Below are 71096 nucleotides of genomic sequence, written 5' to 3' on the forward strand. Positions count from 1 at the left end.
GGGAGCAGCAGGTCCTCGCGGCGGGGCGGCGATCCGTCAGCGGGCGGCGTCCTCCGTCTGGGTGCCTGCAGACAAACCGGTGGCCGGGTTTTCCGGCGCCGGCCCTCCGACGCTCAAGTCAGGGAGGGGGGAAAAGGTGTAAAGAGGAGATAAACAGTGTTTGTAGGGCACGGAATTCCCAACCCCCCCACCTGAGAAGCCAAGGTTCCCTTTTATAGGCGGGGGTCGGTTTACCTGTGATGTAACGGGGCGAAGCCGTAGTACGGCTCGGCATGTCGTTCAGGTCGGCGCACGGTCAGGCGAATCATTGCACTGATGTCGGCGGTGAGGGCGTCGTACGACCCGAACTAGCACGCCACCAGGCGAATTATTGCATTAGTGTCGGAGGTATGGCCGAGATCAGAGACTATCATGGTTGACCAGACTCTGCTGGGCTAACTTGCCGTGGAGAGTTGAGAGTCCGTAGATGACAGGAGCCATACGCATTAAATGTGGAGTAAGCCGGAGATCCGCATTAATTGTGGAGTAGGCCGGAGATCCGCATTAATTGTGGAGTAAGCCGGAGATCCGCATTGATTGTTGAGTGAACCGGAGGTTTACAGTGGCCATGCGCAATAAATGCTGGAGCAGTGGCAGGATATGGTCCTCGGTCGGACCTCGGAGGAGTACGGCCGTAGTAGGTGGCTGACAAGGGTAGACCTTGAGCATCAGGATTTTCCTAGGTCGGAGGTCTCGAGGTCGGATGTCTTGAGGTCGGGCGTTCCGAGATCGGACGCCGACTTCGGCTGTTCAGGGTCGGCGATTGTGCGGCTTCTTGGGGGCATTCGTGTCACTTGGGGGGAAAAATCTTATTCCCCCAACATTTTCCATGAATAGGGGTTTGTAGTGATATGTTTTGGAAGATTGTTTGGCGGTGAAGAATGACCATCCTTCCAACTTGTGATGAATATCACCTTTGCATTTTAGTACTGCAATCTATTAAATAATAAGATACATGCGATCGACATTTCTTAATCAAACCGACGGCGGCAGTGCGGCATATTTCTCATATGATAGGTCATGGTCAAAATTTAGTGGTGGCTACCCAATATCTATTTCAAAAAAGAAAACTTCTAGTGATATCGATTCTTGTAATACCTAATTCAATTGAGGTACTCTTTACTTAGATACGGTGTTTGATCCCCAGTCGAAGATTAAAAAAAAACATAAATATGTTTTTTTAAAATTTATTTTAAAAAATATGGCAACAATGCCAAAAAAAATTATTTTTAATAGGTTTGAGGGGTGCGGTGCGGGAGGGACAACCTATACTAGTGTTATAGTTACAAATCACAGCTCAACTATAGGCTAATAAAAATTTTTCAATTCTCTTTCTCCTATTCCAACTTAGCTAGAAAAAAATATTTAGCTAAAACAAATGGTTGAAGGCAGTCTACTCTCAAATTTGGCATACCAAAAAAAAGAGGAGAAGGGTGCATCTGTACACATGTTGTATGAATCACTCGGTTTAGCAAAAAAAAAGAAAAAAAAGAAGAGAAGAATGGTTTATGTGATTGTATTAATAGCCAACTCACGAGAGATATTTTTTTTTCCTATTAGCATATATGTACGCATGCACTCATATAGCTGAAAGCCACCTACACATCATGTCCTAAGGTGGATTTAAGTTGGAGAAGATGTGATTTGTGCTGCATGTAAGTGAAAAATTGTTTTTACTCTTGTATTTACATAATAATTTTTATATTTCCCCTCTTTGAGTCTTAACAACCATGGGTCACTAAAGTAGTTATTCAAAATTTTCCGGTTTTATTTTGACTTATTCCTCGGTAATTGGTGGACGATGGACTGAATGACTCAATAGAGGCAGCTTAGCCGTATTGCCAAAAATACCCAATAACATATTTACCCAAATAGCTGAAAACACATCCCACAAGCACCTGATCTGCCATCCACACATAACAAATACTCGTACGCGTCATAGCTGGACTTGGAGACTGACCTCTGCGACCGGCCTTGACATTCCTCCGGCGAGCATGGCGTCGCTGCCGCCCACCACCGCCGCCGGTGCCATCGAAGGAGGCCGCGCCTTCCTCGACGCCGCCACCCTCCGCTCTTTGCTCAACCCCTCCGCCCTCATCCCCCACCTCCGCTCCTCCCTCCCCTCCCTCTCCTCCGCCGTCCGCGCCCCGCCGCGCCAGAGCTTCTCCCTCGACCCATCCTCCTCCTCCTCCCTCCTCCTCATGCCCTCCTGGTCCTCCCACCCATCCCTCCCTTTCATCGGCGTCAAGGTCGTTACCTCCTTCCCCCACAACTCCGCCCTCCGCCTCCCCGGCGTCCATGCCGCCTACCTACTCTTCCGCTCCTCCACCGGCGCCCCCCTCGCCTCCCTTGACGGCACGGCCCTCACCCTCCTTCGCACGTCCGCTGTCTCCGCCGTCGCTGCTTCCCTCCTCGCCCGCGACGACTCCCGTGTCCTCGTCATGGTCGGCGCCGGCGCCCTCGCCCCCTACCTCATCGCCGCCCACCGCTTCGTCCGCCCCAGCCTGAATAGAATCATCATCTGGAACCGAACCCCTGATAAAGCTCGAATCTTGGCAAGAGATCTCCAAGAAGAGGAGGAGCGAAGGGAGAACAGCGGGCTAATTTTCGAGCACGCCGAGTGTTTGGACGAGGTGGTCGGGCTGGGGGACGTGGTGAGCTGCGCCACGAGCTCGGAGACCCCAGTTGTCAAGGGGAAGAAGCTGAAACCCGGGGCGCATTTGGACCTGGTGGGCTCGTTCACCCCAGCGATGAGGGAGTGCGACGACGAGGCGCTGGCGAGGGGGAGGGTGTTTGTGGACTTCGAGGTGGCGCTGGAGGAGGCAGGGGAGTTGGTGGGCGCGTTCCAAAGAGGGGTCATGGCGCCGGGGGATGTGGCAGGGACGTTGGTGGAGTTGGCCGGGGGGACGAAGGTTGGGAGGAGGAGCCCGGAGGAGCTGACGGTGTTTAAGTCGGTCGGAACGGCGGTGGTCGACCTCCTGGCTGCACAATTGGCTTATTACAATTACTTGCAAGGTAGAATCCATCCAAGTTTTGATTTTGGTGTGTTCTCATGTTTGGTATTTTGACGTTTATCTTAGATGCTTTAATTCCCATTACTTCTTACTTGCTCTTTGTGTTGGATCACCAATGATGGCTTTTCTGCCAAAACTTTCTGTATAACCTTCTTCTCGTTTCTCTTCTTTTCCTATGATCTTTAAACAGTTGATGGAAAAGATGAGAATTGCTGTGCTTTCACCAGTTCACTGGTAGCGTAACATGTTTTGCAATCTATAGGATCACTACTATTAAATGGCAAATCATCATGAGAAATTAGGTCATCTCTATGTGTTCCATTTGCTCAATTTATACTTTCTCTGCTCCTTTTCCTTTGCTGAAAAATGTTGCTTTTAGGACTATGTTTGTACTTTTAGGGCTCCCAACATGCAAAGCTGTTTCTTTGTGAAACCATTGAGGATCTGAAATTTGGAGAGGATCTTTCTCACAGCAATATTTGCATGATGTTAAACAATGGAAGATGTCACTAGGAGGATGATACATCGTAGTTGGGATTCATTGTCTTTCAATGTAAAATCTATAGAAGAAAATTTCATTGTGTGGAAATGTGCGGTTGTTATGATGGAGGAGGTGGATATTGCAATCATCGCCGATTTCAAAACGTAACCTGGATTTTCTGTTTTCTCTATATTGAAAGGTTAGCGTGATGCCATGCCTTCTTACATCGAATACTTTTATGACATTAAGTGCATCTTTTGTGAATGGAAGTTTTTGGTTTTCACATCATTGTGGAATGCTTGATAATTGTGATAACACTTCTGATGAAGTCTGATCAGTCTATTTGTATTTTTGTTTCCAAAATCATATTTTGTGTAGTTCTTTTATCTTCTTCGACAAGATCAGGAAAACAGGATGATGTTTTCTTAGATGCTATATTGATTGCTCGTTGGCTTTCCCAAATAATTTGTTAAAAGTTCAGAACATCAAAAAAGGATTTGTTTTTGGTTAGAATTTTTTGCTTGTCAGGTCGTAAATCAGTGCACAACCATTTATGTTTCTTTTCGCTGATCTTCATGAGTTCTTGTCGTTTTTGTCGCAGGTTCTCCATGAACTTTTCCTTCTACAAGTTCATGCTGCCAAGTCCTTAGAAGGCAATCCGTTGCTGGATATGGATTTAGTTAATACTGATGTTGGTGTTTAAATGGTAAAATAATGCAGTGATGGTGAAATACCAGAAGATTAGGTACTGCCACAGCATGAAAAATAATGTAACAAACTGCTAGTTCTTATACTTAAGATTTTTATCCTAATGCATTTTTATAATTCAAGTCAACTATCAGGTCATTCAAGAAAAATTTGGAGGATCAGAAATCTTGTATGAATACTATGATGTATACAATTATTCAAAAACTGAAGGTGGCTTGAGTAGCAGATTTAAATCAAGTTAGTAGGTGGCCAGAGTTATATTAAACCTGGGCATGTAGCGGCTCAAGGAAATCAAGTGTTTGGGAGATTTAACATTCTTCTGACATCTAAATACCATTCAGAGTCTACTGATAACATGACTTTATTGATGAGGTTGGATGACATTGAAGTCACTGTCCCCTGATGCATGCCCAACATCAACTTTGTTTTCTTGTGCAAGTGGAGAGCTGTATGCCTGGTTGGAATTCTAATGGTTGGAAGGTTAGAACTTTCACAGGCATACTTATATTAGAAACAAGTTCCCATCAGCATTTTTCAGGAGATGCAAGAAATGCGGATGGTTGTTTTTGAGAAGTCTTCTTCCTGGTTGGGAGGAGCAATTCTTCCTAATGGAGGAGGACTGGTCCTCGGATGCTGCAAGCACCATTGGTGCGGTGTAAGTATTGAAATTTCAAGCATTATCATGATGTCACTTACTGCGATATGTGGATGAAATATTGCCTGTGATCTTTCATTTCTCTTTGCATTCTTTCTTGTTTTCCTTCTCTGCTGTCCCATCTCTACTACTGACAATGCCCGGCTGAATTCTATCCATTTGGGTTGAAAGATAAGTTTCAACCAAAACTACGTCAAGGTGGTACATTACAACAGTGCTCCTTTTTTCTGGTAATCAAGAAACTCTTCAAAGATACTCTCTATCGATATCTTATTCAAAATCCCATTATTGCTAATAATAATTCAACCTACTGAATTGCTAACTTGGAAAGATGTTATAGGAAATGGACTCTGCTAATAGAGTGAATGAGCAATAGACATCGGTACCTGTTGATCCTAAATCGATTATTGTGCCTGACCCAGGTTTTGTCTAGATTGAGTTGGGCTTATCATGTTATCAGAACAAATGACTTTATATGAGAACATGGTGCCTCTATGAAATCCCTTTGTCTGATGTTACATTATTTAGCACTATATAACTAATATAAGTCGGACCACAACTATGAGTGTTATATGGCTTAAATATAAAATGGCTATTCATAAGGTAAGAGATGTTCAAATTGCAAAATTGCAAAAGCAACATCAACATCAACAGTAGAGCCTCAATAATACATGGAGAAAATATATTATATTTGCATCAACAGTAGAGCCTCGATAGCATTTTTTTTTTTAAACAAAAAACTTGATAACATATTTAGGTCTTTTAAGTGAATGATTAAATAACTCATTTCTTTGCAAAGACAAAAAATAACAAAGTTAGACGTAAATGTCATTAATATATCATGAATCTATATGCCTCCCAATTCACAAATTGTTGATTCTATCTCCCAACCAAGGGCGTGCTAAGAAAGGTCAGCTGTATCGCCGCCAAGCTAGATATAGCATTTGCACATGCCTCGCTGAAAGCATCACCAGAATTTTAGTTCGACTTCACTCTTAATAACAAAGGATATTGTGAGCAAAATGCATAATATATACATATTGCAATAAAACGGATAGTACGGGCACATATAAGAAAGTCAAAAAACAATAAATTATGAAGTGCTCTAAGCAACTCCTTCTTTTCAACCCACAAGACACCCTCGAGTGATTGACCATATACAAGGCTACCCAGTTCTTGGCTCTGTTAGCTTCTTTGTAAACATGTTTGGGCTAGAATACCGTACCGTCACTAGTCGTGACCCAGATGTCTTGAAGCAAGGAGTAGCACCCTCCCACGACATCGATGCCACCCTCGATTTAGTCAATCACCATAGCCGAATCGCCCTCAAGTATAACTGCTCTAATCCGCAATACATGCCGAGCATGGCCCAGATCGGCCCATACTATCCTTAGCTCAGCCTCTAGAACCAAGGTGTCGAAACCAACAACAACCATCATGAAATCCAAGCTTCTGATAGTGAAGCCAGCATCTTTCTTTCCTTCTGTCACCATATAATATGCATCCATCTAAATTGACCTTTAAAAGAATCCTCTTATGTTAGCAAGGAAAAGGATTGCAACCATGGATTTATACCAATACTTCGGAGAACAAATTGCTCAGATAGAAAAATATCATATCGCCATATAGAATGGACATTAATAAGTTAAGTTTATGATAATTTTTGGTCGAATTGAGTCAAAACAGCGCTGTTGCCCACTCGTCACGGACGGCGAGAGACCAAGCCGTGCGGCAAGCGGTCTGAAGTCATCGGAGACGAAGACGAGTCCAAGTTCTCTGGGCATGGCCATGGAACGCTCTCAAAGCGCACGCGGATCGGGAAGGGGACGTCTGCTCGCTTTGGTGGGGAGAAGATAAAAAGACTTGGAGAGGACGGGGGTTTATTTGACTTCCCACCTACCGGGAGGCCACGTGCAGTAGTTGGTCAGATTCACTATTCCCGACAATGAATGAGTGGGTGAAGTCAGTAGGAGGTCGGTCGTGGCGGCATGGGTCTGAGTCCCACTTGCACAGCTATTAAAAAGGTCGATGGGATTCTGAATTCTGTATCTGCCCTCACCAAAACATAAAAACGATAATTAACAGGAAAAAAATAAAGGCCACGCTCAACGTCCTATCCATGCAAAATTTTGTTTGTGAATAAATATAAATTATTCTAGAAGGCTTCTCTAGACGAAGAAGCTGCCTCAAATGTTTTTAGATATATTATTTTTAAATTCTTTTTAAATGTATTATATATATATATTAGGATTTTTTTTTTGCATAGGTACCCTTCTAACTATCGAATTTTGCATAAATACCCTTTCAAAATTGATATTTGCATGTATACCCTTATAAAATTCTGTTATTGTACAAATGCTCATAATATAACGGTTGTTCTAATGGTGTTAAGAAAAAATCATATGTATATTAATTAAAATAAAATAAAATTTTAAAATTACGCTAATGTCTGCCTTCTTTCATTGCTGTCGGGATCATGATCTATTTCCATGTTTACCTATTAAAGATATTTTAGTCATTTTAATTTTAAAACGTTAATTTTTTAATGTCGTTAGATAATATGGGTACACATGCACAAACAAAAATAAAAAAAGGTACAATAGCCAAATAAGTGTTTTACGAGGGTATACATGCTAATATCAATTTTGGAAGGGTATTCATGCAAAAATCGGTATTGAGGAAGGAATTCATGCAACAAATCCTATATAATGTAAGTTGGATTCGTGGGATAGTAATTATTTTTCCATATATGAATCTTGAGACCTACCGTAGATCACATGCTGCTTCCCATGTAGTTTCTGATGTACAAGAGACCTAAACTGCATCATCTCATCACCCCTAAAGTTTGGAGATATATATATATATATATATATATATATATATATATATATATATATATATATATAGAGAGAGAGAGAGAGAGAGAGAGAGAGAGAGAGAGAGAGAGAGAGAGAGAGAGGACTCGCAAGCAAAAAGTTACTTAAGCCATCTGGGATCATCCATGTCAGTGTCTATTGTCTGAATCCATCACAGAAAGGTTTGATGCGCAGGGGACATAATTAATGAATAGAATTACGATTTGACCCCTTGTAACTTTTTCTGAATTTCATACACTTCCTATTAATTTCAAAAAAAAAAAAGTTCCTTTAAGTTGCCCGGGGGATGCAATATGATCCTGCATCCATCTCCCTTAGCTGAATCTCCATACAAAGACCCATATCATGGTAGCGTGAGTCTTAAAATTTGCCGAAATCTCTGGTTACAACTTACACCCTTCTTCCTATCTAATTGAAAAAGGCAAAAAAGGATTTCCAATTCTGTAGAGTTGATTAATATTTTATGTGGGGATGGGTATATACAGCATTGGGGCTCAATGTCAAGGAAACTAGCATCTTTGGCAGAGAAAAGATGAAGCAACAGATGGCGGTGAGCACGAAGAGGAGTTATTGTGGAGTGCCAGCGGCAAAGGTGGATGGGGGGATGAAAAGATGGAAATTTTTAGAAAGAAAATGGAAGGATGAAGGCAAGGCCGGCTCGAGCCTTAGGCGACTGAGGCAGTCGCCTAAGGCCCTCGGCATAAGGAAGGCCCCGATTTTTTTTTTTTGCCTAGGATAGGAGGCACCGCTACAGTGTCAGTGCTTTCCGGCGGCAGCTACGGGCTATAGGTAGGCGGGCAAAATTGACAAACAACAGGCTACAGTGTCAGTGCTTCCCCCCCCCTTCTCTCCCAGAGCTTTTTTTTTTCTTTCCTGAACCTTTTCTTTGCTGAACCTCCCCGCTTGAGGCTTCCCATTTCTCAAAGCTTCAGTTTTTGGGCCGCCCCTGCTCCGGAGTCTTGTCCGGACCTCCTCTCCTCTCCAGACTCCAGCGACCAGCTCTCCTCGGCAGCTCGGCTCCTCCGACTTCTAGCCTCCGCCGCTCCAGCCTTCGGCCTCCGCGGCCTCTGGGCTCCATTGATCCCTCTCGGTCTTGTCAGCGCCAGCGGTTCACAGACCACGGTCCACGTCCACCGTCCTCCGGCAGCCCGGCTCCGGCTACAAGAAGGCAAGAACCCGGGCTCCCTAGTCCCTCCTGGCTCCATCCCTCTCAATCTCGTCAACCTCCCTTTTTTTTCTTTTTTGATCTCTAATCTTGTTCTATTTTTTTTTGTGAGGAGGGATTTGCATGTCTGGAGGAGAGCGATGCACCACTCGAAGTTGAGGACTTGAGGGAGGGGGGTTTTGGGGCGAGCATGGGGGTGAGGTGGTGACTGGTGAGGGATAGAGGGAGGAGGGGGTGGGGACTGTGGGGTGTCTTCTGGAGAGGGATGGAGGGAGCCAGCCAGGCGCCAGCCAGGGAGGAATTGGGTCAGGGACTCAGGATGGAGACTGAGGGGTTTAGTATGGTGGTGTGGTGCCGTGGTGGGGGGTTTGGGCTGCATCTGGCCATTAAAGTAGAGGGGTGGGTTTTCCTGAGAATTGGAAGTGATATTGTGTGGTTTAATGAGCTCAACCTCCTTTTTTTTTTTTTTGTGATTGATTAGCTTTTCGAGGGGCCAGGGGGTGAGGTCTGTGGTGAGCATGATAGAAGAAAATGTTCTCTTCAACAAGGCCTTGGCTTGGGCTATCTTCTAATGCGATCAGGTATGTTGTAAATTCTTTGGGGCAGGGCCTCTTCACATACATTGGAAAGCATTTGTGGTGTAGATGAATGCACATAGCTAGGTTGTTAAAGGGTGCTGAAAGGTTTAGATTTCTAAACACTAATAGCTGAGCATAAATGGGCCCTATTCTCATAGCTTTTCACTACTTGTAAGCACTAATTTCGGAACATCTAATAGCTATTATTTTTAAATAAATTTTTAAAATATTTTGCATTTATTAAAAAAATAATTATTTTTTTAAAAAAAAGGCCTCTTTTAATAAATTCGCCTTAGGCCCCCAAATATATTGAGCCGCCCCTGGATGAAGGGAATAGAAAATTGAGTCTTTTCTCGAATGTAGTAGAGCCATGTTGGTGATTCTTTGATGGCTGTCAATGATATTCATAGGAGAGAGAGAGAGAGATAGTAGGATCATATTAGGTCACTTAAGTAATTTGAAACATCCAATTAAAAGTTTTTGAAATCAAGGAGATGCGTGTAAAACTCGAGCAAATTTGAGGGGTCAAATTATAATCTTTCAAAATAGATAAGTAATTTATAAACTACTTATCTAAATAAAATCACCACGACATTAGTCTTCTATTTTCCTAAGCTATACTACTGCTAGGAGTCTGCTTGATGATTTGTTGATAGCTATCAATGTCACAGGAGAAATAGATGGTAGGATCATATCAGTTCACTTAACTTGAAATATCCAAATAAATTTTTTTGAAATCAAGAAGTGTGTGGAAAACTCAAGCAGAGTTGATGGGGTGAAACTATAATTTTCTTGAAATCAAATTAGTAATTTATAAACTCCTCTATCTAGACAAAATCTCCACGATGTAAGTCTTCCACTTTCCCAAGCTATGCTACTGCTGAGACTTATATGGTTCTGGGAAATGGTGAATGCACAAAAAGATTGTAAAATATTTATGCTTTTTAAATCTATTTTTGACTTAAACAAAGAAACTTATAACATTGGATGTTAAATTAAAGACTTATATATATGTGTTATCAAAACAAAGAGTAATGCTACAGATCATGGTACTGAAGAAAAGAAAAAAAAAATCCACTCCCTTCGGCATGAGAGGTTTGGCGCAATTCATAGGATCACCAGTGTCATAAATAGAGTTTTTGCATAAACACCAATCCCCTACTCATCTAGCACCAGAGCTTCATTTTGATATGAAGGTTAGGTCTTGAAGCATTTTTCTAAAATAACTTTAATGTTCACTAATATTGGTTATTCATGCACTAACTAAAAGTATAAAATGCATATTTCCATGTGCCTAGCTCATGAATACTTTGAATCTACACTTATGCCATAGAAAGGCCGCTTATATGGCTAAAATTGCTAATCTTGGTGGTAGTTTGATAATGGTGATGATGACAATGATATTGTTATCGTTATTATTATTATTATTTCATCATAATCAGCATCATCACCATTATTAATTTGAGGAACAAAGTAAAGATTGCAAGTGCTATAGCAAAATCCATATCAGTTGAAAATGCTACAAGACATTAGGTGGCCACCTGATCACCTCACCAGGCCCTCATCGAAGCCATGTCTTTTTCATAAAAAAAGATTGATACCAAAGCCCACCTTGAAGGAAAAGGGTGCCCTACCCAATTCACCATCCTTAGAGGAAGCCATCTCTGGCTCCCCCTCTGTTTTGGGGCCAAGGGAGGGCTGTGCTAGGTGCTGCTTTAGGTCAATCATGTCCAAAGTACACGTGGTGACGTAACGATGCTTTTCTTACTTTATTAAAGCTCGTTCCATGATCATTATTATTTTACTCGATTTGGTACCCTTAAGATCTCGACAAAGATTTGTGGCAGTTACTTGTAACCAACCGAAAATGTAGCCGCCAAGTGTTCGAGAGAATCTGGGGAGCTCCATCAGGTGCAAAGGGGATGTCTTCTCCAGCGGCCCAGCTGTGATCCCATTAGATTCTGACCTCTAACCAATGTGTTCGCCTTGGCAAGTTGAAGGCCAGTACTTGCCACGCCCCGAACCCAACATCCAAGTTCGGTCACGAGACACGGCCTCACATTCTCTAAGGCAGGACCTTAGAAAATATGCAAGGTCTGAAAATTTATCACAATCTTAATATCACTAAATAATATGATCTCAGTTTATACCAAATAACAAACTGATCAAATTACAAAATTTAATCATCCAATCGGTATCAATGATGCTTTATCTATTCATCCCAACTTTGAAAAAAAGAAAGAGAAAAAGGAGTTATGAGCTTACAGCCCAATAAAAATCTCGAATCGCTACATCAAAAGTAATAAAAAAATAATCAATTAGTAATATAAATGAATATTGTATCAATAATCGAAAAACTTATAAGTAACATATATATATATATATATATATATATAATCAATTGTTTAACAACAATTGCTTAAGTTCTGTCATCCATTTCTCATTTATTTAATTTTCAGGTTTCTTATTAATTTTTTATTTCCGGCTTTGGACTAACCAAGATCATGACTCAGTGCAAAATCAATACCGTCCCATGTTATAGCTCGTGGTGGTTTTCCACATGCAAGCCCGTAGAGGCTATCTCACTCATAATGGCTTTCCATACGTAAGCTCGTAAAGGCTCCCCATGTGTTAGCCTATGGATGCTATGGCAAGATTAGTCTAAACCATTCTTATTTATCTGATTTATCTATTAATTCAATTATCTCATATACAATGTATTTCTCTCAAATTCAAGATATCTTTGTTCATATAATCATGTTCTCAATATATGATACGTATAATAACCACACACACACACACATATATATATATATATTGGAAATTATATAAAAACATATCGTCACATGCCAAACTAATACAAATTTCACGATGCAAATCTAATGATACAAACCAATAAACATATACTCACACGTTGATTCAAGTATAGAGATTCTTACTTGTACCGCAATCCAATGTATCTACAACGCGATCTATCGCAATCCTTATTTTAATTTAAAAATTAAAGTATAAAATCTCGTTGGCTTACTAATGCTAACTTGAATGAATCATTAGTTTTATATATGGTCTCACGCGATCATCTTACTTTTGATCTCATGTCCCTTTCCCAGAAGTTTAACAACTTCAGGATACTAAATAATACACTGAAACGGAGAAAGGACAATGAAAAATAAATATGGAAAACTTTGCATGTCATGATCATGCATACATTCCAGCATGAGGTATGCCACTCTTTCCGACGCCCCACCTGGTCCGCTATAAGTATCATGCATCCATGCCACCTTCTCAACAAGGCTGGCAAGACTCAGAAAAGTGGTCCATGCAATAAGATGAGCAGAGGTGGGAGCTTTGGGGGTGGACACAGCTCTCTGGGTTACCTCTTTGGATCAGATGAGCCACCAATCTCACCTTCTGGATGTACCAAGTCCACCAAGTCTCAGAAGCCTCCATCTGATGAAGGTGGCAAGAAGAAAGCAGCAACCGAAGAGACTCCACCAGAAAAGCCCATCTCCAACAACTACCACAGAGCGCAGGGCCAGAACTCAGGGAACTTCATCACTGTAAGTAGTAATACATTTACATCTCATATCTCTTTTCGTTTCATCCAGTTTCTTGGTATGTGAGAACACTGAAAGTTTTTATAATTATTCCAGGGTCGGCCTTCCACTAAGGTCCAGTCAGTTCCTGGTGGAAGCTCGTCTCTTGGCTACCTGTTTGGAGATAAATAATGTGTGGTCAAGTAGCTTCATCAGTGGTGTGAATGAAATAAGGGCATCTCAAGCCCAGTTGTGAGTGGATTTTGTTAAGTTATGATGTATGAGACTCTGAAATAGGTGAACAGCTGATCTCTTTCGAGGAGGCTTATATGGTTGTGCCTCTCCTTGATGGTGAGAACTAAGAGTTCTTTATAGCTTTTATTTCTATTTTGATAAACCCATCCATTGCGGATGGGGTTTGGCAGACACCTACTTGCCAATTGGTACGGAAAGGATGGTACTAGAGATACCAAAGAAACTCAGGTGCAACCTGAGTCTGGTAGTTGTGAACAGCTTTAGAGTGGTATTTGAAGTTTGGTACTGCTGCTGTGTTTATAGTTTGATCTATCTATCAATATACATATTTACAACATCTCTTTGTGCATTTTCTGTTAATTGATCTGAATTGCTATGGAACCATACATTAAATGCGGGAATATATAATGGTTTAGTAAATAAAACTACAAAAACTTGATGGTAATTTTTGTTCAGATTTCCATGGAAGGGCCAACCAATTCAAACATCATAATTGTTCTATTTGCAAAACAGATAATATATCTATGAAGACCATAATGTTTTTACAATGGTACTGTGATAATCACCTAGACAGAGATTGTGTTTAATTTGGTCCGGTTAAGCTTCTCTTATCTGTAACCTTGACATTATTTACAAGTTTAATAGCTGAATTATGTTTTCGTTTGGCAAAATTATATTAAATTAAAACTTTATACCACCTTTCATCTTTCTTCAATTTTTTTCCATATAACTAGGAATGCATTACAATTTGCAAATTCATTTTGATTCCTTTCTCATCCCATAAGATTTAAAAAAGAGAGTGTACTCTCAAAAGAGGAGGAGGAGGAGGAGGAGGAGAAGTAGAAAGTGTAAGGAATGGCAGAAAAAGGACTACGAAGAAGGGGAAAAATACCAAATATGGAATTGAGATGATGTAAATCCTAATATTGATATAGCCTGGCCTGTTCTGGTGTCCAATGTTTCAGTTTCTATTCACTCTTTGCTCCAAATGGGGTAAAAAAAGTTCAAGAACAATAAATCCAAAAGGAATATCCTTGCACTATATTGGGCCACAATACATGTGTTCAGGTGATGCACAAAGGAAATGCCGGATTTCGACCTGTTTATTATGGAAAATTATATAACTCTGGTTGATTTCTCAGAAGATCTAAACTAATTCTCAAGCTTTTATATGCTCTTCTAGGTTAAGTAATAGTTCATGTGAGTATAACAACTCTCAGAGTTGCAGTTGACGCCCTACACTATACATTCAGGTAGTGGTAGTAGGACTAGGAATAAATACCAAGAGCAACAAAATTGGGAAACTAGCAGCCACTCAAACTTTAATTAAACAAATGTAGATTATAATAGGACTGATTTCAGGACACTTGACGTATCATATGCTAACACAACATATGCTTACTTACTTACATAAAATGAACCCCCACAAGTGTATATAGACCTAAGAGATCGTTCTAGAGTTACTCTTAGATGATGGGGCATCATTAATTGTAATATCCAGTCCAAAATTGGATTTTGGGCCGATTGGGCCAAAGCCGGCGGGTCAAACCGGCTTCAGCCCATGAAGAAAAGACTGAGACAGAGGATCGTAATAGTCTTCTTCCTCAGAGTAACGGAGGCGAGATAGGAGCGGGGACATCGTGGCCTCTTGAATGGCCTCTGATTCTGCCCGACCACCGCGAGCATCACGGAGGTGAACGAGCCACAACCATTTTCTTTCTTCCCCGGAGAGGGCTATAAAAGCCCCCGATAGCTCACCCGATCCGAGACCCCCCTCCTCCCTATTTTCTCCTTGCTCTCGGACCAGGATGTTGCCAGATCTGGGCACTCCGGTGGCCTGAAGTTCGCCACCGTCCTCGCTCATGTTGGGTTCCACCTCCGGTATCCTCCACCGGCGCCTCTCCTCGTCGGACTTCACCACCCGCGCCCCTGCTCTCATTAGTGAGGTAAGATCCATCCATTCCTCCTTTTCTTTACTGCCTTTCCTCCTCTCGATCCACTCGGGAGGATAGATCAAATAGAAGAAGAAAGAAAGAAAGAAAGAAGAAAGAAAGAAAGAAAGAAGAAAGGGAAGGGGGAGACTCACCGTGGGCGCCGGCCGCAGGCACGACCATGCTTCTGCAGGTGCCGGCCACCGGCCGCACGCCATGGCCACGGGCTGCGAGCGCGGCCCCAGGAGCGGCTGTGGCCACGGGCGCCGCAGGCACTGCGGGTGCCGTTGGCCCGCCGGGGGTGCCGCCGGCCGCTGCCCGTTCCTCCCGAGCATTCCGACGAGCTCGCCCTCCTCCCTTCACGAGCGAAGAAAGAACAAGAAAGGGAGGAGGAGAAGAAGTCGGGAGAAGAGAAGAGGAGGAGAAGAAAAAAAAAAAAAAGAAGAAAGAAGGAGAAGAAGTTTCGGGAAGGAAAAAAATAAATAAAAAAAAAGAGAAAAGAAAAAAAAAAAGAAGAAGAGAAGGAAAAGGAAAGGAAAAAGAGAAGAAGGAAAAAGAAAAGAAGGAAAAGAAAAGAAAAGAAAAAGAAAAGAAAAAAAAAGAAAATACGTAAATAAATAGTGAATAAGTAGGATTTTAGTCCAAATTATCCGGTTGGGACTTGAGATTTATTCAGGTCCATGTTTAGAGTTTTAATTTAATAATGCATCTGGAACTGTTTGATAGGTACAGAGAATTTGACGGACGAGATTAGGATTGTGTGGGCGAATTGAGGTAAGTAACCCTGGCACTGATCTTATTAATTTAGAAATCACTGTTTAATTGTAAGAATAAAATAAAAATATATATATATATATTGTTATGATGTATTTTCTTAAAAGTAGGATCAAGCATATGATTGCATGTGATTCATGAGTTTGGTTAAATTGCATCCTTCATAAATATTTCAGTATAAATTATGGTTATGATAAATTGCATGAAAATGAGATTTGTGGCATGATTATGAATTTTATACATTACGATGAATTATGGTTATGATAAATTGCATGAAAAAGAGATTTAGATTTGTGGCACGATCATGAATTTTATACTTTACGATGTCATTTGTCATTTTCCAACCTATGTATGAAAGTATGACTTACGAAAAAGAATAATGATTTATGAACTCTCAGATAGCTATGCCTACCTCTAGAAATAGAGGTCAGTCGACCCCTCTGGAGCTAGCATCCAACGAATATGGCCCTCTACCAACGGGTTAAAGTTGGTAACGAATATGAACAAGTTATAAAACTCGTCGACTACGAATACGAGCCCTGTCACGGGATTATAGTGACCATAGCAGCACATCCGTCTGAGAGTAAGATTTATAAAGTATGGATGAATGGCAACATTTTTATATGACTTGCATTATCATATTTATGAACTTGCATGGTTGGAGCATACATTGGTTTATGACCCGATTATATCATCTCTGAAATGCTTTATTTTGCTATAACTGTTATATTCTTCAAATGATGCATTGGCATGAGAAAGATTATGCTTGATCTAATAAGATAGTACATGGTTACTTACTGAGCCGCAAGCTCATACCCCTCCTGTTGTTTTTTTTATTTCAGATAATTAAGGCGATTAAGAGCGGGAAAGAGTAAATGAAAATTGGAGTTGAAGCATAGTTACAGGGATTCTTAAAAGTATCTATGTTAATAAGTTTGGGTTGTAATATTGCAAACTCAAGTATTTGATTTAGATGCTCTGTACTTGCTTCTTTATGATTAGTAAATAAATTTGATCAGATTTGGTCTTATTTCATGAAATAAAATTGTTATCATGGGCTTCGTGCTATTATGGGCAGCAACCTACAATAGCACGGCCGTGTCATAAACCGGATTTGGGGCGCATAATATAAATTAAAAAAAAAAAAATCATGTCCAGATCCGGGGCGTGACATTTAGTGGTATCAGAGCTTAGGTTTAAGATCATTGGGAATTATGGCAATTAAACTATCAGAAGCTTGATTTAAGATCACTTAGGATTTGTGATATGAATGATACAAGAGCTTAAGATTTAAAACTACTAAAGACTGTGGCACAAGTGGCTTCAAAGTTGGAGGTTTAAGATCATTGAGGATTGTAACTAAATTGGAATCAGAATAAAGGTTTAAGAACAATAGGAAATGTGACAGGAATGTATGAGAGCTTAAAGTTTAAGATCACTAGTGATTGTGATAGAAATGTAGAAAATTTTCAGGTTATAATTAAATTAGATTTGACTAATATTAAGTGGAGTACTAGCCATGGAATATTAAAGTATATTGTGATTGTTTGTGTGCTAGTATATAAGTGATTTTGAAAGATCAACTTGATATCGGGTACTGTGGATAATACTTCTAGTTTGAAGTTAATTATTTTGATGACAAGATAGGGTTCATTCATAAGTTGTTTAAGACTTGGACAAGAAAAAAAAAATTATATTCTTCGAGGATGAAATATGTATAACAATTATGCATGAAACTGTTATATAGAAAGAAAATATATTTGAGGATGAGACTTAAGAGTTTTTCCTTTGTTTACTTGGAATATGAAATATTAGATCTTTTCAAATTACAATGCAAAATTGGTATTTTGATTGAAAGTCATTTAGTAAATTTTGAGAATAATTATCAATCTTGAAAAATATTTGAGGCTCAAATGTTCTACTATGGATAAAGTGCAATAGTTTATGATCCTACAATAAATCAATTAAATGAACATTAGTTGATGTTTTGATTAAAAAAAAAAAAATCATGTTGTAGATTTTGGGATGCGATTCAGGATTGGGGAAATTGGAACAATTTAGTTTTTTGGCGGAAAAAAAAAGAGAGTTAAAAAAAAAAATTTCTTATTGGTGGAATTGATCTCAATGTAAAATCATAGAGCTAAATTCTTGAACCATATTATTAGATTTTGGTGAGTCGAATATATATTTATATCAAATATATATATATATATATAATATATATATATATATATATATATTATAAGTCGAGGCTATGAGTTAATTTTGGATTTTGTATCACCATTGGTGAAAAACTAAGGTGATGTCATGAGAGGCCTAAATGAGTTTAACCAAAAAAAAAAAAAGAAAAGATTCGAGATGGTTGAATATGCTAATGAGTAAGTCAATCTAGAATTTTTCAACAGAGCATACAAATAATATTCTTAAAAGAAAAGTCAATATCAAATTGTAGAATGGAATTTTCAAGGGAATCTAGAGTTGGCTTAGCTCGAATTGGATTTAGAATGTGATTACCTGATCATAAAATGGTACAAATATGGCAATTATCTCGAGGGTTAATCATGATCTAGTGTACTTGGAAAGTAAGGATAAAAATTCTGATTGAATATTATATATATATATATATATAAAGAATGATGATGATCTAGGATTCTTAAGAAATTTTGGAGAATATTGATCAGAGTTGCGCAGTGAAAGTGTGGTGGACTGAGTCATTTTAAACTGATAAAAAAAAAAGAAGAAGAAATATTGACTGTATTTGGTAACATGTTATGATAAAGATTAGATTTTTTTTAATAAAGAAAACTTTTGTTAATAAGAGAAGGCGAATACTGTTGATTCTCAGGATAATCATGATATGGCTACGTTATCACTTTGATAGATTTTCCAATGTTGGTATGCTAAGGAAAATCTTGAACATTTCATGACTAGGGTGAGTTAATCATTGATTGCATATGATCTAAATTTCAAGTATCCAAATAAACCATGTGTTATTTGTTCCATCGTTATGAGTTATAAATTAAGCTTCGTGACATATTAAATTATGGTATCAATATCTTGTCTTCTTGGACTTGCTCTTAAGATTTGATGCCAATCAATTTCGAGATAGACCGTTGCTATCTAATGACCATCATTACCTGTTCAATTGGTGAATCACATACCTAGCCATATAAAGACTTGATTCTAAGGTTGGTCATTATCTTTTGAGGGAACATCACCCTACCATAATAAGTGTATCGAATCCATTTTATTTCAGGTTCTACCTGAAATACAATTAATCGATCTTGTTGTGAATCGATCCCAATCCGATCGGGAGTGAACCTACATCAAACATAGATTTTAAGTTAGTCACTTATCTAGTGCTAATCTTGCTAGTTTTTGACAGTTGATCCAAAATTATCTACCACACTGATTTTGATCGAGAAGAACGAGATCTTAAATTATGTTACATAATGAGCCGAGCACCCCTCAATTTGGAAGATAAAGATTTCTTAAATTTCGAGGACGAAATTTTTATTAAGGAGGGGAGAATGTAATATCCAGTCCAAAATTGGATTTTGGGCCGATTGGGCCAAAGCCGGCGGGTCAAACCGGCTTCAGCCCATGAAGAAAAGACTGAGACAGAGGATCGTAATAGTCTTCTTCCTCAGAGTAACGGAGGCGAGATAGGAGCGGGGACATCGTGGCCTCTTGAATGGCCTCTGATTCTGCCCGACCACCGCGAGCATCACGGAGGTGAACGAGCCACAACCATTTTCTTTCTTCCCCGGAGAGGGCTATAAAAGCCCCCGATAGCTCACCCGATCCGAGACCCCCCTCCTCCCTATTTTCTCCTTGCTCTCGGACCAGGATGTTGCCAGATCTGGGCACTCCGGTGGCCTGAAGTTCGCCACCGTCCTCGCTCATGTTGGGTTCCACCTCCGGTATCCTCCACCGGCGCCTCTCCTCGTCGGACTTCACCACCCGCGCCCCTGCTCTCATTAGTGAGGTAAGATCCATCCATTCCTCCTTTTCTTTACTGCCTTTCCTCCTCTCAATCCACTCGGGAGGATAGATCAAATAGAAGAAGAAAGAAAGAAAGAAAGAAGAAAGGGAAGGGGGAGACTCACCGTGGGCGCCGGCCGCAGGCACGACCATGCTTCTGCAGGTGCCGGCCACCGGCCGCACGCCATGGCCACGGGCTGCGAGCGCGGCCCCAGGAGCGGCTGTGGCCACTGGCGCCGCAGGCACTGCGGGTGCCGCCGGCCGCTGCCCGTTCCTCCCGAGCATTCCGACGAGCTCGCCCTCCTCCCTTCACGAGCGAAGAAAGAACAAGAAAGGGAGGAGGAGAAGAAGTCGGGAGAAGAGAAGAGGAGGAGAAGAAGAAAAAAAAAAAAAAAAAGAAGAAAGAAGGAGAAGAAGTTTCGGGAAGGAAAAAAAAAAAAAAAGAGAAAAGAAAAAAAAAAAGAAGAAGAGAAGGAAAAGGAAAAGAAAAAGAGAAGAAGGAAAAAGAAAAGAAGGAAAAGAAAAGAAAAGAAAAAGAAAAGAAAAAAAAAGAAAATACGTAAATAAATAGTGAATAAGTAGGATTTTAGTCCAAATTATCCGGTTGGGACTTGAGATTTATTCAGGTCCATGTTAGAGTTTTAATTTAATAATGCATCTGGAACTGTTTGATAGGTACAGAGAATTTGACGGACGAGATTAGGATTGTGTGGGCGAATTGAGGTAAGTAACCCTGGCACTGATCTTATTAATTTAGAAATCACTGTTTAATTGTAAGAATAAAATAAAAATATATATATATATTGTTATGATGTATTTTCTTAAAAGTAGGATCAAGCATATGATTGCATGTGATTCATGAGTTTGGTTAAATTGCATCCTTCATAAATATTTCAGTATAAATTATGGTTATGATAAATTGCATGAAAATGAGATTTGTGGCATGATTATGAATTTTATACATTACGATGAATTATGGTTATGATAAATTGCATGAAAAAGAGATTTAGATTTGTGGCACGATCATGAATTTTATACTTTACGATGCCATTTGTCATTTTCCAACCTATGTATGAAAGTATGACTTACGAAAAAGAATAATGATTTATGAACTCTCAGATAGCTATGCCTACCTCTAGAAATAGAGGTCAGTCGACCCCTCTGGAGCTAGCATCCAACGAATATGGCCCTCTGCCAACGGGTTAAAGTTGGTAACGAATATGAACAAGTTATAAAACTCGTCGACTACGAATACGAGCCCTGTCACGGGATTATAGTGACCATAGCAGCACATCCGTCTGAGAGTAAGATTTATAAAGTATGGATGAATGGCAACATTTTTATATGACTTGCATTATCATGTTTATGAACTTGCATGGTTGGAGCATACATTGGTTTATGACCCGATTATATCATCTCTGAAATGCTTTATTTTGCTATAACTGTTATATTCTTCAAATGATGCATTGGCATGAGAAAGATTATGCTTGATCTAATAAGATAGTACATGGTTACTTACTGAGCCGCAAGCTCATACCCCTCCTGTTGTTTTTTTTATTTCAGATAATTAAGGCGATTAAGAGCGGGAAAGAGTAAATGAAAATTGGAGTTGAAGCATAGTTACAGGGATTCTTAAAAGTATCTATGTTAATAAGTTTGGGTTGTAATATTGCAAACTCAAGTATTTGATTTAGATGCTCTGTACTTGCTTCTTTATGATTAGTAAATAAATTTGATCAGATTTGGTCTTATTTCATGAAATAAAATTGTTATCATAGGCTTCGTGCTATTATGGGCAGCAACCTACAATAGCACGGCCGTGTCATAAACCGGATTTGGGGCGCATAATATAAATTTTAAAAAAAAAAAATCATGTCCAGATCCGGGGCGTGACATTAATTATGATGAGTTTTCTAAAACTCTTTATGCCCATCTGAATTTCCAGAATAATTACCTTTGGAAAATTCCCATGATTCTTCACACACTCTATCTAGAATATTAGTTGACTCTTTGCTTACCACAACTAGACTTTAATGACGCATAAGAATATATCACATAACAAAATTAAACATGGACAAATGACAACCCATCATATATTAGCACACTATATAATTTTAACTCCCCCAATGTGCTAACAGGTAACCAAACCCAAGCTTCTCCTAAATTGCTCAAACTTCGCCTTCGACGAAGTCTTGGTAAAAATATCAGAGACTCGGTCATTCGTATCTACCTTGACAAGATCAATCCCCTTTTTAAGCATCTTCTCTCTAATGAAATAATGACAAACTTCAATATAGTTGGCCCAAAAATGGAGTCTTGGATTAGAAGTCGACTTAATGGAACTAAGGTTGTCCCAACCAATCTATACTGGCTTATCCATAGGATGAGAGATTTTTATGATAAGAGTAACCTTAGCCAAGCACACTCTTGCGCAGCTACTGTAGTCGCATGGTACTCTACCTTAGTGATTGATAGTGCAATAGTTAACTGTTTGTTTCCTGCTACACCAAGAAATTATTGCTAATCAGTTGCTAAGGATAGAGCTTGAACTAGATCACGATGTTGACGGGCTGCCCGTCCAATCTGTGCCATTGGAACTCTTCACGTAGCATAAGAATGATTTCACAAATAATATTCGCCACCCCGAGCTTCGACGAGAATGTGGGCTAACTCATCTGCAACTTGGATTCAACTAGGGGATCAAATTATCAAGGATTTCCACAATTTTTCAAGTTTTTGTCAAATAAGAAACCTTATCAGTTGCGAGCAGTCCCTGCAGTGTGTGATGCAAGGCATTGTCTGATATCAATTTCTGGTAGACTCAAAAGATATTACTCCCAGATATCATTTCAACAAAGGGGCCAGGCTCAACACATGCATGATCTCCAACATCATGCCTTCTAGGCACAGAAAATAGTTGAAGAAACAAGCACCAAAACCAGATTGCTGTGCCCCTTTTCTTTTAAAAAAAATGAAAAGGAGGCAAGGCGCCACCCAAAATTTTATTATCAAACGAAATGAAACAGTCTGTCTGCTGTGCTCAAAAATAAAAGGGATGGCATGTGGTGACGTGGAACGTTCCTTCATCTAGTTATGCAGACTTCGCCCTCTGGATCCTGGGGCGTTTATCGTCTTTCAATCAAGCTTTAGGGCTGAAACATTGAGCTCAGAACCTGGATTTTTTTTTTCTACGTCCTCGAATTGTGCGGGCTGATTTGGTCTATTGACAATATCAGGCAGTGGCACCAAGAAACTCCAGGTTACACACACGAGTAAGCCTGCAACGTAGACGCTTTGCCTGCTTGCAACGTTAGCTACAGTCTCTACCCTCATAGATTGGCCCTCCATTAAATAGAAATGAGGCCTGTGCATCAAGATGGTTGGATTGCAGTGAAGCTAAATGTAGGTGTAGATAAAACTAATGCTGATCTCCCTACAGGATCCTATTTGTGGAAAAAAATATTTACAATTTTATAAATTTTATACAGGAAATACAATATAGATGGCTGGATCCTACTTCACAAGATCATTTAACGGTCATTAATGAGATCCAGGAGCGAAACCCATCCTTTCGACTCTTGCAAGAGACTCGCAATGAGCAATTGATCTTTCTCTTCTCTCAGATGTAATCTGTATAAGATATCAGACATGTTTTGCATATAACATGCATGACGGGACTTCTTACTTAACCTGAAACAGAGCCATCTAAGATGGCCATGAAGCTCTGGTTAGATTACATTGTGTTAATTCTTAAAATGTTGATTTGGCTTGAGGTCTTTGTCAAATCTTTACCAGTTATGCCGTTCTTGTTACAGTTGTTTCCTAATACAATCATGTTTTTTCAATAAAGTTTTCTTCTGTCAATTAAACTTAAAATCTGGTGTACAGACATGAGATAGCATGCTCAGGTCTTCAACATTAGATGTCAGATTTATGGAGAGAACTGAGGGCTAGCTGTCCAATATCTACATTTGGATTTCTTTAAAACAAAAAAGAAAAGAAGGTTTAAGAAAAAAAAGATTAGAAAAAAAAAGACATTAAAGGTTGGGTATTGGATTTATGTTTAATATAAGGAATCTGATTTTATTTCCGACATGTAAAATTTCTGGTTGTTTAACAAATAAAAATAAAAAGAAAGAAAGAACAAATGGAGCACGAGAAGAAAGAGAAGTAGGGGGAAAAAGAAAATTGAAACAAGACGGTAAAGGGGCAAAAACAGAAAGTTAAAATTGATGGAGGATATGTGAGAAGCGAAAGAAGATTTACTAGTGGATCCTCCTAAAGCAAAAACTTAACTAAACTCAGAGTCCCCTTCATATACTAACACAAAGGCCTTCTCAACGAGATGAGGTCAAAGATTGAGCAGCATATTAGGAAAATAGCAACATAAAAAGAAGAGATTTCTACGCAGCAATGATAAGAAAAATTACAGCAATAAAATTCTTAATTCTCAAGAAGGATTCCCCATAGGTTCTATGCACCTCCTAGCTGTAGATGAATTTTTCAACAAATTCAAATTGAACCTAAAATCCCAAAGTTAGGTGTATCTAGACTCCTAAATATTTGACTCCAGATTTACAAAAGAAGATTCTAAGAACCAACTTCACAATCAACACCCAAATTAGTGATTAAATAATGATTTCTGACAGTTTGACAACTTCTCAGAGAAAAAGCCCATAATTTCCTTGCTTGATGTCCAGTCTGAGCGATTCAGAATGTCATTTGAAAGCTTATCAAATTATCTTTCCTTACTCCTTGGTTTCAGACAAACATTCAAACTACATATAATTAAGCAATCACTCAGTTGTTGCAGTATGAGGGCCAACTGTTTCCTAAATTGCAACCATTACATGCCTGTTTTATCTTGGTTTGCCTTTGGATGCTGTATAGACACAACTGTCTCATCTCTAATCTCATGATTTGTGCCATGCATATAAAAAAGCCTCTAACTCCAAAATAAGAGAATAAAATGTCTCACCTGATAGGACAACTTCACAAGAAAGCCACTTGTGACAACACTTCAAACAACTAAGACTCGAATTCCTTATCTTCAGTAGTTCAGAAACAAACAATTATTTTCAACAAGTTGGCCTTAATTTCAAGTGGTTACAAATTCCAGAAATATATAACAACTATCAAATGATAAAATTTAATTTACACCATGAACTAATAGGTTTAGGCTGACCTGGCTAAGCTAGTATAGCAATCCTAATGGCTTTGGAATCACTTGAAGTAGTCCCTGTAGCTAGTAACTACTACTTGCTGATCATAGATTTAGGTCAAGCTTCACATACATGCACTCAGATGCGATCATTTACTTTAAAAAAAGAAAAAACTCCAATACCTAGGAGAAACAAATTACTTATCAAAACACTAGTTTTCCTCATTGAACCTCCAATTATCAAGAGATAGAAGCATATCAGAGCTCAGCTCCTTGCAGACGTTGGTCATGAGGAGTGACTTCAAGGGAAATAAAGCAAAGCCCACACCAACACTGTCACAGTTTGACTCTTCTGTACCGACATTTCTGGAATGCAGCAGTATCTATGGGTAAACAATCTGTTGGGAATGGGCATGGCGCTGCATCAGCTCCTTGATCTCGGAGCGATTCACAAGGAGTAGGCACCACAGCGCTTGAGACCCCCTCAACATCAGTGCAGTTCCACTTCAGCTTCTTCGACTTCACAACATCCACAGTCACGTTAGACAAGCATATCCCAGTGAAGGGTGCCTTAGGAATTCCCTCCAACTTTCCAGCTATGGTGACGTTCTCGGCAACCACATCACTGTAATTGATATTCTGGACTAGTGGGATTGCATTGGGGTCGTAATTGTCATCAGGATGCTGCCCATAATTTCCTGTCATCCAGAAGACATACTTCATGGTGTTCAAGGTCATTCTTCTCACAAAAATATCCTTGACGTATCCTCCCCTACCGATGGCTGTCTTGATTCTGACCCCGGATTCTGTGTTGATGGCCGTGATATCTTCAGCCCTGATGTCTTGGATTCCGCCAGACATCTCGCTTCCAAGGGCAATGGTGGCGCTGGAGGGGGAAATGCAGCTGAGCCTTCTGATAATTACATGTTGGGTCGGCATGTTGAAGGCAATTCCATACTCATCCCAACCGCTTTTGATGGCGACGCAATCATCACCAGAGACTATGAAGCAGTCCTCAATGAAGACATTGGAGCAGGAGTCTGTAAGGACAGGAAGCACCAAAACTTTTGTTCAAACTTTGGAAAATTATTGTATCTTAATTGTGTACTTCCCCACTAAAAACTAGAGAGGAAATGAAGACACTGGGCTTCATGTGTTATAAGAGATGCCATATAAATTACAGTTTTAAGAGTGATTCTTTACAGCGGTTGTGAGTAGCTGGCTATGATTAACACCAGAAGGTACTAACAATATGTACAGCAAGAATGGATGGCAAGATGGGCATAACCCATGATGATTATGGTTATAAAACTTAGGACACTTGTTTTCAACTGTCCTAATTCTTACACAGAGAGATATTATTTCTTGAGATGAGTTCGATGAGGTCACATCGAGCATTCTTCTCTTCTTTGCTTTCTTTCTCTGTACCCATATCTCTTTCTCTTCTCTTCCTTCTTGTAAATAATTTCTGATCTAATTAATAAAGAGGGGGAAGTTTCTTGCTTCCTCCATTTTCCATCAAAACAAAAGAAAAAAAGATGAGTTCGATGAGGCTGGGTGGAGAAGATGGCGAGAAGGATGCAACCGAAAATTGTTGAACAAGGTGCAAACATAGAATTCTTATTTTCTCAGTAGTGTAATTATCTTTATGTAACAACCTAAGATCTCATCCAAAAAGGCTAACCGGAAGGCATTATTGGGGTTCTTTGATCCTATATAAGTAACCAAGATCTACCCAGCGAATAACCAATGTGAGACTAAATATATGCCCGCATGGGTCATTATATACTCCTCCGTTTAAGCTCTTACATCCTCGTCAGGCTAAGGATCCCAATCCATTCACTATATAGCCTCCACAAGCTAATGCCTATGATAGTCTCCATGAGCTTAAGCGTTATATAGCGACTATAGGCTGGCGCACAGGGATAGCCTTCACGGGCTTACGCATGGAATCTTTATAGCGCCCATAGGCTAACGCATGAGAATAGGCGCCACAGGATTATGCGTGGAATCTTGATAGTGCTCATGGACTAACGCATGAGGATAGCCCCCACGGGTTTACGCATAGAATCTTGATAACGGCCATGCGCTAATGCATGAGGATAGCCACAACGGGCTTACGTTTGGTATTTTGTCGGTCTTGGACTGAGTCATGATCTTGGTTAGTCTAAAGCCAAAAATTAATTAATAAGAAATATGGAAATCATGTTGATGAGAAACAGATGACCTGACAATTGTTGAACAATTGATTAAATTTGATACATATATATATATATATATGTATGTATGTATGTATGTATATGTGTATGTGTGTGTATGATTATTTATAAGATGATAATGCGATCTTTTGTGCAAGTTATTTGTATGAGCTTTTCAAATATTGATACGATATTTATTTTATTTGATATTGCTATTAATTATTTTCTTATTATTTATGGTGTAGCAGTTTAGGATTTTTACTGGGCTGGAAAAGCTTAGACTCTTCTTTTTTTTTCCAGCGTCATAGAAGACATTGACTCAAATAGAAGGGATGTGGAGTTCGTGCAGCCAGTCATTAGTTAGTTAGTTATTTATTTTATTTTGTTGAAACTGATGGAAATCGAAAAATTTGTAATTGAACTATTAAAGAACTATGTAAGTGGATTAGTTTAATTGTTGGTATTGTGTGAATTATGCTCATATTTTAGGCCTAGCATAGTCTCTAAGGCTTTACTCTAGGGAGTGTGCGGCCATGTCATGCGCCCGGACTTGAGTGTTGGGTTCAGGGCACGAAACTTTATTTGACCGTTTTTCACTTGTATATTACATATTTGATGTCTATTTCTTTTCTTTTCTGTTCTTTTCTTTCTTTACTTTTCTTCTTCTTCCTCCTTTAAAAACACATGAGAAGCATATCCAAATATGTTTACAAGAGAGGATAGAGCAGAACATTATATACACACTAGCATGTGCATAACTCATCTAAGTTTCCTGTTAGCATTTTGATTGTTCAATAAACTAAATTTATAAAAATAAATTTTCTAGAAGTAGCAGAAGTACCTGGATTAATTCCGTCAGTATTTGGAGAATCAACCGGTGCAAGAATTGTGACATTTGACACAAGAACATTGCTGCACAGTTCAATTGCTTCTGTCAGCATTTAACTCTGAACACAGTCATGTTAAATCTTTTGTACATTGTAAGGTGTGACTTATGATGGCAAGTAGTTTGTTTAGTTTTCCTTTAGGAAGATGATCAAACCTGCTGTAAACCGGATGAAGGTTCCATGCGGGAGAGTGTTTGAATGTAAGGTTGGAAATAAGGATGTGGTCTGAGTACATTATTTCAAGCAGGTAACCACGAGTGTACTCCAGCTTATCATCGTGGAACTTATCCCACCAGATTTTCCCCTGCCCATTGATTGTTCCATTATCCCCTGAAACATATCACCCAACACAAATAGAAACATGGATTTACATTAGTTGTAAACATCAATCTTTTTCCAAATCAAGATTTGCCGTCTCGATATCAGACCCCGTACCAGTACCACACTAGCACAATGTCGCTACGGTACGGTACAAAATTTTTTTTAGCATACCGAATGTCTGTATGCCATACATACCGAATACCAGTACGAAACCGGTATGGTACGGTATGTCCAACATCGTCCGATTCAAACCTGTACAGGAAACCTTGGTCCATACCAACACACACCATGAAGTAGACAACTAAGACTAGATCTAGCCACCAAACTTTATTGACCAACAATTTGTGCTAAGTTAGGTGGCCAGCTAGATTCGAATTCACCATATTTCCGCACAAAAGAAGGACAAGAATACGACGCATCGCAAAAATAAGCAGCAAAATGGGAATTCATATCTTGCAGAGGCCTTGAAAAGAATAATTGCAATACCTGTGATGACCACATCAGTGAGGTTAGAACCCATGATGAAGTTGCTGTATCTTCCACCAGGCAAGTCCCTTCCTCTCCCATAAGAGGGCAAGGGATCAATAATTGGCCATTCATCGATGTCCTGCAGCACCACATCACGCCATATGCCATAAGCGTTTGTCTATTGTTCAGATATAGCCATGACAAGCACTGTCTCTAATTTTTAATTAACGTCAGGAGTTTTAATTTTGAATTGGCAGTAAATATAAAATCTTGTTTTTTTTTTTCCACCCTTGTGCATTATAACGTCACCTTATATTTCATATGCCTTGAATAGACTCTACGATGACTCTAATTATATTGTATAGGAACGAACAAAAATTCTATAGCAAGCATTGTATAAATAGATCATAAAGCAAAGCCTTCAATATATGCCCCTTCATCACCTTTTCAAATCTTGAAGCATAAGTAATTAATAGAGAAGAGAGGGAGTTTGACAGAGTCCCCTTTAGTTTTCTAGAGAGAGGACTTCCGCGCCTGTCCTCTTCTCCTCCCAAGTCCTCCCGCCGCCGCTGCTGCTGCCGTCCAGGCGCAGGAGGGGGAAGCGGGGGCAAGGCTGGAATCCGAGAATTCAGGGAGGGAAGTCGGGATCTGGAGGGAGAAATCGGTGCGGATGTCGGCGAGGGCAGACGCTGTCATAGTTGGCGAGGAGGACGAGCTAGTAAATCGTTTAGCGGGTAAGGGGTGGATGCCAGGAGCGAGCAAATAGCCTGAGAGGCTGAGACCAAACAGCCAGAAAGGATGACATCATATATATCGAGAAAAGGGCGGCGGCGTGTTCGGCGAAGCAAGATTCCCGGATAGAATCGGAGCTGGCGAAGACGCGGTCGCAAAGGATCCGCTTGCCGAAGACCATGGCCTTCGCGGCGGTGGAGGCAACGCTGAGCCAGGTGTCGTCGAGAAGTCACTGGCGCAGGCATGGCAGCGGAGGAGACAAACTCGGCAGTGGAGAACTGGGAAGGAGAAGAGGAGGCGCCAAAGAGCGGGTTCACAATCGAACCAACCGAAAGTCTGGAATGGAAGCTTGTTAAGAAAATCTAATCTAATCCAATTCACACCCGATAAAGACCTTTCCAAATTAACATGAAATGACAGACGTCGGTGCAGAAAATTGTATTCCCCAAGCGCATAAAGAGTTTTATGCGAGCGTGTAAACAGCAGCTCTTAGAGCAACCCCAAATCGATCCCCTATGACATCATCGTTCGTAAACATGACGCCATACGCTGGTATCGGCATCCGCATAAATATTTTATGCGCAGAGAAATGATCGACAAGAGGAGAGGAAAGCCAGACCAGACAGTCCATGTGACTTTGTGCGTGTGCTTTGTCGGTTACAGTTGTTAGGAGAGCGTGCCTTTAATATTTTATTTTTGAATAAAAATTTTTTTACGACAGGGGGTGAAAAGATCTTTCTATTTTTTATCCCAGCTACAAAGCAGTTTTATATAGATGATTGATCTTGTAACCCATAAATAAATCTATTAATTTATAATATTAAATTCCTGACCACTACATACATCGTGAACATATAAAGTTTTTGTCCCAACGAAATCACTCGTGTGTGACTTGTGATCGCAGTTCGCACGCTTCCGGTGGCAGGGAGCAGCTTGTTTTGTCACACACGTGTTATCCAGAATCTGACACGTCTGCAAACTGTCGAGTCAAATCCTTCCAGTCTGGTATTTTGGGCTCACGATGGCCATTGGCCAATGAACGTAGTTTAGACTTCGGCCTTCAAGAAACCGCCCAAACGGATGCTGACCAAAACGCTAGCTTCCACTTCTTGGTGGAAAACAGGCATGAACAGCGTGCCTAACACCGTACATGGTCCCTCGAGTGGACCGCCATTACCTCACATTCCAGTGCGCTCTCTCTGCACGATTTGATCAATATATCTCCAACCACCAAAGCGTTATAAAATTCCCAAAACCATGATATGTGACAGTTTCGACACGTCTAAAGGAATTTTAGAAAAAGGCTAATTGAAATAAACCGCATATTTATTATACGAATTTTCAACAACTAGAGTTAATGGCCGAGGGACAATTTCTTCGATCCTTCTTATCTATGATCTTCACCGTCCATCCAATACGTTTTCGTTCAGATGGACGGACGATGATACAGTGTATTCTTAAATTAGACTAGAAACTAACTGTAATTGTCTTCTCGGCCCCTAAAAAAAAAAACTACTATTCCCAAGTGAAACAGACTAGGAAAGTGTAGCAAAAAAAAAAAAACAGACCAGGAAGAGAGAAAGCAAACCCGGGAACCACGAAACGACGCCGAGAGGAAGAGAGAAAAGAAAGGAGGGGGTGAGAGCGGTGACCAGACCTGGGAGGCCAGGATTTCGGCGTCGCGGTGGAGGAAGAGGGTGAAGTGGCTGGTGAGATTGAAAGGACCGGTGAGCCACTTGCCAGGGGGCACGACGAGCATCGCCCCGCCGTCGGCGGCGTAGAGGCTGAGATTGGCGACGGCCGCCGCGAAGGCGCGGGTGTTGGAGGTGGCCCCGTCACCCACCGCCCCGAAATCCGTCAGGCTCGCCGTGTAGGCCCGGCAGCCGGGGGCACCCGCCGCCTCCCCCGCGGGCCAGCCTCCGCCGGGCCTCCGGCGGTGGTGGCCGGGGCGCCTTAGCCTCGTGCACTCCGCCGTACTCTTAAGTCCCGCCACCGCCACCACCATCCATAAGATCACCAACTTTAGTACCTGTGTGAAAATTAGAAAAGGAATCAGACAAAGGAAGGAAAATATATCGTTGTTTTATTATGTTTCCAGATCAATAAGAAGAAAAGTTTTTTCTTTTTAAAAGTTATAGTGCAGAAAGGAGGAGAGGAGGGCGTTACGTAGAGTTTTCTTGAGGTATTGCTTCCGAGCAACGCCATTATTAGTTGGGAGAGGAAGACGGCTGCAGCCGTCCCCAGAGAGATGGGGGAAAGCGAGGAAGGAGCGGAGGATTTGGGTGCAGTTTATTATATAGAGGAAATTTGGTTCGGAGAGCGTCGTAAAAGAGTGACACCTTACTTTATAAAAGGTTGTTATCCTCAAATTACTTGTCGGTCTAAGTTTGACACACAAGTCAAATATCTTATATTGCTAATTGTGCATAAGTGGACTCGAAAGTCCTCAATGCTAATCTAAGACATAAAGATGTTAAATATGTAATGTTTATGTAATCGGTAGTAAGACAACAAATGCATGCGATTAATCATAGAAATATTGAATAATTTGGTATGTTCCATTGTACATGCATCAATATGACAGTTGAAAATAGAAGACTTGCATACCCATATAGAATTTGGACCACAAATGATAGATACAGGCCAAATGTGGATTGCAAAACTTGTCATGAATGGGCCATCTTATTTTATTATTATTATTATTATTATTATGCAAGGGGGACTGGAAAAGCGCCCAGTTGCCCAAATTTATTAAAGATGAGAAGGTATTTACAGAAGAGGTGGGTAGTTTTACAGGTATCTTAATTCAATTATTATGAACAAAGTATTATTATATCAAGTATTCTAAAAAGGATGGTTTCTCATTACATCAAGATACCGATCTGTCAGAGAATGGCAGAACAGAAAATCACAAACTAGAATTAATAATTTCCTGAGAGTTTAAAGTTATAGGTGAAGGTCAGAAAATAACATTTCTTCCATGAGTTTCGCTGCCAAGCAACATCATCATGACACCCTATTTTTAAAGCACATGTCAAGCCAGATATTGAAAATATTGTTGGTAAATGTATGAAAGAAATTTCTTTTTCAGCATTCATTTCATTAATAACTAAAGCCGGAAATAACTTACGTAAGAACAAATTAAATTCATTAATTCAATAAGTAGAGAAGGATCCAAATCGAAAGCAAATACAGCATTTATATATAATCTCACCCGAGCACAGCTTTTTTTCTTTTCCGATGGACAAACACAAACCCAATTTGCTTCTTTACTTTAGAGGTAAATCAAGCAAGCATGAGTTAACCCAGAACATTTCTTTGTCGCATAGCTGCAGGAATCCTTTAAACACGGGGAATATAACAGGGTCCTCCCACATGGTGCCCACCTTTTGCGCGTTCTTTAGGCGGCAGCATGCACGACCAGCTCAATACTTAGACGACTTAAGCTGCCGTCTGAGCTCCGGCTCCTAAATACATTTATTATAATAAGTTCCAAAGTAAGCGTCCAATATATTTGGGCCCTCAATATATTTGGGAGTCTCAAATGTTACGTATCTTTATAGCTATAAATGTATTGAAGCCTCCAAATCTATTTATGTTGAGACGTATCTTTTACCTAAAAAAAGTTATTATCTCTTTCCTTATTTTTGCATTGAGGCCCCAAATGCATTTATGTTGGGGTTTTTGAATTCACCTTAGCCCCCAAATACATTGAGCTGCTTCTGGTGGCATGCCATTCTCTCATACCCCACCCACGTAGAATGGGAGAGGGCATGAAGAGAGACCGACCAACAACCTAACAATAACTCTGTTTTAGACTTACACATTTGTCATTCATAGACAACCGTAATATTCCATGATTCCAATTCATTTCGTCGCTTGGACATGCTCCCCCCCCCCCCCCCCCCCCCCCCCCCCCCCAACCCCAATTTTTTTTTTAATATTAATAAAAATAATAATATTTTGTGCTAGTAGTACTATATATATTATACTGTGATATAGTATTTTCTATCATATTATAATATTTACGTAATATAATTTATAATATAAAATTAAAAATATGGGTAACTTTATAATAGTGAAGTTTAGGATCACGAGGAATTAGGTAGTTCGAATATGGGTACAATAATTGAGAAGTGTTTTATATATCTTAACTCGGAAAAAAATAAGGACGGAGTTGGAGGTTCCTTGATTCCTTCGGACCTCATCATACTTCCATATCGTTTAGATATTGGTGCACCAATTCGCACACATGTATGCAAAGCTCCATAATATAGTAGTGTTGAAGGAAAAATGAATTGCCCAAAGCACGTGGATACATCGTCGGCACGTGATGACGAGTACAACAGCAGTGACCCTCGAGGTGCCCGACCTCAGAGCTCGCTGCCTTGCAGTCTTAGTCTCGGTTAAGCTGAGCTCGATCGACCTCAAGCCCAAAGGAGACCCAGTCAAAGGACGAAGTAGACCTCTCCACTCCACCAGAAATCAAGCCCCTCTCCTCCTCATCCGGGATCCAATCCCGCGATCTCCACCCCAGCAACTGTCAATGATTAAATGCGCACGATCTCAACGGACCTCCAACCAGGCTATCCATGGCAACTCATTAATTCACACGATCTCATCCAATCATCCACGTCAACTCATTAATTTACACGATCACGTCCAATCATGACGGTAACTCATTAATTCGCACAATCACGTCCAGTCACAGGTAACCCCTATATCCCTCTTATAAAAGGGAGACCTTTTCTCCTGAGAAGGGGATCTTTGGATGCAAGATCTCTATCTATCTCTCTCTTTCTCCACAAAAAAACCCTCCTTCTGACTTAAGCATCGAAGGGCCGGCGTCGGAAATTCCTGCCACCAGCTTCTTGCAGCTCCTTCGGAGGATGTAGCCCGTCGATGCACCATCTACCGGAGCTCCTCCTTCTCAGCCTGCGGTCGCTTCCGAGTCCAATTTCTAGCAACAAGTAGCACCTCTTTAACTCGTCGTCCACATGGATTACTCACTCGAGTATCCAAACAGTTGGCCTGGCTCTGATTCAATTGTTCAATTGCTATCCCTACATTTAATTCTGATCAGGGGTATCGTTGTTAGCTCAATCTTGAAGGGCGTGAGATGTTTCGAGCCTTGGTTTGCCTTCAAATGATGTCCTTTCTTTAGTGAATGGGCTGTGCTTCTTTTTATGGTTCGGAGCCTAAAAGGCCTCACAATATGTCTATAAATATCAAACAGATGCATAAACCAGACATAATATTAATTTTGCCAAAAATATTAAATTATTTTTAAAATAATACATACTTATGTTTCATGGATAATTTTACCTCGCACCATGCGACACAAACTGGCTGAATATTTTATATATATTTTGAATATATAAATAGCCACGGCGATCAACCGAATTTAAAGTCCGCGCAATAATGACGGTCAACATCTGCTTCTTCGGAATATCTGCAGAACTTTGGATGCGCTTGTCACTTTTCGGATCATTCATATCTTTCGAAAAGTGAATAGAGCTTATTTTCAGGTTGCTTTTTCCGTTGCACATTATTCAAAATTTTTTTTTAAAAAACTTTAAAATTATTTTTTTCTCATTTTTTATTTTTATTTTTATTTTTTTATTATCCTAGATGCACTCACGTTGGTTTATGTATGTATGTATGTAAACATATTTGTTTAGTTTAGATTATCGCTCGGGGACTACTTAAAACACAAGGGTATAGTTCGCCACATGGCATCCAGGTCCCAGAAGCTTCGCGAGCTCTCTCCTGTCTTCTCCACCGCAAACTCGAACCCCAAAAATTTATGGAGACCCGTTCTCTTTTTTGTTCCCCTTGTTAGCGATTTGGCTCGGCAACCTCGTCATCTCCTTCAAAGATATTAAACCATCTCAGGTATTTACCCTTCTGCGGCTAGTCCTTTGTGTTCTTTTTTTTCTTTTGTTTGATTTAAAGGGAGGCAAATACCACCCATAATTTTATTATGAACAAGTGTACAAAAGATGAAATCTGAGAGGATATACAGCAGAAAGGTTTTGCCCTTTGAAGAATTGCAGTATATATATATAGACGCCTTGTATTCCTTTTGATTTTTTATTTTTTGTTTGGTAGAACTAATTTTGTATTTTCTATAAATTTTATCATCTGCATACTTTTGGAATTTCATGCTATGATTATGATTGCTTATGATTATTACGAACATGGGCACAGTCCATAATGTTGGCTTTATGTGAATGTGAATCCTATAACCTCTCTTTTCTTTCCTTCTTTTTATACTTATTTTTTCTTGCGTCTTTGCTTTAATTTCCCCTTCTTTGGGGAACATAAGTTTATAACGTTGCGAAAGTTTCGTGGAATGTAAGGAAAATGTTTGACATAAATAAAAATTAGAAGTTGGAGACAGATTAGTGGAATATAATACGAATAATTCTTAAGATGGCAGCGATGTTCAAACGTTGCATTTTACGCGGCAACAAATAATTATGCGTTCTGTGAAAGAAAATCCTTGAGAATTTGGTTCGGAAGTTTTTTTTTTTTTTATAGAGATTCTAGTTTACAGTATGTGATTTAGATGCTCTAAAATTAAGAAAATAAGGATTCATTGGTATGATAAAATGTGAGGCACGTTTGTGTAACTCGGATGCAGATATGATCAAGAGTTCACATTTATGTTTAATGTAACCAAGTGTTGTTTCTTTTTAATATTGGAAAAGATTAATTATAGCTACCAAGAGAAGGATCTTTTATATAGTTAAACATTGTTTTAATTGATTAAACCAAAAATGATATGTCTAGCTCACAAAAGTGAAATTTCTTGTAGAAATAATTGGTCTGTCAATATATAAATTCATATGAATGAGTCAAAGATATGGATGGAAATTGTGATAAAGAATATGGAAATTGTTGGAACTTTAATGCATGGCAATTGAGGATTCAAAAACTGACCCAAATAGCTGGGACAAGATGTGGTGGGTAAGGTTATGGTTACCTGGATTGAGTCTCATAAATTTTGGGTCTAGCCTTTTTTTCAGGTTAGTCGTTAGTCTAACGACACATACTGGCCAATGCAACAATTCCAGAGCGTAAGATGAGGTGCTTGGACTGTCAGAGTTCCAAGATGTGAGCTGTCTGGCTGATACATCAAATTTCAAATAACTTTTTCCATGTGAAAGATATAGAGTTAAGAAACCCTGTAATCTGGATCTTAATATGGATTAAGAAGTGTAAATTTTGTATTTAGGCTTGAATACTTTTCTTAATTTAATGGTCAGACATATTTCTGATTCATACTAGAAGGCAACATGTACAGATGTAAAAGATGGCAAACAACCTTCTAGTCAAATGTTTCATTAAACGAAATGTATCGTGCACAAGAAAAGGAAATTCTCAGAATAGATGGAACAAAATGATTGTTTTTGCCATATAACCTACTGACAAGCTGTACTCTATGAGTGAGACAGTAATGTCTAAACAATCCTTGCATTGCCATTTGCTGCGAGTATTAGGTCTACATAGCAATCATCTGCTCCCATTTTTATTCAATAGTTGCTTTCCAAATAAGTATTTGCCTTAATATTCTTTTTCTTAGTAATTCCCACCCAAAGTCTGTGCTGGATGGTTCTTTTTCCGATTTACTCGTACTGAACTCTGTGCCAATTAAATAATATCAGCAAAGCTTGTTACATGACCTACTACTTGGTCTTGTATTGCTTCCTTGCATCGTTTGATGTTTCCATCGTTTTTTCTTCCACTGAAGTAAAACCTTTAGATTAATATTTGGTTTGCTATCTGCCGGATAGTGTCTGTAGTTTTCAAATTATTATTATGTTGTAGGAATGCTTATTCAGCAACTGAACTTCTTCACAGGTGAGTTTTAAACAGCTCAACCTAAATGAGGGGAGCCACCACATTACCTGCAAAAAATATTCTCAATAGAATCTATCCAATGGGAGGGACTTGGAGTAAGTGATCCTTGTCTTCTAGTTGTTTCAGATTTTGAATATGCTTGATTCCTCTCCTTTGACTAGAATTACTATATAAACAGGACTCATGACAGTTTCAACCCCGAGTAGGCATGAAAAGAATGAGCCAAGGGAAGCAGGTAAAATAACAAACAATGATGTTGAACCAGTGGTTGCCTTCAGCAAGCCACCTTTACCACCTGTCTTTGGCCCTTTGGTTGTTCTCTCATTACTGGAAATGTCAAGCAGCGATGGAGAAGAAAGTTAACAAAAGCTTTGAATGGCATTTGCATAGTGAGCTTTAAAATGGTTTTGCAGTACCCTGAGTGCATAGCTTAGCCTTCGACTACATACATCCAAACATTGGTGTGGTGTGCCACCAGTGGAAGGATCAAGGGCTCTACCAACATCTTATAGATCTAAATAATAAAATAACTAGTATATCAGGCTTTTGCAGGAAACCTACAACTCAAGTAGTGGGCATGAGTTATTATTACCTGTAAGCTGTGTTTTTGACAGTATGTCAATCTGTTGATAATGTAAGTGAAGGGACATACTCTTAGCCAGTGCAGAAAATTTGTCAAATAGTGAAATGATGATCTTCAGCATTTCCTGAATTTCCAGCAAGCAAACAAAGCTACATCAGTATATTGTAGTCATAAAAACAATCATGCATTGAACTTGAGAATTAGCCTTTGCCGGGTTGCAGTACTGAGCATCTAAACTTTTTTCTTTTTTTCTTTCTTTGAGTTGAAATGAGCTGAGGCTCAAAAGTGTTCATTAAGACCCGGAGCATCTAAACTACTATCTGATTTTATAGGCTTGCAGGTGCAAAATGTTCTGCAATACATATGAACATGTCATAATCATTAGATGAAAAAGATTGTGCCGGGTGTGATCATAAAACTAATGTGTCTGTTGCTCGTAGTAAAGGCAAATGGATATCGTGGCTAACTTGATAAGCAGCTTCTTGCCTTTTTTTCTGGCATTCTTGGGTCATTCTATCAATGCGAAATGGCAGCGTTTCAGTTCTCAGAAGAAATGATGCATTTTCTGCAAGCAAAGCTCAGACGTTCAAATTGTTTAGTTCATTTCTTTTGAGCACGCAATTTGAAGAGATAACAGGGAGTATGGATGGGCAAAAGTATGTGAACTTTCCTTCTAATGGTTTGGAAATATGACAAATCCTCAAAGCTGCGGTGGTCGGAAACGAACTGCTTTATTTTATTTGGGTCCTTGTAATTGATATACGAGTAGAACATCGAATTAAATCAGATGGAGAGGAAGGTGTGGAATTCTTCTAAGAATGAGGGAACCGTGGCCATGTTGAGCTTGGAGCACAGGGTGGTCTCCAACGCCAATGGAATGTCCGTCCTATTCAGGTATGCTGCTGTTCCCTTGTTTTTATGATGGAACCATCTCTCTGGTTTGAGAGCAACGGAGGTGGGACAGACGCAGGGTGGTCAAGAGGAACTGCCATGAATATTTTCACGGAGTGTTGCTGCACTGAGAGCTGGGGTTGGATAGAAAGGAGAAGCCATTCAGCGGCGAATGTTAGATGATATAAAACTTTGGTGCAGAAATGTTTGGTTGGTTGCTGAGTGCCTGATGACCTGTTAGGGAGGGAAATAGAAAGGGAGAGGTAGGAGTCCACAAAGATGGAAGGATGTTCGTACTGCTGTTCCAGTCTATCTGCTAAGCCACTAGGGGGGCGTTTGGTAACCCCAATAGGATCATCACGGTGATTTAAGATCTCCGGTGATTCGAATATTAGGATGATTTGATCCCCAGTGATCTAAGATCAATATGTTTGGTAGGTTATGGCCCAATGATTAAAAATTTTCGAGTATCCATGAGTAACTTGTTTGGTATGGTACGGAGATCCAAAATCACTGACCACATAATACCACAAATATTCCTGATATATCTTAGATGGATTTTTTATGTGTTTTTAATTCTCATGAATTAAAAATGTAAGTTAATATACTAATTTCTATAATAGCTTCATAATTTTGTCACATATTCTACTTTTAATACCCTTTATCATATATTTATTAATCATATAAAATATATTATAATAAAATATTAATATATTTATCAATATATTAATTATTAATATATTCTATAAAAATATATTTGTTACTCCTATAAATTATTAATCTTATAAAAATATGTTATTTTTCATTATAGAATTAATATTTTTATAAATATAAAATATAGTAACATATTAAATATTTTCATTATATAAATACAAAATATAACAATATATTTCTACTATAATTTAAAATTATCCTTCAATAATAATAGCATAATAATATGATTAGTAATATATTATAATATCATTTATATTATTAATATAATATATAATATCAACATAATATTATATATATATATATAACATTGACGTAATATATTGATGATATGTTGATATATCAATTTTTTTGCTAACTTGAGGGGTATTTTTGTCTTTAACTTTCAACTCAGGATCACTACCCTGGGGTAATGTTGGATTTCCGACCTCAAAGACGGGTATCCCATCACTGAGTTGGGGGATGATTGAGGAGTGAAGGTGATTTAAGATCACCGCCATATAGGATCACCGTGGTGCAACCAAACGCGGTGATCTCATCACCTCCACCCACATCACCTTTGATCCTGAAACGATCATCCCATACCAAACGCCCCCTAGGAGAAGGCTTGGCGGTGTAATGGCCAGCGGGGTTGGTTGCTTCCATATGATCAACGGGGGTTGAATTGCAGCAGTATTTGGCGTATCTCATGCACACGGTTTATCCAAGTTGAGGAGCATCTAATGTTTGGTTGTGATGATATCAATAACTAATATATTTGAAGTAAATCAGATAAAATGTACTAAACTATTATCATTTTTAAACATGGCGTGTTTGCTTCTTTCTCTACATTGAAATTGGCACGATAGAATTGAGTAGTGTTTCATGGACGTTTCAGAACAAAGAGGGAATTAGCTTGCCCTTCCATACGGATGACAAGGCGCAAATCAAGAAATGGTCTGATATTTTTTTTTTCAAAAAGTATGGAATAGAAATGGATGATTGCACCCCCAAGAGTTCTTGTTATATATGGAGAGATGTTCTTAGTAATAAGCTTGTCAGATCCGCTGGATATTTCAGATCCGCTCACACCCGGGACTTTTGTGCTGGGTAGATCGGAGGGGAGGGATGAGAAGTTCTGGCAGGGATTTATGTATGAAAGCTTACCTGCTCCGTGTCCCAGATGCGGTCGGATTGGACACTCGTCGGTGGTCTGCGAGTTCCCACTCCCGATGCCGATGGGGAAGAACTCTGTGGTGGAGGAGCCAGACCGGGGGGAAAATGCTAAAGGGAAGGGCGTAGCAGAGGCTCCCCCGCAGGTGGTGAGGAAGGTGGATGGATCCGGTGAGGAAGGCATCTTTGGTCCGTGGTTGGTTACCAACCGACTAGGCTTCCGACAGGCACCCTCGGCGGCTCCCCGGAGGACGGAGAAGAAGGAGAGTGCGGCGAGGAAAACCTCCTCGCCTAACCCAAGCGGCGAGCTGAGGCGAGCGGGTGATAGCACGGTCCCTACGGGCTCCCCGATTGATCTCGAAGGATGGCAGAAACCCACGAAGGTGGCCCGCCGGAGGACGCCGGAGAAGGACGTCTCCGTAGCTGGAGCGGGTGCCGCGCCGGGTGATCTGAGTCAACCCGGTTTGGGTTCGGGGTCGGGCGCCGAGTTCGGTTCTCGGCCGGAATCAAGCCGGGCCGAATTCGACTTGGCCCGGGCCGAGGCGAGGCCTAAGTCAAGTAATGGCCCGAGCCCAGGTGGGTCGGGCCCCAGCCCGATGAAGCGGGCCAGAAGCCCGCCTGGGGATCGAAAGCCGTTGGGCCCGATGGTGGCTGCTCCCTCTCAAGTGTCCGGCCGGGCGACGCCCTCGACTTCGAAGGCCGGCCGGTCGGTGCTGACCGCCCGTCGGAGGAGCAAGAGCTCCCCCCCACCGTCTGCGGCAACCCGTGGCCGGCCCCCTCGGGTGGTTGATTCCAGGGGAGCTGCCGACACTTCACTTCGGGGGGGCGTGGCTACCGGATTGCGGCTGGCCCCGGCTTTCTCGGTGGCGGCAGGTGTGCCCAGTTCCGGGGTGTCGGGGGTGGCTGGGGAAGCGCCGGGGGTGACGGAACTGAGGCGCGGCGGAGCGAAGGACAGGTGCGACGATGGTTCGATGGAGCTGGCTGCTTCTGCGGATGGATCCTCATCCGACCCGTGCCAAATGGCACGAACAGTGGACGGCTCTACTCTTAAGGTGAAGTCGCCATGGGGGAAGGCCTTGAGTGGGGATTTGGGGGTGGCAGTGGAGAACTTGGTCTCAGGGGGGCAGCAGGGTGAGCCTACAGGATTGGGCTCCGAGAAGGTGGATTCAGCGTGCCAAATGGCACAGGGGGAGCAGGGGGAGCAGCACCGCCGTATTCTGGTCCAACTAATGGCTTCAACTAAGGGGCAGTCCAGTGTTGATCAAGGTGGTGTAGGGAATACGGAGGGGGGAGTAGGCTGCAGCAACAGCTCCAGGGAGGTGGGCTGTGCGAACTCCTTGGGTGTTTTATGAAGATTATATTATGGAACTGTCGTGGGGCGGGGAAACCTTCTTTTGTCCCTGCTTTTCGGAGGTTGGTGCAAATGCACAATCCCGACATCTGTGTGTTATTTGAGACTCGGCTGTCCGGAAGGAGCTTACAGAAAGCTAGAAGGGGGTTACCGAGATCGTGGGGGTTTTATGCAGTGGAGTCCCATGGTTTGTCGGGAGGTATTATTGTCACTTGGGGATTGGGGCGATGCAAGCTGGACTGCTTCAATGTCTGCAATCAGGAGGTATTGATGGTGATTTCAGAGGGAGATAGGAGGCCCTGGATCCTTTCAGGGGTGTATGCTAGTACCGAGTACAGGGATAGGAGGGTTTTGCGGGATGAAGCTTCTCAGGCAATCAGTTTGGGCTACCCAGTGTTGATGGCAGGGAACTTTAATTGTATTGTTGGTTCACAGGAGAAGATGGGGGGGAAACCTTTCTCCCAACTCAGAAAGTTCAAGGAGTTCCAAGACTTTCTCACTTCTAATGGATTGGTAGATCTGGGCTATTCGGGCCCTTGTTTCACTTGGTGCAATAATCAGCAGGGGCGGGCCCGAGTCTGGGAGAGATTAGACAGGGCTTGTGCTACAGCTGGGTGGGTCCAGTGCTATCCAGACTATCATGTTAGACACCTGCCCAGGATTGCTTCGGACCACAGCCCTTTGTTGGTGAGCATCGAGGCACATTTTCAGGTACGCCCCCCATTTAGATTTGAGAAGTTTTGGCTATGTTATCCTCGGTCCTGGGAGATGGTGAGGGAGGCTTGGAGTTCTCCGGTCAGGGGAGATGATATGTATCGGGTGTCCCGCAAGTTGGAGCTGACTAGGAGGCGGTTGTGGAGGTGGAACCGTGAGGAAGTGGGGAACATCTTTCGAAGGACGGAGGAGGAAGAGGAGGCCATTGCAAGGTTACAGTCTCAGGAGGCACAGAGGGGAGGGTTGGCGGAGGAGGAGTTGAGGGAGCTCAGATCGCACTTGGCAGCACATAATTCTCTTCTCAGGCAGCAGGAGACTTTATGGAGACAGAAATCCAGGGTGCAGTGGATTTTGGAAGGGGACCGGAACACTAGGTTCTTTCATCAGGCGACAGTGATCAGGAGGCACCAGAACAGGATCAGGGGCATCCTGGGGGAGGATGGGCAGAGGTCAGAGGATCCTGATACGATCCGGAGGGTGATGGAGGGATTCTTCAGAGCTCGGTGGACGGAGATGGCCGGGGATGGGAGCCGTGGTTTGATGCCGTCTCTGGGAGTCAGGGTGTTGGAGGAGGAGACTGATGCGCTGATTAGACCGGTATCGGAGAGGGAGATCAGAGAGGCCATGTGGTCCCTCGAGGGGGACAAGGCGCCTGGACCGGATGGATTTCCTCCTATGTTCTTTCGGAGGTACTGGATGATAGTGGGACAGGATGTGACGGCGGCCATTTTGCAGTTCATCAGTACAGCAGTGATGGCGCCAGATTGGCAGCGGACTTTCATCACCTTGATACCGAAGCGGCAGGATGCTTTTGAGCCGGGTCATTTTCGTCCGATTAGCCTGTGCACCACCTTGTACAAGGCTATGGCGAAGATACTTGCCGTTAGGTTGAGGGAGATCCTTCCGAGATTGATCAGTCCTGAGCAGGGGGCTTTTATTGGTGGGCGCAGTATTTCCGATAATGTTCTCATTGCACAGGAGTTTATGTTTGATCTTGGTAGGGCCACGATGAGGAGGAGCTTGATGGGTGTCAAGCTTGATATGGAGAGGGCCTACGATAGGATGCGTTGGGATTTTGTGCATCAGTCTCTGCTGGGGTTCGGATTTCATGATGTATGGATTCAGTGGATCATGGGATGTGTTAGGGCTCCGTCATTTGCCATCCTGGTAAATGGCACGCCATCTGGTTTCTTCGAGCCTTCGGGAGGGCTGCGACAGGGATGTCCCCTATCACCCCTGCTATTTATTATCTGTGCGGATGCTCTGTCTAGAGCATTGCGTCAGGCGGTGATTGCCCAGGAGTTGGAGGTGTACAGGCCAGCGGTTGGTGCCCCCCCGATTTCTCACTTACTGTTTGCTGACGATTGTCTGTTGCTAGCCCGGTCGTCGCGGCAGGACGCCCGGGTCATTGCCAGGATTCTTCGAGATTATTGTGATGCATCTGGCCAGCGGGTGAATTTTTCTAAGTCAGCAGTTTGTTTCAGTCCGAAGACCAAACGGACGGTGAGGCTTTCCATTATGGAGATATTAGGGGTGGGTGAGCAGGATGGCACTATGAGATATCTGGGAGTCCCGATCTCAGGCCGACGGCTGCGAGGTAGGGACTGCTGTTCGCTTGAGCTCAGCATCAGGCAGAGGTTGGAGGGCTGGCAGATGCACTCGCTGTCTATGATGGGCAGGATTACTTTGGTACGGTCCGTTCTTTCTTCGATCCCCATATATTTACTTTCCAATTGTTTCATTCCAGTGTCGGTTTTGAGGCCCATTGAGCAGCTTCTTAGAAACTTCATATGGGGAAGGCATGGAGGCAGAGGTGGCATCCATTTGTTAGCATGGGAGGTGGTGTGTCAGCCCACCAGGTTTGGGGGCCTGGGTGTGCAGTCCCTGTTGGCTAGGCGAGAGGTGTTGGCTGCCCGACATGTCGCGAGATTTGTTCTGGAGCCTAGCAGTATATGGTCCTCGTTGATGAGGGCGAAGTATGGGGTGTTGGTGCCTGGTGTGAGAGCCACTCGCTATCATTCTCCGGTGTGGAAGGAGATGTGTGCCAGGGCTATGCTGGTCCTTCAGGAGATCAGATGGGCTATTGGTGACGGTCGTTCTATTGATGTGTTGGAGGATTGCTGGGTGACTGCACAGCCGCTCAGCCGTCTGCCGACCTTGGTGGATTCGGGACGATTGGCGGGCCACACGGTTAGTGACCTGATGATCTCAGAGGAGGGCCGATGGAGGGAGGAGATGATTAGGGAGGTCTTTGGGGTGCATTTGGTGGAGATGGTTCTAGCCCTCCCGGTGCCAATTAGAGGGGAGCCTGACAGGTTAGTGTGGGCGCCGACGGGGCGATCGCAGGTGCGCGCCAGAGATCTACAGGCTTTGTTCAGGGGGGAGTCAGCTCGGCAGATAGAGGGAGGGTGGATTTGGAGGATGCGGATCCATCCGCGGGTGGCGCTCTTTTTTTGGAAGGTGGCCTGGGGCTGCCTTCCAACTAGGAGTGTGCTAGTCCGGCGGGGCATGCGGATCTTGCAGTGCTGCGAGGTGTGTACGGTCAGTGAGGAGACTATTGGGCACGTTCTTTTGCAGTGTCCCAGGGCTAGGGAGATTTGGAGGAGGTCACCAGTCCCTCTTCCCCGGTCGGTTGTGTCGGTACAGGATCTGCTGCAGCTGGTGAGAGATTCTTTCCGGCAGCCTAGTTCAGTGGAGGCAGGGGTTCTCAGAGCATATCTGGCCTACCACATTTGGTTGGATAGGAATGCGGTTTTGTTTGATGGCAGGAGGTCCTCGCCGAGGTTGGTGGTGGTTAGTGCAGTGCTTCAGGCTAGAGAGGTGATCTCATGCGCTGCTACGGGTTCTCTTGGGACGGCCGGGGACATCTGGGGCACTCGTTTCGCTATTACAGCGCCCAGGTTTGCTTTTGTCTCTTGGGTGCCCCCACCCCCTGGTTTTCTCAAGATGAATTTTGATGGCAGTGTGGCGGCAGATGGGAGGTCTGGAGGGGTTGGTTTTGTGATCAGAGACCACCGTGGCAGCTTGGTTGCAGCGGGGGGCCGTCATATACCAGGCCTTACGGTAGTTGGGGCAGAGCTTCAAGCTGCCTGGGAGGGGATTACCTATACGAGACGGGTGCTCGGTGCTGAGCGGGTGTACATTGAGGGAGATTCATCGACGGTGATCGAGTGGATTCGGAGTGCAGACCGGTATGGGGATGGCCACCCACTCATTTGCGATACCTGCAAGCTGGTTGCTGAGCTAGGCGAGCATCAGGTTGCACATGCTTTTCGGGAGGCGAACAGGGCTGCAGACTGGGTCGCCTCCTATGTTGCACGACATTCCGGAGAGTTCTTGTGGACATCCATAGCAGAGCTCCCGCCCCCTTTGTACTCTTTACTTTCTTTTGACTCGGCAGGATGTATTCTGGTTAGAGCAATATGAATTACCGTTTTCACCAAAAAAAAAAAAAAAAAAGCTTGTCACGAAGACATGTTCCAATAGGTAGCTGTTGCTCTTTAGACCTCATCTCTAAAGGCTTTACTTTGAGGAGGTCCAAGTTTTAAATCCTGAATATTGCTTAGAGAAAACAAAATAATTGCAGCATCAGTAAAAAGTCAAACATGAGGACAGGTTCTAATAGAAAGCTATTTTCCTGTTGCATCTCACCCTTAAAGGCTAAGGGCTTGCTCTTTAGGAGTTCCAGGTTTCAAACCATATGTGGTGCTCTTACAAATCATTACAGAGATGGACAAACAGATTTAATATCAAGGACAGCTCATTAACAAATAAAAAGCACACTGGAGATGGATATGTACAACTTGACCGGATAATGCAGTTAAACAACATTATAAAGATTGATTTTGTCGTGCAAATCATTCCCTCCCAACATCCTATTGATGACGGTTGCGGCTCTCTAGCCAGAAATTGAATCCTTAGGTGAATTTTCTGCTATCTGCAGTGATGAGACAGCTTGTTCTGCTATGAACCCTGCTGAGATATCTGCTCCTTGGCCTGTATTTTCATAGTAAGGTAATTGCAAATCTTTTACATGCACTGCAGGTGACAGCGACCGTCCACTCCCCAAGTAACTCCATGTGCACCAAGGGCTATATGAAGCAGATAACCATCCTGGTCCTTCAGCAGGATAATTTGCAATGCTCTGATATCCCAAGAAAAGGCCAGTGTTGCTGGAATGGTACAAAGAATCGAACCTCTTGGTGTTCTTCAGCATGACTTGACATGATGCATCTGCATCTTCCCCCAGAAGGACATGAAGAGCAACAGCTTCTGCTATTGCAGCACCTTCCTCATCTAGTCGATCCTGTTCTTTCTTCTTCTGTTTCTTCTTCTCCAGTTCAGATCGAATGGCTGCAGAAGTTGCAAGTGCTTTCTCTAGGCGCCTTTTTTTCTTCTCAGCTTGCTTCAAGCGATCAAGTTCATCTTTCACCTGCTTCTTCTTTTCCTTCGTCAGAACTTGGGGTGCCCGACCATGCGATGCTTTCTCCATGACTTTCAATCTCTTTAACTACTGACTCAGCTTATTATTTTCAAAAAAGAGTATATTCTATAACAAGAAGACAGAATCCAAGCAAACTTGTTCTTTCCAAATTTCTAACCTCTTCTTACGCTAATAGAACTATATGATATATACTATCATAGACCTACACCCGTTCAGGCCTGAAGGAATATCTCATCTTGCGAACAATGCAATCCCAGACAGACACGACAGGAGCAAGCAGAAGAGAGAGATGATAAACCTTGATTGATGCATCTGTTATAGCATTTTCCCCTAGCTTCTCAAAGCCCATGGAGCCACCCATAATAAGTGGATCACACTTAGTTCAGAATCTGATATTTGCAAAAAGCTCACACTGTTTGATCAAGCAGCTCAGGGGAAACTTACTGCAAATAAAGAAACGAAGGAAAAGAAATACATTGTCAAGATCTTCCGTGCGCATAAACTCTGCAACTTAGATTACAATCAGGAGGAGTTGAAAATTACACAGAAAGCTCAATTCTATCAGCACAACTGATATCCAGTCCTCATGGGATATAAAACCAACACAAAAGAATTCCTCTATACTATGTTTTTCAGGTTTAGAATGCTTTGACCCACAATTTGACCTACTTATCTTAAAGCTTGCTCTCAAAGTTAATGTCTCGGAAATATTAGAATATAATCCCAGTATCGTCATTTTCTTAATTGTTTTCTGTTGGGAACTTATTTTATTAATTTCTGTTGGAGTTGGCTCCTCTGGTAGCCTCTTCAGTGGTCTGAAGTGTCCCCATAGGCAATTTATTTAAGAGTTATGAAAGAATCCCAACATTATGAAATCCTTAGATTGGAAGAAAATTTCCCTTGGGAAAGTGGTTCATACAATGATGCTTGGGAAAAGCTTCTGCCATCCTGTAAAAACTTTAGCATGGTCAAATGATATCGAGCGTCTCAAGCATCCAATATATCAACAACCCAAAAACTCTGCACAAGACAATTTTGCATATGAAGGCATTCCAACTAAGAAATTTGACCAAGACTATATTAAAAAGCATGAATTAAGGCCTTTGGGTGATTGATCTATGAAATTTACACATAATGGAAATTAGCTCATCTGTTTATCAAGACTTTATATTATTTAGATTATGAGAATGGACAAAATTGGAAAAATATATAAATCTCTCATTCGGTAAGAATTCCATTCAAACTCAAATATTGGCCAGCCTAAGTGAGATCTCTTTCTTTCCTTTTCTTTTCCCCTTTTTCTGAGAACAATGGTGCGAGAACCAACAATTAGAATTAACTAGGTCAAACTCTTGGGAAACAATTTCAAAGGTTCAAATAAAAAAAAACTCCTCCCAAGTGGCCGAGGGATGCAACAGCTAGGTTGTAACACAGTTTTCAAATGACATCTTTTTTCCCCATTATCTCAACACTACTCTATGACAACCATTCCTCATTCTAATCCTCTCTCTACCCTAACCACCTTAAATGCCACGATTTTCTCCATCTCTCCTCCCCTTTCCATGCCACCCTCCTCTTATCACTCATAAGCACACCTCCTCTCAGTTACATTGTCATGCTTCTCTCTACTCTCTCCCACTTACATACTTAGCAATGCTATCTTTCCTTTTTGGAGAATATTAATTTTATGTTCCTGCAAAATAAATAACTCTACTATCACATTATCAATTTCTTGTTTCTTTGTTTTCCCCAAAAAACTTCATATTGTTTTTTACCAAAAAAAAAAATTATTGTTTCATTTGTTAAAATATAACTCCCTTCTTTACTTAGAGTTGTTCTTTTTATATAGAATACGGCATCATACAATTGGAACTTCAATTTGAAGTGTCCTGCTTGGTGCTTTTTTTGGAGTGTCTTGCAGAGGGCTCTTATGCATGCAGGAGACTCTTGGGTTCAAATAATGCACACTTGAAATGAAGTGTTATCACATTTTAACATAAATTTATCATGATTAGTTATCATTTGAAGTATTTTAACACATCCTAAGTAAGCTTAAATGCACCTAAAAAATAACTTAAAGACAACTTGCAACTCATGATTGTTCAAATGCTTTCTTTATTAGCCACCATATCTTTCTCCCTCCTTCCCCCTTTTAGTTTCTCTTTCAAATGTTTTTGCTTTTTAGTTTGTCCATTCTTTTATTCATTATTTGTTCAGTCAACATGTTTCTTAGTATTGTGTCATGTTCAAGTACCAAAAGCCTTGGCAATAAAAGATATTGAAAAGTGAAATGGCTATATAAAGCAGCCTGTACCCTCTCAACAATTTCATTGGGTAAACTTGATAATAGATTTAAGATTCAATGTTGTTAAGGATGCACCTAGGCACAACTCAATGCCCCACCTAGCTCAAGGAAAGGTAACTGCCAATTACCCTCAAAAAGCACACCTTACATATGCCTCAGGTGCTGAGGCACAAAATTTTGACGACGTGTGTTATGTGCATGTGATTGTGGATTGCTAAGAGTATTGTGCACACACATTGTATGCTATGATGAATGTGCGTGGGTGTGGCTAAAGTCATTTAGATGCCTGTATCAGTTGTATGTCTTTGTTTGTGTGTTTCCTTTGTTTTTGTCACACACACATATACGTATATACATGATATACAAGTACATATAACATGTATACATATATATCCATATATATAAGAACATAAGTACACATAGGCATATCAGTACATTGATATCTCTGCGTATATATACATACAGATAGATCTACATCTTAAATAGTATAAAAGCACAAACAAATTCTGTCAAGAGATCATTGTGGCCTTTAGATTTAGTTTGAATCATCTCATTCTTTTAAATCATATTTCAACATTTTTTTTATATATTATCAGAACTCTATTATCCTCTTAATACCGGAGGACATTAAAAAGGCTTCCATCAACAACACCAGTCGTTAGGAAGATAACTTTTATAGTAATATTATAGGAGTCAGGACTCATGATCCCTATCCTAACATCCCTGTCACAATTCTACGAGTCCGTGACTCCACGCCTTTGCCTCTCTCCCTCTCCTGCTATCCCATAAACATTCCTCACATGGTAGGATTGGTAGATTTTTTATTCTGTATAATTTTTGGTATCCAACTTGAATAGAATTTGAGTACTTGAGTAGTTTTTGTAATGATATGGGACATTCGCTAAAAATTCAAATAGGATTTAAACTTCAGGTTGTTTTCTGTTTTTCAGGTAGAACGGAAGAAATCACTTCATCAATTTCCATATTAGCAGTAGCAAGGGACTCCAGATCCAAGGTAAGGGTGCAATGGAGTTGAGTTTAAGCACAACTCAGATCAAGCTTGGTTTGAAATTAATTTTGTGTATAAACTTTGAGATCAAACTTGATTTGTTGTCCCTATTTCGAGCTTAATTTCAAAATGACCTGGACATGACCTAATTGATTGGCAGGATAATCCTGAATAAGCTTGAATCCATTCAAGCTTGAAGAAGCCCATTCCAATGTCGAATCCAAGATCGATTCCAAGCTTCATTCTAGCCTAAAATAACATTTAATTGATTCAAAAAAATAAAAAAATGTACTTATTAAAGCTTTAATCCAACAATTCATTGTACATATGTCCTTATATACATGTATATAATATATAATAATACATTTGAGCCTTTTCAAGCTGAGCCTTATCGAACTTGTCAATCTTTGGCTTTGCTTGAAATTAATTTCTAGCATTTTTGTTGGTTCAAGTTTGGCTCATTTAGCTTCGAGCCAAGCTTGATTCCAGCTTTCAAGTTAGGCTTGAGCCGAGCTCAAGCTCATTCATTTCATTTGGTAGCACTATCCAAAGGCTCGGCTCAAGCTCACTCATTTCATTTGGTAGCACTATCCAAAGGTAAACACAACTGTCACTGCTGGACTAACTCAGCTAGGCTCGAGCTCTCTTGGTTCATTTGGTAGTCCTATCCAAAGGTTAGCACAACTGTCACTGCTGAAACCATCAGCATTGGTACCATTCCAGCTAGCCAATCTGCGGGTTGATTTACTTCTTTGCAAATATGTGATACATAGAATTTGTTAAAAGGATCACTTAGGTTCGATATGATTTGCCATCTAATCTTAACTAAAGATCCTTGGTGTGTACAAAAAATTTCTTAAATTAGCATGCCTTAGACACATACGATAGATGGAGACAAGTTTTCCTTCAAGTTATCCATAAATACAGAACATTTTCTTATATATAAAATATTATATAATGTTTTCAAAGTTTGATGTCACTATATGTTGTTAAATATGGAAATGAAGATGCATGATTAAGCAATATTTCCATATCTTTCCTGAATTAATTATTGTTTCTATTATCCCTGTTTGTTTCAAACATTTACAGTTATGTAAAGACATGATGATATTCGAGCAGTGACTGCTAAATATTGCTAAAACCAATATATCAAGCCAGATGTTGGAGTTTTCATATATAAACTTGAATAAGATGATCTTATCAGTCCAAACAAAATTTGAAAATTCTATACAAAGTTGGATAAGATGGTTCTCAAATCATGGTTTTGATGGTTCTAGTGGGACTCAACATCGCATTCTCCTTTCCTACATCACATATTTAAAGGATCTAAATGCATTCTTCATCAATTCACACTCTAATTATGCGACATGCATTTACAAGAATAGAAGCTGCATCGTGTGCCTTGGGAGGAGATCATTACTTGGCGAGCAAGATCTCCTCTGCCGGCAACAACTTTGGACGAATCACAGTATGCCAGCCCAACCTTTTTGCCATAAACGCAAATTACTGCCACGCCATCCATTTGAATACCGTCTTTCTAGTAGTTAGAGAATGCACCGCAACACCTTCCGTTCCAAGTATGATAGGTTACTTGCAAGCCATCAAATATGTTAAATAGAAGAAGCCCTAGCTTCTTTTCTTTTTTTTTTTTATGCACCCAAACCCTAATTTAGATCCTGAAACCCTTATTCACCCTCTGCAAACCTAACCTTCAGCTGCCGTGGGTTCAAATTGCTAGAAGCTCTAATTCTATCGAGAGTTCAGGAAATAACGATCCAGATCAAACGGAAAAGTAAAAAATGAAGTTGAGAAATCTGAAGATGACATCGAATGAGAAAAGGACGACGAATTCACAGTGTTGTCGTACCTTAAGAAATCGAGGAAAAATTGGACGGAATTAGACCTCCTCCATCTTCATATCGTACAGTAACTAAGAAGAAAAGATTGAGAAAGAAAAATTGGGGATCGAGTGGATATGGAATTTTACGCGTCCAGTGTTCGGATCGACGCCGAACCAAATTCCAGAGGGAGAGCGAAGGGCGGGGGTGAGCGGGAGTTACAGTCATTACTGCCGTGGAGGATTGAAACCGACCGCACGCGAAGGGCGTGATCGATGACCGGGGCTGGAAGTCACGACTCAGCGAGCAGCATCGAGCACGTGCAGGCTCACATGTATTGTTGTAGGGGCGATTGAAAGCCCAAAGCAAGGGATATTGCCCAGTGCTGACTCACCGAAGAAGGGGTTACGTATTCCATTGAGAACAACGCAAGCAAGGATGAACTTTGAATCATCAATAAAGTGGATACGATGCAAATGGCTTGGTGAGGACGAAGAAGTGGCATCTTCTTAATTAAGACTTGATATGCGAACAGAGATCAAATGGCTCCTCGTATTATTTTATTACGTGATGAAATATTATTTCGTATGCTTCATGCACCATGAAGCGGTGTAGGATATTCTTTGCTAGGATGCAAGAGTGAAGGTTATTTGATATGGATGCAATTCAAGCATCAAGTTTATAGAACTTTTTCCACACTTTTCAATTTCATATATTGTTTTCATCTTCTAGTGATTCTAAATATAAAGACGATTGGTACAGGCAGTGGAGATCACTCATGCAAGCTTGGCAATGGATTCTTGATAGCTTGGGGCACTTGGGCCCCCTTTGTTTGAGTAGTGTCTCGTACGGTATTTTTTACCTGAGAGCTCCACCCCTGAGTTTCCTAAAGGTCAACTTCAGTAGATATGTGTTGAACGACGGTAGAAAAGAAGGTGCTGGTTTCGTCATTAAGGGCCCGAATTTTAGAATAGTGGCTGTTGGTGACTGCCAGATCTTCGATACCTTAGTTTATGAAGCAAAACTGCGGGCGGCATGGGCCGCCCTAAGCCATGCTCGGCGTGTGCTACAGGCCAACTCGATCATATTGGACGGTGACCGTGATTAGTGGGATCCAAGATGGCCCAAGTGGCGGTGGAGGGCGACACTCTCTGCTTCGAGATATTTGGGCTATGACGAATGATGGTGTGACCTTTCAGGCTAAGCATGTATTCAAAGAGACTAATGGGGCTGTGAACTGGGTGACTTCTTATATGGCCAGTCATTCTGGAGGTATTCTATGAATTAAAGAGGGAAAGCTGCCTAAAACACTCCGAGACTTATTGTTTTCTGATTTTATTGGATGTATCCATACTCTAAATGTATGAATCATCCATTTTAGCAATATATATATATATATATATATATATATATATATATATATATATATATATATATAAAGACGATTTGCATTGTAAGTTTCTTAATATTTTAGCTTCTCAATCTCGCATTAGTCAAACGGGTATTTAATTTATCCCTATTTTTGTTCATCTCTTCACCAAGGCTACTTAAGATTAAACTAGCTTTTTTCCTATGTCAAGTTGTGAGAACTATATGATATTGTAAGTTAATACCATTTTGAGCTTCGTTGATTTTCACTTACAAAGCCATACCATCAATCCGTATACAAATAAATAGTCACAATCATTTTCTAGAAGAAACTCCTTATTTTGTGAGAGTAAACATGTTTTCTATTTCTTTGAGAATATTAGGTTGAATTTTCAATGTAAAGATCATCTCCGTGATCCTTTCTAGTTAGCTTTATAAAGTAATCAATTTTTCTGGTATTGAGAAAAAAAATGTAACCAATTTTTCAAAAAGATTTCTTTTCAATTATCTGCTATATACTGTAAGTGGATCAGTAGGAAAATATGAATATTGGAACTTTCTGTTATCAAAAATTTGTTGCATCTTGTGTTAGCCATATATCACCTAAATAAACAAATAAATCTAATAATTGCAATTAATAGAAAATCTTAAACAAAATAATATATATATATTTTATTCGGGGTCAGAATAAATCTATTTTATATAAAAAAATCTATTCTAGCATAAAATAAATCTATTCATTTAATAAATTCAAATTATAAAATTGCAAATCCTACAAATCTACTAATATTAAATTTAAAACAAAAGTTAGAGGAAATAGCCTGATTGAAGGTAGGTCGAAGCGCGTAGACGCTGTCCCAAAGAAGTGTTTGCTTTCACGTACGGATCTCCTGGCAATCCTCCTCAGAGATACGAGGATCCTAAACATATTCTTCGGTACGTCTCGAAAGAAGCCAAATCAAATCTGATCGGACTTGCAGTTCCAGCGAAGAACGAAATAAAAAAGATAAAATAAACAGAATAGAATTGCAAAAATAAAAATCAGAAGTGGCTAAGAGGAAGAATTTTTCTCCAGATTTTTTTGATATTTTTCTTTAATTTTTCATGTCCCGAATGGGATGAAATTGAGGGGTATATATAAGGGCATTGGTTAGGGGCTTTTTGGTCATTTTTACGGACTCATCCGCGTCTTCCGTGGTAATTATGTGGAGGAAAACTGCAACGGGCGCCTGCTGGCGCCTGCTAGCTATTGCGCACGTGGCCCGAGAATGGCCGCGTGCGCATTTAATTTTTCCAACAATCTTCCACAAAAATTAATTTTTTTAAATAATTTTAAAATCAAAATAAAATGCTCGATATCTTATATTATGTAATAGGTGTAGCTATCTTTCGGTTTGAACATTCACTTAGTAACAATTAATTACGTACGTGGAGCCAAGGTGGTATTAACCTTGAACCTTGGTTCATGACTTAGATTAAATCAAAAGCACACATAATATGGCCCGATCTAGATTCTAAGCGGGTTGCGCTAATATGGCCATGCGCAGGTATCTTTCACGTGCTTTTTAGAAAATCGCCCATTTTCCATAATTGTGGCCTCACGACTGCACATATAGGTGAGTCATAATGAGGAAGCTAGCAAGGAAGCTCCTGCATCTTGGGTCTCAGACTTATTAAGGCTCCTGCACAAACGAACTCATCCTACCGCTTGCTTTTATAAGCACTAGCGCCATAGGGATGAGGAAAATATAAAATAGTGCTCATCTTAGTCACACTCTGATTTGTTTCTATCCATTTAACCTTTTAAGGTTGGGTTCCCACCGTTGTGATCTATCTTTATGGGCTAAGCCCCATTCCCTCGACGACTCTAGAACTACTGTTCTAGACAAACCTTTTGTAAGCTGATCAACTAAATTATTTTCTAATTTTATAAAATTTAAAGCAATAATGTTATTTTTCAATTTATATCTTAATGATTTATGACGCATTTTTAAGTGTCTGTTCATTTTTAAATTGGCATTTTCTTGGTTGCACTTATCTATTACATATTTACAGTCACAATGTAAGGAGACATGTGGTAAAGGTGATTCATTTATAGGAAAGTCTATTAGTAGATCTCTGAGCCACTCAGCCTCAGTGCTAGTGGTGTCTAAAGCTATCAGTTCAGACTCTATGGGACTCCTAGATATCAAGGTTTGTTTGGTGAATTTTCAAGACACAACAGCATCTCTTAGGAAAAAGATATATCCTGTGGTGGATTTAACATCTAAGGTATCGCTGATCTAGTTGGCATCACTATAACCTTCCAAAACAGCATGAAACACACTAAAGTGTAAACTATAGGACTTAGTATCCTTAAGATACCTAAGGATCCTCTCTAATGCTGTCCAGTGATCTCTATTTGGATTAACCGTATATCTGCTAAATCTATTCACATCATATGCTATGTCTGGCCGGATGAAGTTTGCTAAGAATCCTAGTGAGCCTATGATTTGAGCATATACTAGGAGTTCCTAAGTTCTTCTTAAGGTGTGTAGAGAGATCAAAGGGAGTAGAAATAGGCTGACAATCAATATAATTAAATTTATCGAGAATCTTATCAACATAATGACTTTGGGATAACTTAATACTATTTGCACTTCTAATTGTTTTGATATTCAAAATTAAGTCAGCTTGTCTCAAGTCTTTCATATCAAACTTATTACTTAAGAATTGCTTTACTTCATCAACTATCTGAAGATCTGTCCCAAAGATCAATATCATCTATATAGAAGCACAAGATCCCAAGTTTATTTCCAACTCTCTTATGGTATACACATTCGTCTGTACTATTGATTTCAAATCCAAATGTCAGTATGGTTTTATCAAATTTCAAGTGCCATTGCTTGGGTTCTTGTTTAAGGCAATAGAGAGATCTGATTAATCTACAAACTTTATTTTCTTGGCCTGGGATTATAAATCCCTCTAGCTGGTCCATATAAATTTCTTCATTTAAGTCTCCATTTAGAAAAACTATTTTCACATTCATCTGATGAATCACTAATCTATGGATGGAGGCTAATGCTATCAGGATCCTAATAGTAGTAATCCTAACTGCATGTGCATAAACATCAAAGAAATCTACCCCAACTCTCTGAGTAAAATTCTTGGCAACTAATCTAGCCTTAATTTATCTACAGACCCATCAGGCCTAAGTTTCTTCTTAAAGATTCATTTGCGCTCTATAGTTTTACAGCCAGAAGGAAGATCAGTCAGTTTTCAAGTATGATTTTGGATAATTGACTGCATCTCATTATCCACAGCTTCTCTCCAAAAAGGTAAATCCAAGGATTTCATTGCATCATCAAAAGTAGTTGGAGAGTCCTCTATAAGAAAGATATAGAAATCATCTCCAAATATTTTCTCTACCATGGTTCTCTTACTTCTCCTAGGTTCTGCTTCTACTTCTATTTCACTTGTCCTTATTCTACTAGAGCTACTAGCTATACTACTATCTACTCTAGTCCTAAGTGAATATGTGTCTTCAAAATATGTTGCATCTCTGACTTCTATGATAGTATTATTACTAATATCACTTTCTTCTGAATTAATCACCAGAAATTTATTGGCATTACTATTGGCTGCATATCCTGTGAATATGGCATCCACTATTTTAGGCCCTATTTTGTTTCTCTTAAAATCGGGTATTTGCACTTTTGCCAAGCATCCCTACACTTTCAAATAGTTAAGATTAGGTTTTCTATGTTTTCAAACTTCATATGGGGCTAGATCATTATTTTTAGAGGAAATTCTATTGAGGATATAACAGGCTGAAATTAGAGCTTCCCCCATAAATTTTCTGGTACTCCTGAGCTTATAAGCATTGAGTTAACCATATCTATTAAAGTCCCATTCTTTCTTTCTGCCACTCTATTTGATTGGAAAAAATAGGGAGTAGTCACTTCATGAATGATTCCATGATCTTCATAAAATTGAGTTATCTCATTAGATGTATATTCACCTCCCCTATTTGATCTAAGAATTTTAATTTTCTTTTTCTGTTGGTTCTCAAATTTGATCTTAAAAATCTTAAATTTGCTGAGCATCTCGTCCTTGATTTTAATTAGGTAGATGTAACAGAACTTGGACATATTATCTATGAAGGTCACAAAGTATGTGTTACCTCTCCTAGAGGTTCTGCCAGAGTCACAAACATCACTATGGATCAACTCTAATAGATCTGAATCCCTATTAACAGATTTAAAAGGCTTCCTAGGGAGTTTGGCTTCTACACAAATTTCACATTTCTCATGTTTTTTAAGATCGCTTTTTGGTATTAAATTTAGATTCATTAATTATTTTATTGTATTATAATTTACATAACCTAATCTACTATGCCAAATAGAAGAAGGTTATATTCATAATCAAATAATTTTTATTTATTAAACGAATTATTATATTCAACTTAAACAATCCTTCACTTAGAAATCCTTTTCTAATAAACATTACACCATAAGAAATTACAACTTTATTAGACTCAAAAATAAGACGATAGCCTTGCTGGACAAGCAAGGAACCACTAATTAGGTTTCTCCTAACAACCGGAACATGTTGGACGCCGTGCAGGGACAAAACTTTTTCAGAAGTAAGCTTTAAGTCTACACGTCCCAATCCTAGCACACGCGCCTTCGAGCTATTTGCCATGATCACAGCTCCTCCACTTGAGACCTCGTAAGAAAAAAATCAGGAGCGATCTGAACAAATGTGAATACCAACTCCGGTATCAATCCACCAATCAAGTGTTTGTAAAATTATGTTAACTTCAGGAGTGAAGGAAACAAACCTGAAAACAGTCTCAGAGGAGCCAGCGCTGGAACTTACCATGTTAACTTAAGCACTGGTTGTGTGTGGACCTTTCTTCTTAGATTGAAGAGGTGCAGTCTTCTTATAGAAGCACTGGAGAGCCAAATGGTTGGTCCGACCACACACATAATAGAAACGAACACCACCTTTCTCTTTCTTCTTCTTCTGCTCCTGGGATTGGATTGGTTTCCTATTGTGGTGGTTAGAGTTTCTAGGGTGGTAGAGTTTCTTTTTGTAATGCTTATTTTTGAAGGTCGGTTCTAATTTTTTCTAGTTGGGGCCTCTACATTATAAGCATCATTCTTGTTTCTAGTAGAGGTTTTACTTCTGAGCCTGTGCTGCTCTTCAATCTTAATGGAGTTCAAAACTTGGGTTAAGGTGAGACTTCTTTGGGTATGGCTCAGAGTCTTAACAAAATCAGATTAGAAATTAGATAGTTTATCTATCAGATAGGCTACCTGGAATGATTCATTCAAATTGGTTCCATTAGCCCTAAGCTGGTGGATCAGGATTTCAAAATCATGGATTTAGTCATTTATTGGCTTTGAGTCCACCATCCTAAAGTTATTGAAGTCGGAAGTCTTGAACCTCTTTACCGCAGCATCATCAAGACCATATTTGCAATCTAGGGTGTTCCAAAGTTCTTTGGCACTCTTGGCTGTGTAATAAATGTCATACAGCCTTTCAGAAAGGGCACCTAGGATTCTATGGATGCAATAATAGTCTATCTCATCAGGTGTCCTAGAGGATGTGCTGGTGGACGCAGAAGGTTCAGTTCAGAAGGAGGATGAACTCTAATTTGGGTTTGGATTTTGGCGAGTAGCAGGTCATAGTGGTGAGCCAAAGTTATGGCTGGACCCGTTATCAACTTCAGTAATGCTCTCACCTATGGCTGAGATCAATCCTGATGTGATGAGTCAGAACTGCATTTGGTGCTGCCACCTCCTAAAGTTATAGCTATCAAATTTTTCAGGTTTAGCATTAAAGTGATCACTAGTGTTAGAGGCCATAGGTTCAAAGTTATAGCAAATAGTCAGAAATCTGATTAAAGGCAAAAAATTTATGTCAAAAGATTGCACTAAAATTTGTATTGAATTTTGAATGTTTAGTTGATATATCCAAAAAATAATAGCCAGATCCTCCAGATCGGTGGTGGAGCACTAGGCTCATTTAAGTATCAGCCTTTCTTAGGCACGTATGTCTTTTTAACAAGTTTTTCTTTGACACTATTAATTAGTGGATATAATCACTAGAAATAACATAAATTAAATTTTTATAAAAGCCTAAGTGCAAACTTAAATTTGTTATTATGGATTAATCAATTTCTAAATTTTTTGTTTGAGTTTTCCGAATTAGTAATAATTAATTATTAATTTAGTGCTAGCTAGACAATTATTGTAATTGAAATCTAATATGTCAATTCAATGAATTATATATTAGAATTGATTTATTGCCTTATTAGAATAATTGATTACTAATTTTGTGCTAGCAAATCAATTATTGTAATTGAAATCTAAAATGTCAATTCAATGAATTATAAGGTTTATTATTTTATTAAAATAATTAATTACTAATTTTGTGATAGCAAATCAATTATTGTAATTGAAATCTAAAATATCAATTCAATGAATTATAAGATTATTACTTTATTAGAATAATTGATTACTAATTTTGTGGTAGCAAATCAATTATTGTAATTGAGATCTAAAATGTCAATTCAATGAATTATATAATTTATTATCTTATTAGAATAATTGATTGAGATCTAATAAGTCAATTCAATGAATTAATTATTATGTATTAACCAATTTCTGAATTTTTTGTTTGAATGGGATCTGAAAATTACTCCTTGGGGAGTCCAAATGGAGGTATGATAAACCTCTTGGAGGTTAAACTAAATTATTATCTTTTTAGAATGATTTACTGAATTATATATTACTAACAAAAAAATAAACAATCACTTCTTTGGATTGTTAGCAATATATCACCTAAATAAACAAATAAATCTAATAATTGCAATTAATAGAAAATCTTAAACGGAATAATATATATATTTTATCCGAGATCAAAATAAATCTATTTTATCACAAAAAAAATCTATTATAGCATAAAATAATCTATTCATTTAATAAATTCAAATCTTAAAATTGCAAATCCTACTGATCTACTAATATTAAATTTAAAACAAAAGTTAGAGGAAATAGCTTGATTGAAGGCAGGTTGAAGCGCATAGACACTATCCTAAAAAAGTATTTGTCTCTATGTACGGATCTTCCGGCAATCCTCCTCAAAGATACGACGACCCTAAACTTCTTCTTCGATACGTCTCGAAAGAAGCCAAATCGAATCCGATTGGACTTGCAGATCCAGCGAAGAACGAAATAAAAAGAATAAAATAAACAGAATAGAATTGTAAAAATAAAAATTAGAAGTGGCTAAAAGGAAGAACTTTTCTCAAAAAATTTTTTAGTATTTTTTTCTAATTTTTCGTGTCCCGAATATGATGAAATTAAGGGGTATATATCGGGGTATTGGTCAGGAGCTTTTTTGTCATTTTTGCGGATGCGTCTGCGCCTTCCGCGGTAATTATACGGAAGAAAACTGCAGCGGGTACCAGCAGGCGCCCACTGGCTATTAGCCGCGTGCGCATTTAATTTGTCCAACATCTTGATTAAGGCTGTCGACCCAACCCGACCCACGTAGATCCGACCCGACCCGAATTTTAGAACCTGCGGGTCCGGGTCGGGTCGACCCGTGATCCGACCCGCGTAGACCCGACCCGATCCGAATTTTAGAATCCGCGGGTTCGGGTCAGGTCCGAAAATTGGATCTGAATCATTTTCTGTGTCGGGTCTAAGTTTACCGAACAGATCCTATCCGGCCCGAATGGATCCGAAGAGAGAGAGAAAAAAGAAGGACAAGTGAGGGAACACTCGGCCCGTCAGGATTCTCTCTCGATCTATTACACTGTTGATACCTCTGGTGTCTCGGTAGCTGGCTTTTTTTTTTTTTTTCCTTCTGTTTTTGGGCTTTTGTTTCTTTTAACGTTTGAAGGGCGAAAGTGAGGGAACACTGAACTGAATATGGGTCATGTGCCAGTTTTCTGCAATGGAATTGGATTTTGGAAGACGGTCTGGGATTTTTTTTATCCTCGTGAGAGGGGAGCTGGGAGACACCCAGTTCCGTCCAATCAGTCATATAGATAAAAAATAGCGTGGTATGACATTTGGCTTGTAGACCGACTTAGTTAGTCATGGATCATCTGTTCTACCTCAAGGTCACTCATGACTTAGCAAGTCTTTCGAGTCATGGGTCACCTAGCACCTCATAATTATGATATGACCAAATTAGATTTGCCCAAATCTTTTTCCAAAAGTGCAAAAAATTGAATTTGATTCGGACCCAAATCCGACCCGACTCGGATCCGGATCCGAATCAGACCCGATCCGATCTTCAACCGGGTCCGGTCTGGGACCAAAATTAGGACTCGAGCAAAAAATCGGATCGGGTCGCTCACGATCCGACCCATTTGCACCCCTAATCTTGATCTGATGGTAGCGTATCCTCATATTCCTCGTGGCTAATATTTTTCAGAAAAATGCTACACAAATGTCTTTAATGATGCAATCAAATTCCAATTTGTTCCGGTTAGACCAGCCTGGGCAGGGTATCTAACTCCATCCACTAATGTGTATCTTATGCTTGATGTGTACAACCGATGCCTTGGTAGGATTTCAATTGCCATATCATCTGCATTAGACTAAACATTAATCAAATGCAATCGTAATTAGAATCAGGAGTCAAAGGGACTGGATCTCACGAAAGGCCAATGATAATGGCAAACAAATGGCTGTAAAAATGGAAAAAGAGAATATAGCGACCGGATGACTTCCGTAGAAAAATCCTCCAAAACGGAAGAATCCCTTGAGAGTTGAGACCAATGGCGTGATCTTTTTTTGCCTCTTCGCAGTCGCATACCTGCATTGACCCTTGATCGCAGAACAAAACTGGCATTGACCAAAACCCACGCGGTAATATTTGACTCCCACCCGCGAGACAACATAACGGAGAACACTCTTCCGCAAGGCAGCATAACACAACGTACAGGGCGTAATCATTGTACCTCATCCGCTTACGGAACGGAAGCTAAAAAACCGCCGATTGCTTTCCCGAAGGACATAAAAATAGGAAATGGAGTCGGAGAACGTAAAGAAGTGGGAAGCCGCGGCAGCGTTTGGTGTAATCGCCGGAGGTGGAGGCGGCGGCGGAGGCGAATTCTTGTTCGCGTTCGATGCTATCGTCTCTGTCCGGATGGTATAATAGTCCTTACGGTCCACGCTTTCTTGAACTCCCCCTTCCTTCCTCTTCTTACATCGAGAATAAATAGGGGTGAGGGAGAGAAGTATTCAAGAAAGCAAGAAGTAGAAGCAAATTAAAGACGGGAGGGAGGGAGAGAGAGAGAGAGAGAGAGAGAGAGAGAGAGAGAGAGAGAGAGAGAGAAGCGAGAAAGAGGATGAAGGAGGTGATACTGCACGTGTACGACGTGACCAACAGCGAATCCGAGAAGACCAACAACACCATCCTCCAGATTAACCGGATCTTCAAGGACCGCGTCGGCCTCGGCGGGATCTTCCACAGCGCCATTCAGGTTCTCCTTCCCTCTTCCCCCCTTTGATTTGCTCCTTTAATTCTTTTAATCAAGAAATCTGGAGGGTTTTGGTTGGCGGGGTTGAGATCTAGGGTTTGGTTTTCTGGCTTCCCAAACTTGCTTTAATTAGAATTGGGGGTGATTGTCACCAGGATGTTGTATTTGCTGCGCGCTAAGGCATAGATTGTCCAATTATTTTTTTTGTTGTTACTGATCTAGAAGAAATCCATATGATGCAGCGAGAGGAAGTCTCTCCTAATGCCATTTCTTGTAGAATTGCAATTGCATGAGTGCTAATACTTCCTCTCTGTTAGGGCAATCTTTTTGAACTCGAAAACGATTTCTTTTAGTTGAATTTTGCGATACGTTGCTTGAATGGTGGAATGGACGAGAGATGTAATGGAAGTACAGGTAGGGTACCAACATGAGTTTTGGTGGCTACATTTGAAGGAGAGCATGAATATGGGTAATCGCAATGTATTTTGGTGGCATGCACACTGTGAGGATTGGTGATCTTGGAAAAGAGAGAGAATTATTATAGAGTGTAGGTCAGAAATTGATAGGTCTTGCATTTGAAGTTTGTTAATAGCACATCTAGGTGAGCATCAGTATGGTTGAAACATTTTCTTACTATGTGGCGTACATGTTAGTAATGTGCAATTTGATTTTACACTATTTTGCTGGTTTTCCATTATCATCCATAACCAGTATATGATCTGCTAAAATTTGGGGGGACATTGTACAATTGATTATCAACCTGAATTTATCCCTCTGTGAATCAGCAGACTGTAAATGATTACCTTTTCTACCCTCTGGTATGTATAGCAGAGATCTTTTCTAAGACAGCAATACAACATCTGCAATTATGACGAATGTTTTGGCAGGCATGTCAATGATCAAAAGGGAGGGAGGCTAAGAGAGAGAAGGTCCCCCTCTTTCAGTCTCCATATACTTTTTTTCAGAAAAAAAGTAAAGTAGTCAAATCAATCATTTAGCTATAGAATCAAGAATCTACCAACCATTGCTTCTGGATATGACATTCTTCTTGCGCATTAAGACAAACCTCTATTCTTCCTCTGATGTGTTCAAAAATTGAAGCTCACTCTTTAATGATCTGGTTTTGTATTGCTAGTTCTGACATAAGAATCCATAAAATAATTCACACAGTTTGATGCCCATGCCCATGCATGTCCATGATCTCATGCACAATAAGCTATGCTCTATCACCAAAAACGATGCAAGCAAAAGTGTAAGGGACCCTTAAGGCTTCATCGGATGCACCATGAGAAGATAAATTTATACAGCGATCGAAGAAAACACATGGTTAAACAGCTCATAAATCAACTATGACACTTGTCAGACACTTGCAAACTCAAAGTATGCTGTCTATACCTCGATCCAGTACAAAAGAACTAAAAAGCTTTGTTAATTTGATTCCAAATCAACTATATTTTAGTATCGAAACTCTATGCAGTTTTAACCATCATAATTACCGAACTATCTAAAGCTCAGAAGAAAGTTCTTGTTGAACTTGAAATCAGCCTCAAAATGAGTACACATATGCCTCAAATGGACATGTCTAGCTCAAAAAAAAAAAAAGTCTACAGAAGGGCAGCTGACTTGTTTATCAGAAAGTTGACCAATTTTATAGTTCCAATAGGAATCCTTGTTTGCATCATTGCCCTAGGTCATCATTTGACCATTCTCGTTCCAGTCTACTTTTGGAAAATATTGATCATAAATCAAATTCATTTGCATACCATATCAATATTGAAAGAAAAGATTGCATCAGATAGCTGAAAACATTTGTTAGCTCTTTATTAACCAGTTTAGCAACTTTTTGAATCATTGTTTGCCTCCTGAACATTGTTACATTTCTTAGAATCAGTGACGAGGATAGTATAAGAGAAAGCTTGTCTTAATTCTAATAATGTTGAATTTCTAAAGATATCGTTTCTTTATTTTACCTGAATTCATATGGGATAAGAGGAAATTCATCTGGTTGGAGTCTATTTGCCAATCACTTGTATGTCAACTACATGAATCTCCAAAGTCATTTTGTGCCTATTGGGTAGGAACTGACAAACTTCTTGCACCTGCATGTTTGGTCTATTTCCTTTATAAACAACTCATGAAGTGTTTACTTAGTTCTTAACATCATGTTGTAACTATTTTTCACCTTGAATCTAAATGAACTTATGCTGTTATGTCCCTGTTTAAAGTGCATAGCTGTCGATCTTTGACACCAATTTATTTCATCTTGGTCCAAGGTTTTTATGTTAAAATTTAGTCTAATAATTCATCTAATTTAATAATTCATCAAGAGTCTATTTGCTTCCTACTGTACAATTTATCCTACACTTAGGATTAAATCATTATTTGCAATTTCATTTTTTAGAATATATTTGAATATCATATTTTCAATTTCCAAATTTTGACCTGGCCTGCTTGGATACTTAAAAATGTGCCTGCCAGGAAATCTTGTAATTAAAAAAAAAAACTTGCTACTACATATCATGCCTGTTAATATTACAAATTTGACAAAATCTGTCAAAAATTCTTGACATGGTTCCCACTAACAAGGATATATGGTCAGATGGATGATTTGATATCCCATTGGGTATAACTTCATAAAGTAAGAGTAAATACAAATGTTCTGACTTTTGATATTAATGCTTTTAGCTCTGTTGGCATCTGTTGTGACAGGTATATGGAGAAGAAGAGTGGTCATTTGGGTTTTGTGAAAATGGTTCTGGAGTTTTTAGTTGTCCACCAGGTAAAAATCCTATGTATACCTATCGTGAGCATATCCTTCTGGGAGGGACAAACTGTTCGATCTTGAAAGTAAAGCAGATATTGAGGGAACTTAGCCAAGAGTGGCCTGGAGATTCATATGACCTTCTGTCGAAAAACTGCAACCACTTTTGTGATGCTTTCTGTGAAAGACTGGGTGTACCAAAACTTCCAGGTAACATATCACTTTTTTGTGGTTTTGGAATCCATTAAAAGGACATTACATTTTTCTGAGTTACTTTGTTCAGGAATGTACTATTGCATATGCTTTACTCAGACATTTGAGTTTCATGAGCCTGTCAGCAGATTCAGGACTTAATTCATGGTTTTAGGTATAGCTATCTATGTAAACCTTCTGTTGGTAATGCGTTGTCACTGCTCTCTGTGAGGGTTAATTAATGTAGGTGGTTCTGTTATAACTTTTCTGTTCCTAATATAAGTTGCATTTCTAGATCTGTGTTTATATACCAATGCTTTCAGGAGATAGGTATAGATCAAAAGATGATTTAGTTATAAATTTTTTGTCTACTTTTGCTTATTTTAGCTTCACAAGGATTTGATAAACTAATCATTTAAGATTCAATTTTTCATACTTGCATTGCAAACAATTTCCAATTTACTTTACAGCTTTTTAATTGGATTATGCTTTAACTGGTAGTTTTACCCATTTGTAGTTGCATATATGGGGATGGTCATATTACATGCAGGGTGGGAAAGGACTTTACATCCACTGCCAAACTCATAGATGGGGATTTAAAAATGAAAATCTAAATTGTTGAATGTGACAAACAAGGCTTAGAATAAAAAGAATGCCTTAGTGCGTGCAGGGTCTAGGGAGGGTCAAATGTATATAGTCTTACCTTTGCCTGCAAAGAGGCTGTTGTCGTGTTTCAAACTCGTGATACCTAGGTCATGATGGAGCAACCTTACCATTGCACTAAGGCTTGCTCTCTTAAACAAGGCTTAGAATGTGATGCAACACAAGGTGCAGCCAACAGGTTACTATAACCAACTAGACCATGCGAAGCGTTGAAAGAGACAACAAATTTGCGGGCGGAAACTGCAACAGATTCAAAGGTTTTCAGCCGACATTCTAGTATGTTTTTTTATTGTTGAGTCCTATTTCGAGTATGATTATGCATCGGGTTTAATACCTGAATTAGGGTTAGAAAATCATGTCTTATATATATGCATGCTATACATCGTAAGGGACAACTTTTGAGATATTAATAAAATTTTTTTTGAGATCATTTCTTTTACCAAGTGAAGAATTCTTCAATTCAGTTTTTTTTTATTTACATGTTGATCTTCAAAGCATAACCTCGTTGATTAAAGTGCCCCTTCTTTCTTTTCTCACTGTGTCAGAATACTTACAAGAAAAATATGCTTTCGGTAGTAATTGCTTATACAACAAGTGCTTTCCCAAATTTATAGTTTTAGTGACGTAATGTAGTTTGACTTTACACATGATTTGTTGATAATTTTTTACATGAACAATATAGAAAAGATAATTATCGATCAATATTGAAGTACTTTCTTTATGTTTAGTTCTCAATTTTCTGTAAATTCTTGATGAAATGGTACTGATTTCCTTGCCAAAATCTTCTCCATTGGCAACACATTTTATATTGATGCAGTCACTATGCATTATGAATGTCTTCTAAAGCATTCAATCATGTAAAAGTCGTTTAAGTGTTTTTGAGTCTCTCCAAGTGCTAGACATTTTCCAAATGGATGGTTCTCATTTCCACCTTTTCTCCTCGTTGTTCCACTTCTTGATTTGTGCAACGAAGGTTGGCAGCTCGTTTATAAATTTAATGTGGATGCTCTTGTAAGAATTCAATCAATTTTCAAATGTAGTTAATTGTTTACATAAATGTTTTAGCACCCTGGTCAATAATCTTTTCATAGTATGGCTGATCATCTTAATTTACAGAATATTTAAGGGTAATTTTGTAATGCTACCAGAATGCTCTAATATAAATAACATATTATTCAATATCACATAGAATGAATCGTATTTATTTCCATGCATTGAATAGTAGTATGCATGTCCTTTTTGTGGTTCTTTGAAGTTCATACTTGCTAATTTATTGGCTTCATCTTGCCCTCTTAGCTTATCCTCTATATGATAGTTGGAGTCATGATAGGCCTTAGTAGCAGGAATCTTCTACGAATTTACACCTGCTTCGTAAGCACTTTCTTACTCCAATTATTTCTAAAATATCATTTTTCCATGCCCACACCTACGCCAGATCCCCTTTCTGGCAACTAAGCAATAACCGCATGCTTATTCATTGGGCATTTGTAGGCCTTAGTCTATCTACTGCTACCAGTCATGTATACATTAAGCTTATGATAATAAATAGAAATTATGGCAAAATTAAGTGGAATGGGAATTAGATGCTCTTATGATGCATGGTTCTATTCCCAATCTGAACCATCTGGGGGGCCTTCCTAATAGCCTTGACATCCTTAGAATGTTTCTAATGAGACCTAAAAGGTGCAAGGCATGTTGTCCTTCATATGTTTAGTTTCTTTAATTTGTTTAATTTGAGCTGAATTTAGATTGAGAAAAAAATGAACCGGTAACACGTGCATAGGAAAAACAGGTTACCTTGATTTCTAGCTTTTCTTTCCATGGAGAGTAACTATTTTACATCATTATCAGATCTGATTGGTAGATTGGTCCTTAAATGTTTAAAGAAAGCTAAAGAAATGGAAGAACTCTGGACCACCTTGAACTAAAAGGTCATAGAAAGTAAAAATGGGTTTGCATACGTATGCGAATAAAAAAGAGTTACCTTGATTCTAGCAGAATGATGATTTTTCATCATTATCACATCTTATTTGTAGATTCGTCCTTAAATCCTGAGCCAAAGAAATGGAAGAAATCTGGACCATTTTTAAAAAAGAAAAGATTAGTTGAGATGGCTGGCCATTGGTTAAAATGGGAAAACTAAGTTACAAGCTTCATCATTGTATCAGCATATGGCGCTGTAGATACCTCTTTATTAAGATAAAAATAACCTGTTGGCACAAGACATATTGTAGGTACACTTCTCTAAGGATCAGGAGTTAAATCCACAGCTCAAAGTCCTTGACTATTTTATCGATTGGTTTTGGTGCTATTTCTTAGCTTCTAGTAAACCTTTAACTTCTTAATTTTACAATGCAGCTACCGTCATACCCTTGATTTTGCTATGCACTGTATCGATGTGCCCTCTACTCTTTCCAATTACCTAATATGAACAACAGTTTTATACTGGTTTCATAATAGTATTTTTTCAGTCTCTATTGTATTCAGTAATTATATAGCACTCTAAAGGTGCACCTTCACCTCACAAATTCCACTATACTTTGAAGCTTTTATTTAGTTTCTGTATTTCAAATCAAGGTAGCAAATAAAACTTAACTAGGAATTTGTCATTCTAGTATTCTGGATGCTTGGTTGAACTCAAAAATATACTATCCAGTGTTTCATTTTCTGCTCCGCCTTTAGTTTGACTAATTTTTTAATTCTGTCATCTGGAAATTCTTTTTATTTATTATTTTGCCTCTTGTCTAACTATGCTAATCATCATCAGCTATATACAATTATGCTTATACAGTTCTCCTTCATAGTGCTAACAAATATTGGCCTATTACTTGGCCTTCTTTTTCTTATTGGTTCATGACTTCAATAACAACTATTTTTTACATTATACTTGCATTTTTTTTATTATAGAGCTCTAAGTAAGCTTGTTAATGTTTGTTGAATTTGTTAATATTTTAAAATCATGTCTAGATCCTTCCTCCTTTATTAATTTATTTATTTGACTGTTGTGGTGTTAAGCCATATTGTCTGTTTGGTAGACTTTTACCCATATTACTCTTTAATTGCCCTCTGCTGCAGCTTCATGATATGAGTCATGTGCATGGTTTTCTGGGTGGACTTCTATATCATTAATTGATACAAATTGGTATAATTGTATTCCATGATTAGCCAAATGGTCTTGCACGTTTCATACAAATTGGTATAATTGTATATTTGTCTAGGAGCATTGAATCAATGACGTGCCACATTGTGCGTGCAGTTTTACAAATGCAATTTGTTATTAAGTTTGTAAAAGCTGGAACTGAATTTCCTGAACTGATGGTGTTGTTGTTGGTGGTATTAGTTGCTGTGCTTATTCACCATATGCTTTTCTTTGTGCTTTCATAGTTTGGTCTTCCTCACCTGGCATTTATAGTGAACAATGATCTTAACACTTGAAATCTCTTTAGTTTCATGATACTTAATGAAGATTAATTATAATTACATACAACTTCTAGTGGCTAGAATATTCTGTAGATCATGTTTTCATAGTTTATAACATTGCAGGTTGGGTCAACCGCTTTGCTAATGTTGGAGATACTGCCGTGGTTGTTGCAGGAAATACAGCATTGCGGGTGCGAAACTCTTCCTTAAAACACAGTTTTGCTTAATTGCATTGCATCACTTTAAATTTTGTAGATCATGTTGGCCAATTTAAATGCTTGATATTGATAATTTGCAATACTTTGATGGTTCACCATGTTTTTTTGCAACAGTACTCTCTCTCTCTCTCTCTCTCATCTTTCTTAAAATTGCTAACCAACTATAATGTGTATATCCCAGCATATGATGGTTGGTTTGATATTCTTTATTCTTGACCAGGTTTCCTTCCTCTTATTGATTTTTGAGATGAGGTTTTTAATTTAAAATATGTGAGATAGTGATTATCAAGTTCCTGAGCATGCGTGAATGATTATATCCTCTCCAAGTTGTGTCAAAAGAATAATTCAAAATTTATTATC

General features: G+C 39.7%; 7 protein-coding genes and 3 long non-coding RNA genes across 10 annotated transcripts in view; 8 read left to right on the top strand and 2 right to left on the bottom strand.

The window, feature by feature from the left end:
- Positions 1-1935: 1935 nt before the first annotated feature.
- Positions 1936-4919, top strand: LOC103721624 (protein SAR DEFICIENT 4). Its single transcript, XM_008811895.4, has 2 exons — positions 1936-3054; positions 4136-4919. The coding sequence occupies exons 1-2, from the start codon at positions 2034-2036 to the stop codon at positions 4144-4146; spliced, it is 1032 nt and encodes a 343-aa protein (XP_008810117.2). The 5' UTR covers positions 1936-2033; the 3' UTR covers positions 4147-4919.
- A 7681-nt stretch (positions 4920-12600) lies between these two features.
- On the top strand, positions 12601-13644 carry LOC103721625 (protein SPIRAL1-like 5). The gene is made up of 2 exons (XM_008811896.3): positions 12601-13076; positions 13170-13644. Exons 1-2 carry the CDS (start codon positions 12711-12713, stop codon positions 13242-13244), a joined length of 441 nt encoding a protein of 146 aa, XP_008810118.2. The 5' UTR covers positions 12601-12710; the 3' UTR covers positions 13245-13644.
- Positions 13645-14815: 1171 nt separating this feature from the next.
- On the top strand, positions 14816-17120 carry LOC120110839. The gene is made up of 3 exons (XR_005511962.1): positions 14816-15253; positions 15965-16012; positions 16855-17120. It is a non-coding gene; the product is annotated as an uncharacterized LOC120110839 (long non-coding RNA).
- A 1243-nt stretch (positions 17121-18363) lies between these two features.
- LOC120110840 lies at positions 18364-21747 on the top strand. The gene is made up of 3 exons (XR_005511963.1): positions 18364-20000; positions 20672-20719; positions 21560-21747. It is a non-coding gene; the product is annotated as an uncharacterized LOC120110840 (long non-coding RNA).
- A 3281-nt stretch (positions 21748-25028) lies between these two features.
- On the bottom strand, positions 25029-32053 carry LOC103721626 (probable polygalacturonase). The gene is made up of 6 exons (XM_008811897.4): positions 31930-32053; positions 31421-31792; positions 29050-29170; positions 28398-28572; positions 28197-28267; positions 25029-26197 (listed from the first exon to the last, which is right to left on the bottom strand). The coding sequence occupies exons 1-6, from the start codon at positions 31966-31968 to the stop codon at positions 25494-25496; spliced, it is 1482 nt and encodes a 493-aa protein (XP_008810119.2). The 5' UTR covers positions 31969-32053; the 3' UTR covers positions 25029-25493.
- Positions 32054-35492: 3439 nt separating this feature from the next.
- LOC103721628 lies at positions 35493-38432 on the top strand. Its single transcript, XR_606336.3, has 3 exons — positions 35493-35658; positions 37630-37724; positions 37808-38432. It is a non-coding gene; the product is annotated as an uncharacterized LOC103721628 (long non-coding RNA).
- Positions 38433-41031: 2599 nt separating this feature from the next.
- LOC103700143 (transcription initiation factor TFIID subunit 4-like) lies at positions 41032-42318 on the top strand. Its single transcript, XM_008782109.2, has one exon. The coding sequence runs from the start codon at positions 41032-41034 to the stop codon at positions 42316-42318; it is 1287 nt and encodes a 428-aa protein (XP_008780331.2).
- A 269-nt stretch (positions 42319-42587) lies between these two features.
- On the top strand, positions 42588-46457 carry LOC120110931. Its single transcript, XM_039126975.1, has 2 exons — positions 42588-45931; positions 45995-46457. The coding sequence occupies exons 1-2, from the start codon at positions 42588-42590 to the stop codon at positions 46455-46457; spliced, it is 3807 nt and encodes a 1268-aa protein (XP_038982903.1).
- A 188-nt stretch (positions 46458-46645) lies between these two features.
- Positions 46646-52995, bottom strand: LOC103721630. The gene is made up of 2 exons (XM_008811900.4): positions 52657-52995; positions 46646-47918 (listed from the first exon to the last, which is right to left on the bottom strand). The coding sequence occupies exon 2, from the start codon at positions 47521-47523 to the stop codon at positions 46930-46932; it is 594 nt and encodes a 197-aa protein (XP_008810122.2). The 5' UTR covers positions 47524-47918; positions 52657-52995; the 3' UTR covers positions 46646-46929.
- A 10011-nt stretch (positions 52996-63006) lies between these two features.
- Positions 63007-71096, top strand: part of LOC103720087 (deubiquitinase DESI2-like) — a 9493-nt gene continuing 1403 nt past the window's right edge. The window contains exons 1-3 of the mRNA XM_008809622.2: positions 63007-63485; positions 66192-66453; positions 70642-70709. Coding sequence (XP_008807844.2) covers positions 63351-63485; positions 66192-66453; positions 70642-70709 — 465 coding nt within the window. The 5' untranslated portion in view covers positions 63007-63350. The remainder of the gene's footprint in view (positions 63486-66191; positions 66454-70641; positions 70710-71096) is intronic.

This window comes from Phoenix dactylifera, chromosome 5 (assembly GCF_009389715.1).
Source record: "Phoenix dactylifera cultivar Barhee BC4 chromosome 5, palm_55x_up_171113_PBpolish2nd_filt_p, whole genome shotgun sequence".
NCBI lineage: Eukaryota > Viridiplantae > Streptophyta > Magnoliopsida > Arecales > Arecaceae > Phoenix > Phoenix dactylifera.

Coding starts and splice junctions, on each gene's coding strand:
- LOC103721626 (XM_008811897.4), bottom strand. CDS start 31,968: ATGGCGTTGCTCGGAAGCAATACCTCAAGAAAACTCTAC. Junction 31,793..31,929: donor ATACCTCAAGAAAACTCTAC/GTAACGCCCTCC, acceptor ATTTTCACACAG/GTACTAAAGTTGGTGATCTT. Junction 28,573..29,049: donor CACTGATGTGGTCATCACAG/GTATTGCAATTA, acceptor GATATGTTTCAG/GGGATAATGGAACAATCAAT.
- LOC103721624 (XM_008811895.4), top strand. CDS start 2,034: ATGGCGTCGCTGCCGCCCACCACCGCCGCCGGTGCCATCGAAGGAGGC.
- LOC103700143 (XM_008782109.2), top strand. CDS start 41,032: ATGGGGAAGAACTCTGTGGTGGAGGAGCCAGACCGGGGGGAAAATGCT.
- LOC120110931 (XM_039126975.1), top strand. CDS start 42,588: ATGGTGATTTCAGAGGGAGATAGGAGGCCCTGGATCCTTTCAGGGGTG. Junction 45,932..45,994: donor TTCGCTATTACAGCGCCCAG/GTTTGCTTTTGT, acceptor TTTTGATGGCAG/TGTGGCGGCAGATGGGAGGT.
- LOC103721630 (XM_008811900.4), bottom strand. CDS start 47,523: ATGGAGAAAGCATCGCATGGTCGGGCACCCCAAGTTCTGACGAAGGAA.
- LOC103721625 (XM_008811896.3), top strand. CDS start 12,711: ATGATCATGCATACATTCCAGCATGAGGTATGCCACTCTTTCCGACGC. Junction 13,077..13,169: donor ACTCAGGGAACTTCATCACT/GTAAGTAGTAAT, acceptor TAATTATTCCAG/GGTCGGCCTTCCACTAAGGT.